The sequence below is a fragment of the Vombatus ursinus genome, unplaced genomic scaffold (genome assembly GCF_900497805.2).
Source record: "Vombatus ursinus unplaced genomic scaffold, bare-nosed wombat genome assembly UNPS02015255.1, whole genome shotgun sequence".
NCBI classification, from domain to species: domain Eukaryota; kingdom Metazoa; phylum Chordata; class Mammalia; order Diprotodontia; family Vombatidae; genus Vombatus; species Vombatus ursinus.
Genome location: NW_020955033.1, coordinates 15,314,445 through 15,386,533, shown reverse-complemented (window position 1 = coordinate 15,386,533; position 72,089 = coordinate 15,314,445). Strand labels below are relative to the sequence as shown.

The 72,089-nt window shown below is 34.0% G+C and overlaps 3 pseudogenes; all 3 read right to left on the bottom strand.

Annotated features, from left to right (window-relative positions):
* Positions 1 to 18,979: 18,979 nt before the first annotated feature.
* LOC114031750 lies at positions 18,980 to 20,341 on the bottom strand (annotated as a pseudogene).
* Positions 20,342 to 35,673: 15,332 nt separating this feature from the next.
* Positions 35,674 to 50,435, bottom strand: LOC114031749 (annotated as a pseudogene).
* A 2,790-nt stretch (positions 50,436 to 53,225) lies between these two features.
* Positions 53,226 to 53,597, bottom strand: LOC114031748 (annotated as a pseudogene).
* Between the last annotated feature and the right edge of the window lie 18,492 nt (positions 53,598 to 72,089).

The window sequence follows — 72,089 nt, the reverse complement described above, 5'->3', positions numbered from 1 at the left end:
GTGAAGATCACCTGAGGTATCTGAAACTGAAAATGAACAACACAGAACAAAAACTAACACCCCCAACTCCATTACTTGGAGCTAGGATAAAAGTGGGAGATCAAAGAAAGGGCAAGCCCATTCTCCCCTCAATCACTGGTTCAATTCAGGGAATTCATGCTGAGTGCAGGAGCTAGTAGTGCAGTCAAAAAGACAGTGGAAAAGAAAGTGAGCAGCTTGGTCTCTCCAGTTTTAAAATTGTAGGCCACCAGTTACAGGAGTCTACCCATATGGTACGGACACAGAAGGCTCCATATTAGGCACAATGAACATGCTTAAATATGGGTTACACATTTTTCATTCACTCATTCATTCATTTATTTATGAGAAAGCCAAAGTACCTGGCCTTTTCTATCAGTTCTTCAACTTATTCTCTGTTAAATGGAATTAATATGGCTTAATATTTGTAAGAAGCTTTCAAATTGATTGATGAATAGGATTACATACATAATCACTGCAACAATTTCACTTGGTTAGTTCCCTTTAAGGAACATTTTATTAAGAAGAGTAAAAAGACAAAAATCTAACTCAAAGAAAGTATTTTTTTTATAATTACTAATTCAAAAATTAAAAAAAATTATTTTCACATTTGCTTACTGAATTATTTAAAATGAATAATCATTTTTGCAAATGACTTTGTGAATTTTAATTAGTGAGAAGTAATAAAATGTTAATAAGAGAAAGCCCATAATTACAATGAATAAAGTAAATGCATTATTCTTTGAATTAGCTAATTGCCATATAATCATTACATAAAATATGAATTATTATGAATTAGCATGAATAAATTCAAATCACAAAATTACTGCTTCTTGTATCAATTATTATATTTTGGTGCAAATATATTTTTGTCTCTGTGAGAAAATTACTAATAAATAGCATACTGATAAATACCATAACTATAGTTTTAATTCATAATTAATAAAATAGTTCATGGAAGTAGTCCAATTTCCTATTCAACTTTTCTTATTACAAAATAAAAATAAATAAAATTTTGCTTATTTCACATTTAATATTCAATAAGCTTGGCCAATTTTAAGAACAAGGATCATTTAGGACATTGAAGACTATAAAAATAGGGACTATCTTTATAATCCCAACAATTACAATAAACTGGGGGTTTATTCTGGTGTAAACTGCATATTCAATTGCTGATAACTTTGAATCAATTAAGATGGATCAAGGATATTTAAAATACATCAGGCTGATTTGTCTACATGTACAAATGCTTTGAGAAGCTATTTGATTCATATAATACTGTAGAAGTATATACTAAGTCAAAAAATTGAGATCTTTGTTGGTAGGAGGAAAATTTGGAGTTTTCAAAATGATAAGATGGAGGCATCTAGGTGGCTCAGTGGATAGAGTGCTGGGCCTAGAGTCAGGAAGGTCTGAGTTCAAATTTGATCTTAGACAATTACTAGCTGTGAGACCTTGGTCAAGTCACTTACCTAATCCACTGGAGAGGAAAAAGATAAACAATTCCAGTGTCTTTTAGAAGAAAACCCCACATGGGATCATGAAGAGTCTGACACTACTAAACAACAACAACAAAATGATAAAATATCAGATTTTTTGCTTATTCTATGTAGGCACTAATGCTATATTGCATTATTTCACTAGGAAAATTAAATATATGCTCTATCAAGTAAAAAAAAATCATATTTTCTAAATAGCAAAATACACTTGAAAGAAATGTATTATTTTAATTTGGTTTATTTTTTTCCCTGATCATCCCAAAAACTTACATTCACTTTTCAATTGTTCATTTGTATTTATGGAGATAAAACTAAAATCAGACTGTTAAGCTAGGCAAGGAGGTAGATTATATAGATAGAAACAAAGAAAGAAAGAAAGAAAAAAGAAAGATAAAGATAAAATGTTGAGGGAGAGAAGAGAAGCAGCAGCAGCAACAGAAGAAGAAGAAGAAGAAGAAGAAGAAGAAGAAGAAGAAGAAGAAGAAGAAGAAGAAGAAGAAGAAGAAGAAGAAGAAGAAGAAAAGGAGAGAGAGGAAAGAAGAAAGGGAGGGGAGGAGAAGGAAGGCACAGCATGGGTAGCAGTTTATGGTAAGCAATCATTGAAGAATCTTACTTTTTAATGCCTTATGTTCCACTGAGACAAATTGTAGTCCCTTTATCTCACTTTAGATTCTTTTCTTCAGTTGGTTTAGATGAAAAAAAATCACCAAAAAGTAGCCAAACTTCTTGTGATGAAAGTGAGGGACCTTGTTGGACCAGTACTCAGATGAAGGACCTTTCTAGCTTTGTGGGTACTATTTGGTTAAGTTTGATTAACATAGTCTTCAAAACCTCAATAACTTACACAACACATTGAGATATAGATTACCTGAGAATAGAAATTTAGTGAAGAAATATATTTTAATTATTTTACTATAACATTTTGTAGATTACTAAAAAAAAATTCTTTATATCCCAAGCATCTATCATAGTACCTTGTATATGATTGCCTAGGGCCATAGTAAATGCTGATTGAATTGAATTGGATTGTGGTAGTAAATGGAGTAGTTCTGATTTAAATAGTTTGTTTCATCAAATTAAGGCATGAACAGAAAAGAAAGGCAGAATTTCTTTGGTTTCCACAAGGAAGGCCCTCAGCATTTTGCATAGACAGCCTTTGAAAAATTCATGGGAAAATATGGACAGGAATCACACAGGATAAGCAGATAGAGATAGGTTGCAATCTGCATTTTTTGAGAGAATATCCATACCAAACAGGTAACAGCTAAATTTTCACTTACTTTTATCTTGTATTTTTTTTCTGAACCTTGAAGTGATCTTGGGATGCCAATATATGGAAGCAAACAGGTGAGTATTCCGTAGCATTCCTAATTAGTATAACTTTCATCTGTTTCCATTAAATAAATAAATATCAAAACTCCCCAACACAGAATGACAAATTAATTGAAAGTCTGTCTTACTAAGGTAGAGTTGAGAAGGGAGGGACAAAATTCCAGAATATTCCTGACTCTACTGAAAATATGTTAATAACTAACTATATAGCAAGAAAAATTAATGAATGTTCAATTGTTCAGTTGTTTTTCAATTGGGGCTGGCTCTGTGATTCCATCTGAGGTTTTTTTTAGCAGTGATACTAAAGTAGTTTTCCATTTCCTTCTCTAACTCATTTTACAGAAAAGGAAACAGAGGCCAACAGGGTAAAGTGACTTGTCCAGGATCACACAGCTAGTGTCTGAGTCCATATTCTAATTCAGGAAGAGGGTTTTTCTTGACTCTAGGCCCAGCACTCTATCTAATGTAGCTGCCCCCACATCAGCACATATATTAATGTAAAATGATTTGATTTTAGAATTTTCGCTAACTTCACAATATATACATATATGTACCTATGTAGGTATCTACATATGTGTGTAACTTGACTTGTTATTTCATTGCTATAGACAAATTCTTGGTGAGGGGATCACCTCTATCAATGCAATAACTTGCCAGGGAAGCCTTGCACATGTCAGAGAAGAGAGATGAATACAGTTCCAGACTTACTGGTTCTGAGGCTGACTGCCTCTCTGTCTGCCTTTCTATGTCTATCTATCTGTCTACAACATATATGTAGGCACATATCTATATCCATACACATAGTATACATATATGTGTGTGCATACATGCACACACATATGGCTTCCTGGTCAGGTCATTTGAAAGAGTGAGACTAGATTTGAATGGTAGACACAAGAGCTGTTTGGGTGACCAAAGTTCTAAAGACAGCCATCTCTTTAGGCATGAATATCTGAACTTTGAGGTCTCATTTCAGAGACTTCTCATTATTTAAATAGAATTTTTTGTCATTTAATGGGTTTTTTATTTAATAAGAAAATCTCATTACACTAAATTGCATCCAACCTGAAACTTTATCATTTAAAACCATCCTCTCTCTTTACCCCTGACTGATCTTCTCTAAGTTTCTACTTCATTTGCATTTTTCTTTTTGGTCACTGAGGAGCTCCAAAATGAAGTCAAGTTCATTATATGCTTCATTATCAATATTACCCATAGCGGTATTATATTCATTTACTCCAGTGACCTTTGATATTTCCAGTTCAGAATTGCTAGGGAGAGACTTAGAACTTCTCCAGCTCAATGATTATGGAGTACTTCAGCACCTCTGACTGACTTTGGTTTGATAGAAAAAGCATCTGAAGCGGCTGTCCAAGAATGACAATTATTTTGAATATTTTTTCTACCTTTAACATACTAGAGAATTTTAATAAATTGAAAACACATAAATGTATGTGTATAGCCAATGTGTTTGTATATGTATATAAATATATATGCAGACATATATGCATGGTTATAAATATAGATAATAGATATGGCTCAGATAGAGATACAGTTATAGAATTTTCCTCCATAAGTCACAGAGGAGATTAGAGTTGATCCAGGTAATTAGTAGCAATTGCTTTTCTGAAAGTTCACTTCATTCTATCCTTAGGACTTTCTAAGTCACATTAATCAATTCATCAAGCACTTATTAAGCACCCCTAAACTAAAGAAACAAGAAATACTCTTTCCCTTAAAGAAATTACATTCTACCAGGAGAGGAAGAAAACAGGATGAGCATTGGTATGCAAATATAAAATATATTCAATTAATTGAAAATAGTTTGAGAGTGAGAGAGTACTCACAAGGGTTGTGGATGAATCAAATAGTCTCCTTTAGAAGGCTCACTTGAGCTAATCCTGAAAGCAAGTTTAGAATTCAAAGAGGTAGAGTTGAGAAGGGAGGGACAAAATTCCAGAATATTCCTGACTCTACTGAAAAAAAAATGTTAATAACCAACTATATAGCAAGAAAAATTAATCAAAATTATTTCCCACAACATTTATTGAAAACAATTAAGAAGAATATCTATATTAACATATGAGCAGTTGTAGAAGAATTATCTTAGGTAGGATTATTTCCATGACTAATTACATAGTGTGGACTTAATTGCTGAAAACTACAATAAAAACTGTGTATAATCAGGGTGATATAAAGACACAATTGTTGCTGAAAACATTATAGTTAATTAGAATTAAAAAAAAGAATTGGTTGGAGATTTTAGCAGTTATCATCAATGCTGTTAGAATTATTCAATTCCCAAAACTAAAACTACTAACCCAAATCAGGATGGTATGCGGTAAAGGTCTGTTGTTGATCAAAACTCAGTTAGAGAATTAGAGGTATTCAAAGAGAAAACCTGATTTCTCATATATTTTCCCCCATTGGGAGCTGGAGGGAACAGGACAAATAACCTACTGTTGTATTTGTACAGTTTTCTTCAACTACAGCAAATTCTCAATGGCACAACATTCTGCTAACTAGACCTGTTTGTTAATTGACATATCTATACATTTACAGAACAATGATAAACATTCACAATTATTCTGAGGTCTTACAAGAACATACTGGCTTCTTAATCAGCAGAGAAAGATTAGATTCTCTTTGGGATATCTTCCATCCACGTTTTGCTATTTCCTAATATTTTGAAAACTGACAATCCATGTGACATGATTCTACTTAAATATTGAACCATAAATGGAATGCATGGTAAAGCTATGGTAATTATTACATTGATTTGACTTGAATGTCTTAATTTCTGATTATAACAGATAATACAAAGTTCACTGTGTAGATCACTTCTCCATAGTAGAGGTTATTTCTCCATAAAATAATGTATTTTCCCCTTTCCCAACATAACTGAATATTTAATAAAATATCTTGAGAGCCAAAACTCAAGTAATTTATGATGGAATCAGAGCCCCAAGATGTGTATACAGCCTCCTTCACAGTTTTCTTCTGTTGTCTCTTATATATTTGGTAAACCACATAAGGTTCCAGAAGAAAATATTTTTTCTATTAAAATCATATATAAAATGCTCTCTACACTCCTACATTCTTGCATCTCTCTGTGTGTCTCTGTCTCTCTTTATTTTTTTTTGAGATTCTGTTTATTTCAGATTTGCTGTTGTAAGGGAAAATGTTTCTGATGTGTTTTACACTTTATGGTTTGACTTCACAACAGGGAACAGCTTATTAGTGGGTGGTGGGACTGTGATACCAGACGTGACTGAGCCAAGATGCAAATACTAGAGTTAACTTTAGCTCCTCTTCAGGAACAGATTCCTTGGATGAAGTGACAAGGAAGCTGTGTATAGGGAGGAGGAAATTAAACCATACAGTATTAAATGAAATAGTATGACCTGGGGATTCAGTTGTGTAACATTCCAGACTCTCCCATTTATTTGCTTCCTATTAAATAAGTTGCTTACTTTCCTGATATTTAGTATCTCCTTCTACAATGGAAAAATACTGTTTCTACTTGCAGAATTTCAGGAAAGCCCTCTAGTTTGGATTTATGTACCATAACAGCTACAATGAGAGTTGTGAAAAGTAGTGATAACTACATGCTGGGATCAGAGAAAACTTAATGCCTGGATTGAAATTGAAAAATCACCTTGCTTGGCATTCACAATGCCAGATATATATCTAATTTTTAAAATCCAAATGTTTTATACTTTTGAGGGTTGAATTTTCTAATTTGTAGGAGAAATAAAACAATGAATCTCCCTTCTCAGTTTTCTTTCTTCCTCCTTCCTCCTCCCAATTGTAGTTCTCACAATTACCAGTTACTTTGAACTTTAGTACACAAATAGAATTTCAGAAGGAACATTAGTAGTAAGAATCACAGTTTTGGGTAAAGCCAAAGTGTCTGACTGATGATGCCCATTCATGGATTAATAGTCAGAAAATGACTCACTACACATTATTTTTATAAAGTAAACATGTTTCCTCAGGCTCTCTTATAACGTGATTTACATAAGCTACATATGTGCCAAACATGCATACTATCTACACATGCAGTACGTACATTACACATACACATATGCATATACTAATAGGTAAACACATTTTAATATATGCATGCATATACACATATGTAAATATATACACATATGCATGTACATACAAAACATATACATGTGAAGTGTATATGTAACATGTATGTACTTATACAAAATACATAAGATATGTATGATGAATTTCTAAGTGAATCTGTACTATACTTATTTGTGGGAATTTAACTTACTGGAAAATATTTCATGCAAGTATATATAAATACATAATGGTCATGTATAGGAAAGAATTAGGACATAACTAATATATACATGCTTCCTGTAGTGAGATTTTCCAACCATGGGATAATGATGTCTTAACTTTGTATTTTTTTTTTAAATTTCAGTCTTTCAACTGTTGTACAAGAAAATTCATCTATCCAATGTCATTTCTTATCTCTAGCTTTGTTAATTACCACCACACCTTTACAAAACAACTTAAAATGAATTTATAAATAACACCAGAATATGGTGTTCATTTTCATAGATTTTTCCACATTTTGTACAAAAAAACCATATTAACAAAAAAGGAAATAATTGATTGAGAATGTTTTTTCTATAATTATTTTAATGGTTTTGTAGATAAATTTTTAATTCTCTTCTAAAGAAGCAACATTTTCTGTTCCATAATTTACTCATATTTTAAAACTGATTTTGGCTGTTACTTATGATTCTAGCTAATTGTGTTTTTAAAAGTTGCTCAGTATAGTTTTAAAAAAACTCAATATTTTATACAATATAGGCAAATAATTGATTTTTATAACTTCTCATTTCATTTTTCAGTACAAAGATACTATCTATGATCATCAAAAGCATTTTATGTACTTTAAAGGGAAAATTTCCATTAATCAGGCATAATAAAAAAATCTTCCATCTACCTCATTGAATACTTTTGATCAATATTTGTCAGTTCACACAAATGTAAATCTACAAAATCCTCTAATACTATTTCTCATAAAAGGAAGAAATGAAATGAGAATAGTTTACCCTTTCTCTAGCCCAAATCTCCCTAATTTGCATAATTATAGCAGTGACTAAGGAAAACAATCATATTCTAATGTTTAAGCATTGTGGTGATAATAATAAAGTAGGAATTTAAGCAAAAGGTTGGATAAGACCTTTAATATTACCAAAATCAAATGACAAACTAATGTTGAAACAAACCTCTATTATAGCACAACTCATTTGCAGTTGCATGAACTTCTAGAGATCTAGAGAAAGAGTCAGGAGCCTTACATCTCTGCTACTTGCTCAGTTGTTTGACCTTGCACAAGTCACTTAATTGTTTACATCAGTTTCTCATGAGGATAACCAAGTAGAGTAGAGCCAAGATGATAGTGCAGGGGAAATGTTACAGCAAAGCTCTCACAACATTCCACTTCAAATGCCTTCTTTAATGTGGGCATGCCATGGTGGTCCTTTGCCATTATCTGCTGTGACACATAATAAATTCCAAATTTCTTCAAATAGACCTTGAGAGCATTCTTGTATTGCTTCTTCTGACCTCCACATGAGTATTTGCCTTGTGTGAATTGTCTGTAAAATAGTCTTTTAGACAAACTTACTTTTGGCATTCAAACAACATGGCCAGCCCAGTAGAGTTGTGCTCTCTGCAGTAGAGTTTGAATGCCTGGCAGTTTAACTCAAGAAAAGACCTCAGTGTCTGGTACCCTATCTTTCCAGGTGATCTCCAGAATATTCCCAAGACAATTCAAGTGAAATTGAACTGGTTTCCTGGCATGGCACTGCTATGCTGTCCAGGTTTCACAGGTTTACAACAATGACATCAGCATGAAAGCTTTGAAGCCCTTCAGTTTGGTAGGAAGTCTAATACCTCTTCTCTCTCACACTTTCTTTCAGAGCCTACCAAACACTGAGATGGCTCTGGCAATGCATGCATCAACAAAAACATCTATGTGTCCTTCCCTGGAAAGTATACTTCCAATATAAGTGAACTTATTCACAGTTTTCAGTATTTCTCCATTTGTTGTAAATGATGGTCCCCTGTATGGATTGTATGGTGCTGGCTGGTGGAGAACTTGTGATTTCTTGGTGTTAATTTTAATTGTTAGGTCAAAATTAACACAGGGAGCAGAAAATCAATCCATACTTTGTTACATCTCAGACTCAGAGGCTAGATTGAGTGCACAATCATTCACAAATAAAAAATCATGTATCATCTCCTTCCACTTTAGTCTTGGCTTATAGTCTTACCAAGAAATAATTCACCTTCAGTGTGGTAGGTGATCGTGTGATGCTATTTTTGTCCTTGATGAAGGTGTCTTACAACATTGTTGAAAACACCATTCTAAAAAGCATGGGAGCAAGCACACATCTCTGATTTACTCCATTGGTGACTGGGAAAGTATGAAAGCATGATCCATTATCAAGAAGTCATGCAAGCATGTTGTCCTGAAACTGATGTACCATATTGATGAACATCTCTGGGCAACCAAATTTTGCTATAATTATCCAAAAGCTCTAATGACTGACAGTATCAAAGGCCTTGATTAGATCAATGAATGTGGTGTACAGATCTCTGTTCTGCTACTGGCATTTCTCCTGGAGTTATCAGACAGCAAATACCATTTTAACTGTTCCTCAGCCCTTTCTGAAGCCACACTGGCTCTTAGGTAAATGACCATTTTCCAAAAGAATAATTAACCTATTAAGAAGAAATTTGGCAAGAATCTTGCCAGCAATGAGTAAGAGAAAGACACTGTTGTGATTGTCACAGGACAATCTATTTCCTTTACCTTTATAGAGATGGACAAAGGAAGCATCCCTGAACTCCTGAGGGATAACCTCCTCTTGCCATATAACCCAGAAAATTTCATTCAGCTTCTGTATGAAGAGTAGGCCCCCTGCCTTGGAAATCTCAGCTGGAATATAATCAGCACCAGGCACTTCGTTGCATGAGAAGAGCCAAATGGCATTCACAACCTCTTCTTCAGTTGAAAGTTCTACTAGAGAAGGGTTGACATCAACCTGAGGTATACAGTTAATGTTTTCTGATTGATTGATGATGGTCACCACGGAAGTGTTCAGACTATCTCTTTAGGATTGTGCCCTTATCAATAATCAACGTGGCTCCATTAGCACTGAGTAGTTGAGATGCATAATAGGTCCTTGGCCCATAAAAAGCCTCCAGGGCGTCATAAAAGTGCCTTGGGTTGTTAATATCAGAGTAAAACTGAATTTAATCTACCTTCTTATTAAGCCAAGAATTCTTCTTCTCTCTAAGCTTTGCTTACACTTTACTTTTGATGCATTTAAAGGCTGTCTTCTTAGCAACAGATTAACTATCCTGCTGGTAAACCTGTGGAGTTCTGGTTTTTCATTTAGCAGCTTCTGAATTTCCTAATCATTTTCATCAAATCAATCTTGATGTTTGTGAATATTCTGGCCCAGATGAGTAAATACAATGCTGTACACTAAATCTCTGAAAGCTCCCCACTCCTTTTCTACTCCACTGTTGCCAACCATGTGTTGGCTCACCTTTCCCTCCAAGTTAGCAACAAAATATTCCTGCTCATAGAAGCATTCTAATCTGTTGACTTTAAATCTTCTGGTAGTCATACATTAGGGCTGCTGCTTTTGTTGAATGAAAATATTTATCTTAGAGAGATTAAGTCTATGATCATTCTAGTATTCTGCACCACACACCACTTGTGTTATTCTCACATTCTGTCTGTCTTTTTTCCTTATAATGACATAGTCTATTAAATGCCAATGTTTGCTGTGAGGGTGTAACCACAAAGTTTTATTGTATTTAGGTGAATGAAAGACAATGTTGGTGATGAAAAGGTCATGAGATACACAATTCTTCAGCAGCTTATAAGTACTGTTGTTGTTGCTGTTTCTGATTCCATTCCTCCCAAAGATTCTATGCCATGTCTGGCAGTCTGTGCCTATTCTTGCATTAAAGTCACCCAGAATTATAAGTTTGTCCTCATTTGGCACATTGAGGATGAGGATCTCTAGGTCTTCATAAAAATTTTCTTTGACCTCAACAGGGTTCTTCATGGTGGAAGCACTGATGATGATGGTGTAGCACTTTCCTGCAAGTCTCAATTACGTAGTCATGAACCTTTCATTCACTCCTTTCGGAAAGCATACAAGCTTATTGACTAGATTAGTTTTGCTGACAAAATTTACAACCACTTCATGACCTTCCCCTTCACTCTGGCCACTCCAGAAAAAATGTGTATCTATCTCTGACTTTGGTAAGCTGCCCTTCATTAGCCAGCCCTGTTTCACATAGGGCTACTATTTGGATGTGATGTCCTGCTGAGTTCTCTCACAATAAAAACTATTTGTCCTTCAAGTCTAATGGATTTCTTTTTTTGCCTATAAGTGTGCACACATTTTATGTATTGATGGTGAGTAGAATCATCTTTGCAAAAGTTTTTGTACTGTGTGTGTGTGTGTGTGTGTGTGTGTGTGTGTGTGTGTGTATGTGTATTTGTATGTATGTTTTGACTTCAGGGCAGGATCCCTGCCTGCTGTGGTAAGCAGGCCAGGGTTGGGCAAGCAGACATTTTTTTTTTCTGTTAGTTAATATATATATACATATATATATTTAATAGTAAAAATAATACTTGTAAACAAACTAAATGCTCAGTCATTTGGGAATAGCTAAGTATGCTGAAGCATCAGTGTAAGAATGCAAATGAAAAAAATATATAGTACTATGGAAAGAAGCCTCAGAAATAATTCAAAGAAACAGAATTAATAATTTAAGAACATTATAGACAGCTTTTACATAATAATAAAAATAATTTTATTCCATTTTTAAAAATTAATTTTATTTCATTTTAGTTTTCAATATTCACTACCATAAGATTTTGAGTTTTAAATTTTCTCCCCCTCCCTGTCCTTCCTCTTTCCCAAAAAAAGCATGGAATCTAATATAGGCTCTACATAAACAATTATATTAAACATGTTTTCATATTAGTGATATTGTAAAGAAAAATTAGAACCAATGGGAGGAACCATGAGAAAGAAGAAACAAAACAAAACAACAACAACAACAACAACACATTCAGACTCTGTAGTTCTTTCTCTGGATGTGGATAGCATTTTTTGTCATGAATATTTTGGAGTTGTTTTAGATCCTTGCATTGCTGAGAAGAGCTAAGCCTGTCAAAGTTATTCATCATGCAATGTTGCTATTACTGTGTACAATGTTCTCCTGATTTTGCTCACTTTACTCTGCATCAGTTCATATAAGTCTTTCTAGGTTTTTCTGAAGTCGACCTGCTCATCATTTCTTTTAGCACAATAGTATGCCATTACATTAATATACTACAATTTGTTCAGCAATTCCCCAATTGATGGGCATCCCCTCAATTTCTTATTCTTGGTCAACACAAAAAGAGCTGCTATAAATATTTTTGTACGTGTGGGTCCTTTTCTCATTTGTGTGTAGAAGTTGCAAGGTCCTTCATAATCTTGACTGGGGCTCCATAATATTTAAATTGTTTCTTTTCAGCTGCTTGTAGGATTTTCATCTTGACCTGATACTTCTGTAATTTGGCTATGATGTTCCTTGGTGTTTTCAATTTGGGATCTCTTTCAGGAGGTGATTGGTGGATTCTTTCAATGACCATTTTACCCTCTGGTTCTAGGACCTCAGTGATGATTTCTTGAAAGATGCTGTTCAGGCTCTTTTTTTTTAATCACGATTTTCAGGTAGACCAATAAGACTTATATTATCTCTCCCAGATCTACTTTCCAGGTCAGTTGTTGTTCCAATGTGATATTTTATGTTTTCTTTTAATTTTTAATTCTTTTGATTTGGTTTGACTAATTCTTATTGTTTCATAGAATCATTAGCTTCCAATTACCCACTTCTAAGTTTTAACAAATTGTTGTCTTCCACTAGCTTTTGTACCTCCTTTTCCATTTGGCCCATTTTACTTTTTAAGGAGCTCTTCTCTTTAGTAAGTACTTGTGCTTCCTTTTCCATTTGGCCAATTCTATTTTTTAAAGACTTATGTTCCTCAGTGTACTATTTTCCCCCATTTGGCCAATTGTATTTTTTCATGATTTTCTTGCATCTCTATCATTTCTATTCCCAGTTTTTCCTTTACATCTCTTACTTGCTTCTCAAAATCTTTTTTGAGCTCTTCCATGGCCTGGGACTGATTCATATTTTTCTTGGAGGTTTTGGATGCAGGAGCTTTGACTTTGTTGTCTTCTTCTGGTTTTATGTTTTGATCTTCTTTGTCACCAAAGTAAGATTCTGTGGTCTGACTTTTTTGTGCTGTTTGCTCATGATCCCAGTCAATTACTTGAGTTTTAAACTCTTTGTTAAGATAGGGGTCTGCTTCCAGTGTGGAGAATGTATTCTCCCAAGCTTAGGGGGTTTTGTGGAGCTGTTTTCAGAGATATTTCTAGGGAACTGTAAATTTTCAGTTCTTCCAAGATGGTATGATGAAAGGCAAGGTGTTTACTTCTTTCCTGGCCCATACTGTGGTCTATGAGTGACCACAAGCACTCTTTTCTACCTTAGAACTGTGAAGAGGATTCCCACTCCACTGCCACCACAATCTCCACCATGCCAGTGCTTCTCCTTGCTTGAGGACCAGCACCCAGAACTTTGACCCATATTCAAGTACAGGCAAAGCAAGAGAATCTTGCTTCAGTACCAGGAAAGAGATCTCTGAAAGCCCCCTCTGACCAGTCACTCAATCCCCCCTCCTTCTGTGGGCCAAGAGCTCCAGAAGCAGCTACCACTCCAGGGCTGTGCCAGGACTGGGCCCAGACCGAGCTCCTCTCTCACCAATGTCACCTTTCCTTCTGACCTTCTAAGTTGTCTTTGGCATTTGTCAGGTTAGAAGTCTGGAAATGGCCACTACTCCCCTTGATTCAATCCCTGAGGCTTGCTCTAGGTTTGCTGAGGCCTGGTCTTTGCTGTCAGTGCCCACACTGAACTGTGCTCCTCTCTCAGCTTGGTGCAATAGACCTTTCCAATCAACCATCAAGGTTGTCTTGGGCTGGGAATTTGTTTAACTCTGTCTTTTTGTGGGTTCTGCAGTTCTAGAATTTGTTTAGAGCCATTTTCACAGGTATTTGGAGGAGTTTGGGGGAGAGCTCAACAAGTCACTTATTTTACTCCACCATCTTGGCTCTGCCCCACAATTGTATTTTTTTTAGGACTTGTTTTCTATATTCAGTTTTTTTCTTTCTTTTCCAAGCTATTGACTCTCTCTTGCATACCTCTCATTCTCTGCCCCCCACCCCTTTTTTTTCTACTTCTCTTATTAGGCTTTTAAATTTTTTCTTGAGCTCTTCTAAGAGGGCTTTTTGGCCTTGAGACCAGTTCATATTCCCCTTTGAGTTTTAAGATGTGGGTATATTGACATATTGCCCTCTTTTGAATTTGTGTTTTGATCTTCCCTGTCCCCATAGAAAGAATTTATGGTCATTGTCTGTTTCTGCTTTTTGCTCATGATGTTTGCCTATTTCCTGGCTTTTAAAGTTGATCTCTGCTTCTGGAGCACAGGGGGCACTGACCCAAACTTCTTGTGCTGGGGGCCAGGAACCTGGTCACTTGCTTTGTGTGCTAAGGCCTCAGGTGCAGGTATCTGGAGGCTGTAAGTATTTGGCAGCTTACCTGGGGCTAAGCTGGGGTCAGCAACATGAAAGCTCTTGGGATAGGTGTCTGGACCCTGGAAGATAGGCTGCTCTGAAGCCATGGAAAGTTTGACTGCTGGAGGATGGCAAGCAGACAATTTTTAGGGTACCTTTTCTAGCCTCTTCCCCATGCCAGGAAGTGAGCAGTGTGATACTTAAAAGGCTGCTCAAACACCCAGGGGATTTCTGAATCCTATTGCAGTTTCAACCCATTGAGAAGACAACTCTGGCCCAGGCTGCTTCTGTTTAGGATTGTGACTAGAGCTTCCAGCATATCTATACCTACTGTTTTATTACTTTCCTGTTACCACAGGTCTTTGAGGTAGGTAAAAATGGTAAAATTGTGTGGGTGATGTCTTTTGATTTACACATAAATTGAATTTAAGTGAAGTAATGTGCAAAATTGTTGGCCTCATTCTCTCTTTGAGTCATCAATGTCCAGTGGAAAGAAAATATGTCAATATTTCTCAGAATGCAGTGGGTGACCTTGGTGTCTTCAATGTCTAACCAAGTTCTAAGTGCTCCATAGCACCTGCTTCAGTTACCTCCATGGCCATTGGGACAAATTATTTTCACCTGCTGGAAGGGTTTGAGACTACCATGGTTAACCTTAACCTAGTTTAACCTGCTTGCTGAAATGTTTTCCTGGGGCATAGCCACTGTAAATGCTACAGTTTCTTGGAGCAACAGGTTAGAGTTGGGTGAATCAGGTGGACACCAGTGGTGAAAAGCAGTTCTCACACCAGATCCTATGCCCCATGAAAAGAAAGTGAACATCTTGACAAAAAAGGCATAAAATACTGTAAAAATAATACCTTAAAATATAGAATTGGCCTACTAGTAAAAGATATACAAAATATTACTGATTAAAATAACTCCTTAAAAAGTAGAACTGGTCTAATGAAAAATAGAGGTACAAAGCTCCCTGAAAAAAATAATGTCTTAAATAATTAAATTGGGCAAGTAGAAAATATTGAGACATTAAGAAACAATAAAACAGTCAAAGAATGAAAAAATATAAGAAAATATGAAATATATCATTGAAAAATAGAAAACTAAAAAAATAGATCAAGGAGAGATAATTTAAGAATTACTGGAGTACCTTAAGGGCATGATTTAATTAAAAAAAGAGCTTCAACATCATATTTCTAGAAAATGAAAAGAGAAATTGCCCTGATATTTTAGAGTTAGAGGACAAAATGGAGAAAGAAAAAATCTGCCAATTCTACCTTCTAAAAGAGAAACCAACATGAAAACTTCCAGGAATCTTCTAGCCAATTTGCACAGCTCCCAGGTCAAGAAGAAAATATTGCTCAAAGGGAAATATGTTTTGCATGAATTCACATGTATGACAAATATATTTCTTAACTTCTCAAAAAATGAGAAAGATAGAGGAGGGAGAGAATTTGAAATTCAAAATAAAAAAAGAATGATAAATAAGTAATGTTCTTGGGGAAAAAAAAGGAAAACAAAGAAGTTTAAGGATGTGATTTCTATAATCCCTCCTACTTCTGACATTTTATTATTCTACCTCAAGAGCAGGCAACTGTTTCAATGCATGTGGATTAAAAGCAATTCACTAAGGAAAGTATCAAATCAAATTTTGTCTAAAGTTCATCTAAATATTAAACAAAATCAAAATGGTTTGATGATTATCAATAAAAGAATCTAGGCTATAATAATTCTGCCAGCCCCAAAATGATAATTTTCCTTGCGTTACTTAACACATTTCTATCATGTGTGAATAGATGAAATCAAAATAAATTTATAACTATTGTATTGTGAGCAAAATTGGCACAACTCAATGCCAAAATAGAAGAAAAGAGTGAAGTGACTAGAATGAGAACTATTTATACAATAGCAACAATATCGTAAAGACAAACAACTTTGAAAGACTTCTGATTATTGGTCATCGATGACCAATCATGAATCCAGAGGATGGATTATGAACTCTGTTAACCTTCTCCTATCATTCTCCTCTCTGTTGTGCTTTTAACTCTCTGAAATTTGCCACCATGTCTAAGCTGCCTTCTCACTCCAGAACATCCATCTGCCACGCTAGACCTTTTCTCTCATTTTTTTTTTGCTTTTGTTTTTGTTTTTTACTTTGGTGCACAGTGCCTAACACATAGTAAGTACATAATAAATTCTTGTTAATTGACTGACCTTATATCAATTCAATATAATAAACTTGTATTAAGGGATAGAGAGGTAGTAGATTTAACATGCAAAATGTTATATTTTTAGGACATGGACAAAGAATTTGTTTTGCTTGAATATACATATCTATTACAAATATTTTTATTTTCTTTTTCACTGGGGTAGAGTACATAGAAGGGAGAGAAAATAAATAGGTATTAATTGAAAATTAAATGAAAAATAATTTATTGATATTTTGAAATCCAGTTTCTCAGCCAGGCTTCATGAACTCTTTGAGAGAAAGTACTATTTGTTGTTGTTGTTGTTGTTATTGTTTTGTTTTTCTTTGAACCTCTAGTGCTTTGCACAGTGCCTGGCCAATAGTGCTAGGTGCTTAATGAAATGCTTTTGATTTGACTTGGCATAAGATAAATAGCAAGCTGGAATCTAGCTGGAATTTTGGTTTAAGTTTTAAAAAACATTACATACAGTGATTCATTTGAGTGTTAGCCACCATATGAGACATTCTTACCTCGATTTTATAGATGAGAAATTGAGACTCAGTGAAGTGAATTAATTTGCCTATAATTACAGAACCAGAATTTAAGGAGCTGAAAGGGACCTCAGAATTCATCTAGTTCAAAACCTTTATCAAACTAGGTCTCTAGTTAATAGTATCTCACTGAACTAGTAAGTGTGATTGGAAATATTTGAATAAAGGTCTTGTTGATTCTAAGCTTAATACTCTATGCAATAAGCCAAACTGTTTTCCAAGTAAGAATGAAATGGTTCTTTTAGAATAGTTTGGTGGTTCTCAGAAGCAGAGACAAAAAGAGAAGGAGGGATGAGAAATGATGGATAGACCTTCTTACCAAGAGACATTATTTAATGCTAGATCAATATAGTCACTGGAAAACAGTTCTAAAAATAATTCTTTTTTTTTTGCTTTAAAAATGTTTAATGTACAGCTAAGTACATTAAATTTTAAGTAGTTTATCATGAACTTAACTAAATAAACTTAGATTTACAACCATGTACACTAAAACACTTTAATTAGATATCTGTAACAACTTATCAGTTACTACTGGTTTGAATTCCTTTTCCACTTTTTTCTCACTTATCCTTATAATTGTATATATATTTTTGTATAGTTGTAATCTCTTATAATTTCTGTATCTGTTTCTTTATAATACTTTACAATATAATATGTATTTCCATATTTTTCATGTCATCCTTAAGGGCATCATAATTTTCACAGGCAACTCTCAAAGACGAAGTTATAGATGAGTTGTCAATATGAAGCTCTAGAGGTCAATTATATAAAATATCTGACCAAACAAATATTCAAAGAGCCACAAAATGTTATGAGCTAAAAACAATCTAATTCAACTCCCCCAATCTTACTAAAGGTGAGTGATTTGCCCAAGGTCACATAGCTGAGAAACTGAGGAGCTGAGACTAGAAACCCAATCCTTTGAATCTCAAATCAAATGCTTTTCCCATCCTATAATATGTATTACACCAATATCTCAGTCTTTGTCATTAGGTTGATTCCAATTTTTCACAATTAAAAATAACTGTTATGTATCTTTGAAAAGATTTTTTTAAAAAAGGTTCTTCTTAAAGTATATATTCCCTATAATGGAATTCTTGTGTCAAAGAGAATGTTTTCACTATAGAAACTTGCGGCCTCAAAGCATCATATAAATGGTAATTATTATGACTTTATTCAAGCACAAGCCTACAGTTTTGTTTTCTTTTTCTTACTTTTTTCTTGTTTTCTTTTTCCTACAGTGGCCATTCCAAGAGGGTCTAAGCTTTGCTTATGATAGTGTTAAAGTGGTTCCTTTTCAGCACATCTGCTACAGAGCCACAAAAAGGGACAAGAGTTACTAGTAAAATACTTTAACAACCTGGGAGTTCCTATCTGGATACAAGCACACATTAATGTATAAAGGGATCCACATTCTTATACTGTATTAGCCAAATGGATCTGAGGTCAAGAGAATTCTTCAATTTGCTAATGCCTCTCTTATTATAATCCCTAAGATTATCTTACAAAGTTAAGGTTACACAAGTAAAAGAATTACAACTTGTTAGGAGAAGAGGGTCTCAGATCTATTGCAGTTTTCACTAAATGGACTACTTGTTTAAATTGTAAGGTCTAAAGTATAAGAAAATATATTCATATTGACCAATCAAATATAGATAGAAAACTCTAAAATTCAGAATACAAAAATCATGAATAAAAAATTACTTTTGCCCTGAGCCATGCTGTAATCCCAAGAGAGAGCCATTGTCATTAAAGTCCACAATTGGATTTTCATCAATGTCTAGTTCATGGCTCCTCTTCAGTTTAGCTGGTTTATATTCAGGTGGCTCCTCCTCACTCTCATCTCCATCCTTACTGTTGCTGTATGACACTTCTTTGTTCCTAATTGTTCCAGAAGTCTCCTGGGAATTTGCTTGATTGGTACTTCTATTTTCTGACAAATTCCTTTTCTTGGTTGCTCCATCACATGACTCACATTCATTGGAAAGAGTGCACTGTTGTTCACTGTTAACTTCACTTGGACATTGACAATCACTTGAGTTCAAGCAGTTGAGTTCAAGCAGCCATTCTCTACTTCCACTGAATTCAAATTTATGTTGCTAATTCCATCAAGTATTTCCTCATGATGCTTATCATTTGTATTTTCTTCATAAATTTCCTCCTCACTTTTAGTCATGGAAGCTAAGTCCAATAATGATCCCCTTGTAATGTTACTATCATTTTTCTCATCCATTTCTATTTTAGACACACAATTATCTGTATCATAACTTTGTGAATAATCAAAAGTCCACCCCTGACTTTTCCAATATTGAAACTGTTTCAAATAACACCAGTAAACATGACTATAATGTTGTTCCCATCTTTCCTTTGTCTCAAGAGAATTTCAAAGTTCAGTAGACAATATTTCACTTGGGTGTTTTTCTTGCCAGCTCTGCCATAACAATCCTTCTCCATACTCACTCCAATACTTTTGCCATTTCTCTGTAATTTCTAGTTTTGGAGGTAATACATTTTCAGTAGATAATTTTCCAGTTTCTACTTCTTCCCCATTTTGAAGTTCACATGTTCTGGTTTCCTCATACTGCTCAAAGGCTGAAGATGGACCATCTGACATTAAGTGGTCATCATCTTCATGAATCTCTTTCCATGATTCTTGCAGAATTTCATCTGAGTATTTCTTTTGAGATTTTTTCTTTTTCTTTTTAAATTTTGTTTTTTTATTTCTCAAAATTCTTGTGAGCAGACAAGCCTCCAAATTGAAGGGGTAGTCCCATACTTCTCATAAGTTCAGCCTCTGAATCCAGTTCAATTTCATCTGATCTCAAAACACTACCATTCTCCAATTCTATGGTCCTATGGGAATGATGTTCCCTCTCTTCTGTGGCTTGTTCTGTATTACTGGTATCACTGCCTTTAACATAGAACCCTTTTAATCCTAAATAGTACAATTTTCGATCCTCCACAAACGCCCTCTAGCAGAGGCAGAGGATTTTTAAATCTTCCTCCAGGTCTTCAATGAATAGGACCATTTCCGCCACGAGGCTCCACTTCCGGCACAGCATCTCGCTCTGGTGCCCGCCGCGCTCGGCCTCAGAGACCCCTCCTGCCTCGGGCCCCCGACACGCGCCGGCGGCGGCGGGCCGCCCTCGCTGCTCGTGCCGAGGCCGCCCCGGCTGGGGTCGGGGGTGGGCTCGGGAGAAGGGGGATCAAGCCCTTCCTCACGGGGTGTGGGTGTGGGTGGGGGGAGGGTCAGGCCTCCCGGGGGTCGCTCGGCAGGGAGCTCTCGCACACACCGGGGCGTGGGGAGGACGCAGCTCCGGGGGCTCAAAAAATAATTGTAATCAAACTATCTATAAAAGATTACACATGTAGAAAAGCATATGTTTGGTGATCCAGTACTTATTTCTCAGGCTTAGTAACTTCCACCAAAAAAAAAAAAATGTTCATTAATTTTAATTAGAATTGTGGTCAGATCTGTCCTGTTGCCAAAAACACAAACACAGACAATTTATTCACTATTAGCATTTTTTCCAGTAGTACGAAAAAAAGTGAATGAATCAAAATTATCTTATTCTTCTTGAATATCAACTCACTTTTTTAGAAGGTTGAGGATAGGCTTTCTAGTGAATAAGAAAGGAATTGTAGTCATTATTTCATTGATGTAAGAAATTATAACAAAGTAGATCAATGTCTTCTTTCTATAATTTATAAAGAGGTGCCTAGAAAACCAAGAGCTTAAATAATTTACCCAAGGACACCGAACCAATGAGTTAGAGGCAGAAATTAAGTCTAGCTAGATCTTCTCAAGTCCAATTCTCTATTATGGAACATTGAATATCTTGCTGAATAGGGGAAAACAATTAGTGGGGCCTTATAGAAAGAATGTTCGTAGGGGAAAAGGGTAAGTCATGTTGGTCAAGTTAGAGTTCAGGTTTCCCAACCTAAGGAGTAAACAAGAGTTGTGAAGGAGTTCATAGCACTGGCACTAAGATATCATCATAGAGTAAGTCATGGAAAATAGGGAGCAGTATGTGTGAAATGGGGGATTTATTTTTTTCATTTTTCATACAACTTCTTTGCTTGAGACAAGAATGTCCATGCTCACTTTTTTTTTGGTGAGGCATTTGGGGTTAAGTGACTTGCCCAGAGTCACACAGCTGGTGACTGTTATGTGTCTGAGGCCAGATTTGAACTCAGGTCTTCCTGACTCCAGGGCTGGTGCTCTATCCACTGTGCCGCTTAGCTGCCCCAATGCTCACTTTCTACTTGGACAATATCACTGTGATCCTAGCCATGGAACACCTTCACAGATAGACTGTTATGAATGAATAGGATGTAGAAAGAACTCTAAATAAGGGGCAAGAGGTGGTAAAGCAGGTGTAAAGTTGTAGGTTATCTAGCCACAAGGAATCATACAGCTTTTATTGATTATTCAGTTGTTTCAGTTGTGCCCGACTCATCATGAGCCCATTTAGGATTTTCCTGGCAAAGATACTGGAGTGTTTTGCCATTTATCTCACCAGCTTATTTTACAGATAATTACACTGAAGTAAATAGGATTAAATGACTTTCCCAGGGTCACATGGCTAGTAATTATTTGAGGCCAGTGTTGAACTTAGGAAGATGAATCTTCCTGACTTCAGGTCCAACACTTTTTCCACTGTACCACCTAGCTTAGGCAGTTCCAATCTTATCATATTGGAATCCAGATTGGGAAAGGACTCAAAGATGATCATGATGTAAAAGCATTAGCCCAATCCTGTGAGGAAAGGGAAGTATAGAAGTAAATACAGTATTGTTCACTGTAGAGAAAATAGTGATTCAACTAATATTAAGTAATTAGTTAACTATTGATTAATTACACAAATGTGTTTAAAATAGATTCTGGTGGTCACAAGGAAGAATAAAAGATATGTTCTCTTTAATAGCATATTTTTTGAGACTAAATCTGTATAACTTTATTAGTAGAAAGAACTCTGAATGAAAATTAAGGAAGTTCTCTCTAAAATTGTAGATTAGCAATTGCCCTGCACCTTGTAGGGCTTAATGGATGGATCACTGGGCCTGGAATCAGTAAGACTTTGAATTCCATCTGGCTTTGAATACTCAGCTATATAACTGGGCAAGTCACTTAATCTCCATTTGCCTCAGTCTTCTCAAATGTAAAGTGGAGATAATAATAAATCCAACCCAGAGGCTTGTCATGTGGATCAAATAAAATATTTCTAAAACAGCACAATGCCTGACACATAGTTGGCATTTAATAAATACTTGTTTCCTTCCTTAAAGTCTTAGAGAATTCTCTGGGACACCATAGGGTTAAGTGACTTGCTCAGGATCATAAACCTCTATGTTTTAGTGGCCTTAAACCCAGATCTTCTTGACTTTAAGTTTAGCTCTTTATCCACTACACTTCACAATTAACCAGTTTCTCATGAAATGTATAATTTTCACAAAACAAAATCTTAACAAGTTTACTTAGGATATGTGGACTTTTCTGGTAGCGGTAAAAGAGTATAATGAAGTTTTGTGGATAATGACATTACTTAGATTTTTTTCTTATTTCTTTATTCTTTTCTTAAATAAAAGAGTAAGCAAGAGAACACGTGCAGGGAAACATGCCCTTTTTGAGCAGTAGGAAAAGTGAACTAGAAAGATATTTTCAATAGAGCAGAAGACAGTCCTTGATGTTGATCTGCACTGAAATGCAAGAGCAAGAAATTTGAGCCATAACTAAATATAAATCCCTGAAGGTCTTTTAAAAATTATTAGAATGTTGTTATTTTATAAATTGTTCCCCAGACTCTGCTCATTCCATTCTTCATCTGATAATATGTCTTCCAAATTGCTTTTACAATAAGCATATTATAACAGGTACTGAACAGAATTCTTCACTCTGCATCATTTCATATAAGTTTTTCTATATCTCTTTGAAATAATTCATTTCCCCATTTCCTTCAGCACAATAGAATCCCATCATAATCATATACCATAACTCATTCAGCTATTCATTGACTGATAGATAACTCTTTAGTTTCCAGTTCTTTTTTTTGCCAGCACAAAAAGAGTTATTATACATATTTTTGTACATATAGGACCTTTTCCTATTTCTTTGATCTCTGTTGGATATAGGCCTGGCAGTGGTATAGACTGGATAGACTGGGTCAAAGGGCAAGCACTGATAGTTACTTTTTACTAAAAAATAAGTTTAGTGTTTAATTCCAAATTGCTTTCCAGAATGGTTGTACCCCTTCACAGATCCAGAAACAATGTATTAATGTGCCTGCTTCACCATAGACCATCTAACATTAATCATTTCTATTTTTTGAAAATTTTTCTAGTTTGATGGAGATTGCTTTAATTTGCATTTCTTTAGTTAGCATAATTTGGAATACTTAAAAAAAATATGGCTTTAGATAGCCTGGGTTTCTTCCCTTGTGGATTAACTGTTTACATACTTAGACCATTTGTCAACAGTGGAATAATTAATGTACTATTTCATAACACATAATGAAGGATTTAATTTCATATTAAATTACTTGCTTAAATGATTCATCTGAGTATAAATCAAATCATTGATATTAAGTTAACATAATGCTGAATTAAATCATTTATATAATAATTAAAACATTTATTTGATTCTCACAACAACCCTGTACAGTTTAGAGCTGTTATTATTCCTATTTTATAATTTGGGAACTGAGGTTAAGGGAGACTAAGTGACTACCAAAGGTCACACAGCCAGTAAGCTTTCAAGGCTTCATTTATGATGATCTGATTTATACTGAGGTAGGTCAGTATACTTGGATATTAAGTACTCTCTCTCACTGATCTAATAGGTGAAGCCAATGTGATTAAATAGGAGCTGTAACATTTCATACATTGTTCCTGTTATGGTGCTACTTACTGCACATCATTCTTTACCTCATGGTATAATATATAGTGGAAAATATACATTCATTTTAAATTATAAACTAATAATGCAAAGCATAAGAATGAGACTTTTGTTTTTGCTTTTGGCATAAAAAAATCATTTACTTGACATACTTTTAGGACTTAGAACTTCGAATTCATAAAGCACTTAGCAGTCTTCAAAGAAGGAATATATCCCATGAGCAGAAAGGCTTTCTATGTGAACATATGGCTTAGAAAAATAACAAGGGTGACCATTAACATGTAATTCTTAACAGAGGGACTTACCATTTTCTTCATCTGCTTCTTAGCCCTTAATACTCTTGCCTTAGCATATGTCTACACTCAGAGATGAATAAACTTTTGTTAACATATATCATTCTAAATGTACTATTTTAAATGAAAACTGAGATAACTGAAGCCTTTTTTCCCTTTTTTCATGAGTATGTTATTTACCTTTAAATAAAATGCTTTCAATATATGGAATTTGGAGCATTTTAATAACTTCAAAGCCTTAAATAGGATCCTCACAATTGTCTTGTTCCAGTCAAGTTTCATCCTATCATTATAAGGTCATATTGGGGTGGGGAAGGAGGAGGATTGGATATGTGGAGCGAGCAAAAGGGAGGAGTAGAGAATAATACTAAGGTTGCATAGCTAGGTACCTACGAGGATGGTGATGCCCCTGTCAGTAATAAGAATGTTGAGAAAAGGGGAGGGTTTTAGAGAATAGATGATGAGTTCTGTCTTTGCCATGCTGAGTTTGAGGTACCTACCTGCCAATGTTCTTTATGCACTATTTTTTCCATATGTCTTTATCCCATAATTGAAACTAACTTCCTCATTAGATGTGAAATCTCTCTCCTACAGGAGGGTTTGGATAATATCTATTTCTCCCCTTTTCATTAGTAACTAAAACAGAAATGTTTAAAGGCAGAATTTTGCCTTTTGTGATACCATGATGTAACTGAAACACCCAATTTAATAATCAGTTTCTTTTTAAAGAATTCAAACACTACTGCTGAGATTTGGGAGAGTATTTAATTTTCATAAAGAAATTTTATTTTTATAGTACTATCTACTTTTATAAATGATATATCATTACTATTTAAATTTGAAGTGAGAAGATGAAATCTCATGGTTACTTAAAATTCTGATTTATATCCTTCACAGGAAGACACAGTATTTCCCAATAAATTAAATCCAACACTACTTTGGGAATTGTTTCTTGTGCCAGCCTGAATGTTCCTGATGGTAAGCTAAATGAGTCAAGTATCTTCAGGTATATTGTGGCATTTCTAGCTCACAGGACAGTTTCTGTATCCACTGAAGTTCATTGCTGAATTTCTTTAACTCAACAGGGTCATTAGCCATAGAATCTATTTTTTTTAATTATTATTAAATGAGATATTTTAAAAATCCAGTTATTTACTTAGATTTTTTCTGTGCCAATGTTATTATAGTTCCCTTTCTATGACAAAATTCATATTCTAATTACTTTTGAAAAAAACTAAGTGAATATAGCAGAATATATACTTCAATTTTATTCCAAATTATTGAAAAAAATCACAAAATATTTTTTCTCTATAACTTCTTCCAAAGTGCATTTAGCTTTTCCTTTGTAGTTTCTTTCTGTTGATTTGCTATTACCTACATTTTTCCTGATCATTATTTTTCACATGGTCTCATATTATTTTATTATTTTGCCACAGAATTTTTGTTTCTTATATTTTATGCAAATTATTTAAGGCATATTTTGAGACTTAGTCATTATCAAATTTGAAAACAATCAGTGATTTAACATGACTAATATGGAAATATGTTTTGAATGATTGCAGATGTATAACCTATATCAAATTGCTTACTGTGTGAGGGAGAGAAGAGGATAGAGACTGAGGGAGAGAAATTGGAACGCAAAATTAGAAAAAAAATGTTAAAAATTGTTTTTACATGCAGTTTGGAAAAAAGAAAATATTATTTAAAAAAGAAAACAATCAGTTATTGCTTAGTATTTAATGGAAAAAAAAGATTGATTTTAACTATATGTGCACTTGGAAAAAATACTTTTTTGCAGGACTAAGGCTATTTTGTTCCTCTGGATAGTACACCTTTAAGGACATGGATGCCCAGAAAGTATTGTGACCATTATGGAGAAAAAGCACACAAGTTGATAATTTCTTGGCAATTGCAACATATGAACAGAACCCATTGATGGCGCTCAATGTTGGTTAGCCCTTTTATGAAAAGACAAGACCTAAAATCACATAGAATTAAAAGATAGTGGATAGATTCTTGGGTTGGATTTGAAGATGTGAGTTCAAATTCTGCCTCAGATATTTTCCTGCTGTGTGACAGATAATAAGTTACTTAACCTTTTTGTTCTTCAGTTTCCTTATTTGTAATAATTTAATGGCCTCCAAAGTCCCTTCTAGCTCTAAATCCATGATCTATGTTTTACGTGAGTGCATTATCGCTAGCTCTACAGAGACCCCCCCCCATCTTTGAGATTATGAATTTCACAAAATCTTAAAGTGTCAAATATAGAATTCAGGCAGATTATTATGTTAGTCCATCAATATATTATCTTAGAGAGATACTTGGGAGAGACAATGAATTTCACCCAGAACTGAATAAGAAAAAGAAAACTTTACATTGGGGAAATTTCACAATATTTTCAATGATGTAAACTGATCATTCCATCAATCATGCCTCTTTTGGTTTTGGTTTTTCACTGAGACTCATGGAACATCACAACCTTGAAAGAATCAAAATTGAATTGAATGTAGATCATGTATGACTATAGTTTGGAGTAGGTTAGAATGAAATTACAGTGAGAGATACAGACAGTTTGAGAGGTATCAATATCTCTGAAATAACAAAATAACCAGAGAAAGGTCCCCAGTATACTGGATGGATCTCCAAAGGAGGATTTGTGAAGATAGGTAAAACTTGTCAAGAAAGAGAGGAAATAGATGAATTTCATATGCATATGTGATGAGAAACTCAGAACCAATGAAAGCAAAAACTGCTCAGTGTCCTTAAATACATGAAGGACCAAAAAAAAAAAAAAACAAAACTCGTTCTATATAATTTTTTACTTAATTTTCCCGTTTATAATAGAAATAACAGAAAATTAATGTCTGGTCTTCTGAGAAAGAGTCTTTGGGAATTATTTAAATAACTTTTGGCTAATACCATAAGCCATATTTACTAATGGTTTATGTAACTTGCAAATGATGCAAATATTTTTTCCCTTATCAATATTGAACAAAACATCAGCAGTTAAAACCATGCCTTAACTCAAAACTGTCATTCATCTATTTGAGGCATTCCTTAGCATAGGCTAATTATGGTTGTTAGTTTTAGATAAATGCATTTCCAATCTCCCCATAGCTTTTAAAAATAAGTTCTCCATATTCAATTGCTAAAAATAATTTAAATGATTCTATTAAAATTGTCAAAAACAGAAACCTGCCTTAAGCCTCTGTAACTTTGATTTATATTTTTCTTAATATTTAGCTTATTTACAGTTAATAAAATGATTATGCAACAGTATTACAGTGATGTAACAGTGGCCCCCAATGGTCAATTCAGTCAAATTGCACCTACCAACTTTGACTTAGTTTTTATATACTAGTTTTGGGTTTTCTAGTCCAGTTAAACGTCAGATTCCCTAAAATAACCATTTATTCAAACAAATGAATATGATGTAAATGGGTAGAACCTGATTACTGTCAAATCCTTTAATGGATAACTAACATACGAAAGTTCTAGATGTCATCAGTGGCAATTCAACTGTGATAAATAACACAATATATACAGAGAGTTCTGGCTATAATACAATTTATACAACAATGGAGTCGTCACATTATTTTGTATTATTTTTTTTAAATTTCCATTTACTTCTATTCCTTTTCAGAGACTAGGTCACATTTAGCATTCTGTCATTGCAGTTTGTCAGTAACATAAAGTCCATCTTTCTATCAATAAGGAGAAATATAGTAGAATGATTTCCTTAGAATACTTACAGTTGGTAAAATTTTGGAAAAAGCAAAGACTGCTGCCCCCCCAAATAACATTACTTTGTACTCTGATTTCATCATTTAAATGAAACTGCTTTCTTTAAAGTTATCAATGATTTCTTAATTGCTAAATGTAATGGCCTTTTCTCAGTTTTCATCCTTTTTAAAGCTCTTTGCAAACTGTAATACTGTTAGTTTTGCTCTCCTGCCAGATACATTTTCTTCTCTTGGTTTTTGTGACACTGTCCTCTTCTAATTCTCCTACTACCCATTTGACTATTCCTTCTCAGTCTTTTCTGAGCATCTTCTCCAGTTCATGCCTACTAATCACAGGAACATGAGAGCTGAATCTCCCAACATTTCTTTTCAAACAATTTTAAAATAATGTGTCAAATCAAAGTCTGGAATAGAACAACCAACAAAATGCCAGAGTGAGACATTTTTCCAGGCTAAGACAACTTAGAAGGTCAGAAAACGAGGTCTGTGACACTGGGAAGGGGGCTGACCCAGAGCTAAATGAAATGGCAGTCATGTGAGCAGTAGCGGCAACAGTTTTGAGAACTCTCTACCCAGAGATTATAAGGGGATTGGATAACTGGTCAGATAGAGATTACATGGGATGCTTTCATGGCTACTGGACACAGGACCAGGCACTGCTTACCAACTCCATTGATCATTAACCAGTTCCAAGTTTCATTTGCAGGGCAGAAAACAGAGCTTGAATTCATAAGAGAAAAGGGGCCCAGATTGCAATTCCAGGGAGTAGAGTGAGCTGGGGTTCTAGTTCTTGCTGGCAGTTCTAGGGCAGAGAAAGAAGCCCTAGTGCCTGTGGTCTCAAGGGAACAGGAGCCCTTCCTAATTAAGACCATACCAGAAAAGCAATGACAACACATCTCCCTACATGACACTATCTTGAAAACTTACAGACTCCAAAAACTAGCTGTGAAAACAAGAAGGTGAAAAAGTCTGAATCTTGGGGCAATGACACCTTCCCCCTGCCTCTGGTGAACACACATACACACACACAAACACACAAACAAGTATATATGCCTATATCTATAGATATAGGCATATATACATACACACACATACATACAACTATCTATGTATACATATACACACACTCTATCAATTTCTTAATTTATATCTCATTATATAGTTATTTGCATGCTTTCTTTCCCATTTTAATGTGGGAGTCAAGGTTATTAACAGCATTTTTACCTTTCTTTATATCCCTAGCAATTAGCACAATGTTTGGTACATAGCAAAAACAATAAATATTTGATCCACTGATAATAATTTTTGCTAATCCCACCCAATACCTCTAGCACCTATGCAATCCAAAAGATACCTGGATGTTACATGACCCAAATAAATTGCTATCAAGTAGTGAAATTTCATTTACTTGGAATTTAGATGGATTCAGAGGACAGAAAAAAGAGCAATGAATAGTAGTTACAAATAAATAAATTTAGATTTATATTAGGAAAAGTGTCCTAGTATTTAAAGTTGTCTTTAAACAAAGAATGGATGGACACCAATTGCATATGATTTAGAGAAAATTCATGTTCTGATATGGTTTAGGCTGTAGTGGTGTCTAAATTACTTTGGGTCATCAATAATTTTTATATATTTCCTTTTGCAGCAGCAATAGTCATGCATGTGTCCTACTTATACTAACTAGGCTTTGCTTTGGTTTGGTCTTGATCACATAAAAATGGATTAGTTTCCTCATCTTCACTTCTCTAAAGGAGATAAATTAAAACTGTGGTTTTCTTACCTTTATTTAATTTAGTAGAATGTCAGATTCTGTGCCTTATGCATATTTACTTTATTATTTGTTATGTTTTCAATATCATGTTTTTTTAAATTTTTATTCCATAAATCAACCCATTTATTGTTGGACTATGGGTTATAGATCTTTGATAAGAAGATTTTATTGGTTTTTCAATTCCTTCAGTCTTCTGATGACAGGTTGGCTGTGACTGTAGAGGTGATATTGTAGGTCCATGCACCACCAGTTACTGTTTTCATAGAGGATTCACAATGCCAGCTACCCATAGTCCATCTCTTCATTTTGGACTTGCCACAGAAGGAGTAGGTATGCTTGGCATGCTGGCTAATTTCAATTTTCTTCACCATTTTTCTGAGGAAATGCACTGTAACATGTTCCATATTTAGCAACAATTCCAACCTTCTTGGCATGTTTAGCCATGTTGCCAGTTGCTTAATATCATGGTTTTAAAGAATGGATATCACTTCAAGAAAAACATGTGAGGTTATAGCTTTTAAAGAGCATAAATCAATGACTGATAGAAATATTGCAGGACTTGGTCTGGAAAACTCAAGCATTGCAAGGATGACATGAAAAAAAGTTTACATGGACAATTGAGTATGGAAAGGAAATTAATGTCTGAAAAGATTGAAAGATAGGTTGTGGTTAGGTTGTGAAGGGTTTTAAAAACTGAACAGAGAAATTTTTATTTAATGCTGGGGGGAAAGGAACAAATGGATTTTATTGAGTAAAAGAATGACATTCTTTTTGTCTGTGATAAAGGAAAGTCATCTGAGTGGGAAAAGGGAGCAAGATGAGACAAGGCAGAAAAAAACAACTTGGAGACCTTTAAATTGTCCATGTGAAATGTAATTAGGGCCTGAACTAAGTGAGGATGGTATAAGCATAAGAGAAAGGTTGGATGTGAGAAATGTGGATATAGAAAGAAACCTTCGGTAACTGATTGTAGATGAGGCCTGAGGAAGAATGAGGAGTCAAGGATAATACTTGGTTTATAAATCCATTATCTTGGAAGAATGGTGAAGTCTTTTATGGCAATGGAAATTTGGAAGAAGGGCAAGTTGGAGGGGACAGACAAAAAAATCTTTAGACATATTGAGTTTTAGATGTTTCTGAGAAATCCATTTGAAATGGCCAGTACCCAAATGGTGAAGTTTGGAAAAAAATGATCACTGCATATAAAGATCTGTGAGTCATCTACATAGTGGTGATAATTTAACCCTGAAAAACTGATGATGTGACCAATACAGAGAATGAATGAAGAGAAAAGGACTCAGGACATTTCCTTGGAGTGTACTCTAAGGTAGGCTCCTATCACATCCTAGAATATTGTAATCTCATTCTAATTGATTTCTCTGACTCCTATGTTTCCTTTCTTCAATGTAACTTCTACATGGCTGCCACATTCTTGTCAAAAACAAACAAACAAAAACAGCTTGAACTATGTGATTCTCTAATACAAAGTCTTTACCATTTCTAGGTGAAAAGGCAAAAAAACAAACAAAAAAAGTCTGGCATTTATAGTTTTTAACAGTGTGAGTGCCAACTGTCTTTTTAGTCATTTCATTCTATTTTATGCATTTTCCTTCATGCATTTTTCATTCTAGCCAACCTATCCTTCAAATCAACCCTCATATACCACATTCTACTTTCCAACTTTCTTTCTTTGCACAACTTACGGTGTTTGAAATGCAGAACTTTTTCGTGTCCTTATCTTGTATAATCGTAAGCTAGAAGCTAGTTCATATGTCCACTCTTTCAACAATATTCAGTCCTTTGACTACCTAGTAAAATTTAACTTTCTTTGGCACTCAAGATTATCTCCAACCTGATGTCATCCTACCTTTCCAATATCATCTCACATAATTTCCCTTCATAGATTCTAGAATCCTTTCAAACTGGACTGATCTTTACTCAACTATGACACACATACAAATTTTCAGCCTTTTGCATTCCTTATGTCTAGAACGTCCTCTCTCACTAGCCATCATGATTAATTTTTCTATAATTAAAAAAAACTAGTTCAAATGCTATATACTTCTAAAATACTTTCCTGATTGCTCATGTTTTTCTGAACATTCCTAAGTATCAGTCTGCTCACTTGACTGTAAGTTCCTTGAAAACAGAATCAACGGTTTATCTAAATATCAACACAGATGCCTAGCCCCTTGTTCTGAATACAGTAGGAAATATATAAATATAATTTTGTTTCTGTTGCTGTTGTCAGTGAATATTTCTTTTAGTTCTATCTCTGCAATGTGAGAAGGTATTCACATTGTCAAGGACCTATGTTCAAGCAAATTTGCAGAGCTCATTCTTTCCCCTCCCCTCAAAAACAGGAAATATAGATCAGGTTCATTTAGGTAGAAAGAGAAAACTTAAGGTTTTAAGTCTTTAGTAAGGATACCATTCACTTTTTTCATGACAAATTCCTTCAAAACCTCATGTTCGTTAAAATATGGAGCTCAATCCTTCCTCACTGCAGTAGTCCTTGTTTCACTATAATGGCACATACTGTTGATGGATGATACTTTTGTGTAATTGATGCTGACCTGAAGGCAGTAAATACAATGGGAAGGGCCATAAATAGAGGCAACTGCTTCTAGATATTTGCATTTCCTACATAAAATTGAAAAAAAAGGAGAAGGGGATACTGGTTGTTAGAAAGTATATTGAGCTGATGTTCCCTCTCTCTTTTCTCCAGAGAGCAAATGGAATGAGCTATCCTTTTTTCCCCCTCATTCAGCACTTCTGGTCCCTTTAGAGCTGATTCCACAGATAACTGAACACATTCAAGGACAGGGAAAGATAAAGAAAAGAAGCTAGATGATAAGGGAAGCTTGTGGGTAGGATGGATGAGGAGGGTAACAGAGAATGTGAGCTTGAAAGAATGCAGGCAAACTGATAAAAGTGAAGGGATAAAAGGGTCATTTATTAGAGCCTCTTGATTGGTTCTACTCTAAGTAATCGGATGAAAATGGAACCAAGAATTCCAAATAAATCTAGTCAATTTATTTGATTTGGATGGAGTCATTCTGAAACAAACAAAAATATTGCAAATAGCACAAACAGCCCATTATACTTTATGGCAAAAGCCAATGGGCCATCAAAGTTCATGCTGCTTGTTGACTACTGGCAATTATTACTTATTTCCAAGTGGTCCAGTACAGTATCAAAAAATACAATGTCCATTTGACCATCTGTTGTTCCATATGACCAATGTTCTTACTCTATAATATTTCCTTTGTATCAAATGGTTTATTTCAGAGTATATTTATATATTTTTTTTCTTTGAAGCAATTCAAATGTTACCAGAAACAACACAGGTGTGTAGCACTTTATTGGAAAGTGAATTCTGACATTTACAGACTGAAGTCCTATCTAAAGCACCATAAGAATATTAAAATTCTTCATACTATTCCATTCTAATTGTTGACCGGCACTATTTTATCACAGACACCCTCAAATACATTTTGGTATCCCTCAGAAATTACAGACTGATGAGTGAAAATTAATAAATAAACCAAGCCAGAGAGTGAGTTGGAGTCAGAAATAGAGAGAGAGAGAGAGAGAGAGAGAGAGAGAGACAGAGAAAGAGAGAGAGAGAGAGACAGAGAGAGAGAGAGAGAGACAGAGAGAGAGACAGAGACAGAGACAGAGACAAAGAGATACACAGAGAGAGTCAGCAAAAGAGAGTTTGGAGGGGGGGCAGAGTTCCTTAAGCCCTTAGATAGCTTAGTGATGTGTAAGTGTCCAATTCACAGCTTCTCAATTCTTTCTCTGAGTAGTATTATATATTTGATTAATATGCTTGTACAGGAAAAAAAAAAAACTAGATCAAAATAACTTTTCTTCAGAACATCCAATTTGGCAGCCTGGGATAATTCCTAGATATGTAAACAGAAGTTGTTAACTATCTACATCAGTGGTTCTCAAAATGCGGTCTGTTGAGGACAATTGAAGATCCTTGAGACCCTTTCAGATAGTCTGTGAGGTCAAACTATTTTCAGCATAACACTAAGATACTTTGTCTTTTTCACTCTCATTCTCTGATGAGTGTACAATGAAGTTTTTCAGGGGCTACATGGTCTGTGAATTACAGATTTAGTTGCAAATGTGAAGACTGAGTTATTACCTCATCTCCAGAATAGCAGTTTCGCCTTAGAAATGAACAAACCTAGAAACATGACTGGACTTGTTATTTTGCTTGTATCTGTCTGGTCTTACCATCAACTAATCATTGAAGATATTTTATGTAAATATCAACTACAAACAAGTAGTGTTGAAATATTTAAAATGTTGCATAACATTTTCTGTTTTTATGTCATGGTTGTAACTAGAACAACTGTGGAGTTTTGCACTGAGGTACAAAAGTAATGGTGAGTAAAACTATTTGCACTTCAGCATAAATCGAGGTAGCAGCAACAGACTGTACTAGTTGGCTGTGTGTTGTTAAATGACATGGACCACCTGCAATTACAAAAAATTTCAGTTTAATGTCCTTGATAAAGCAATAAAAATCATTAATTTTATTAAATTTTGACCCGTAAGTATATTTAACATTCTGTGTGATGTAATGGGAATCATAAATAAAATGCTTCTATATATGACTTAATATGATGGTTGTTTCAAGGAGGAGCACTTATGCAATACAGGTGCAGGATGAAGCGGTTATTATTACTTGAACACCATTAATTCTTGAGAGAACAACTGATAGATGAATTATAGTTATTCAGAAAGGTATTCAGCAAACATTTTTTTAAAAAAATTAATGAAATGATCCAGTCACTTCAAAGAAAACAACTGACCTATATGCAGCCAATGACATTGGATATTTCAAGTGAAAATTATAATTTTGGAAAACCTGTATCGTTTGTCAGAAGCTTGACAGACTTGCAATCCTTAAAGTCTTCTCTGATGAAATTCATGGTTACATGAACAAATGTATACATACATATATTAATGAAATATGTCAACATTCAGAAGATCTGCATATATCAGTGACCCATTGTTTTCCAAATGACTAATGCATGATACAAAATCATTAATGGACAAAAGATCCACTTAAAGTGCAAGATAGGACAATATAATTTAATGCAAAAGGGGACAAAAAGTTCAATTAATTTGGTTTCAGAATCTAAATTGCAAATAACCTTTAAGACACTCCCACTTGTTGGGTTTTTGTTTTGTTTCAAAAAGTATTATGTACAATGTTCAAAAAAGGTTATTAAATTCTCTCCCCTTTTCTAATTATGAATCTCTGTGAAGCCAAATTTGCTTCATATATTTCTTTTATTTCTAGAAAGCAAACAAAGATAAGTTTATTGCTTAAGAACAATGCATAGTAACTTTGTTCATGGTTTCTCATAGCAAATCTAAAATGATTATCATTTAATTCCAAATTCAGTTCCATAAAGTGGAAGGTTATTATTTTTTTTTTAAAAATCAACATTAATTTATAAACATATTTAAAAAATCTGTTGCCAGGTCCTAGGTAAGATTTGGCTTTCATCACTGAATGTTTGTGTAAACTAAAATAGTTGCATTCATGGTCCTAGCTAAATGTGTTTCATTTTATTCCAGGTTTAGGAAGCCATTATTAAAACATTGTTTTAACTCAACTATCCAATTTAATATGAAATAAAAGAATTTTAAAATCAGTACTTTATTGAGAATTTTCTTTGTGTTTACTCATTTGAATTAGAAACTCTGTCAGGGTCCTCATAGGCTTTCCTGCATTCCTTTCCTCAGATATGTAACTTCGTCTTTATTTGTCATCACTCCTACTATATTCAAATGAGTCCATTTAGAATGGGTCACAAATTCCTTAAGGAATGTCACAGCTGTAAAAGCTCCCCCAGATCTGTATTTTCTAACATTATTAATGTTAGCAAGTTGACAATCTACAGTTTGTCTTGTATAATAGTCAAAGAGGGGCATCCCCCACACCTGGTGCCCTGTTTCAGTGTTTGCCTTAGAAAGTTTAGTCCACAGCCAGGTTGAATTGGTAAAAACTCCAGTGGTACCTGACCCCAAAGCTATCTCGATGGCACTTGTTAATGTTGTAGCATTTATTATAACCTCTGGATTGAATATGTTGGCGTAACAGGCAGTATCAGCTAATATGAGTCTCTCTTCTGTATCTATATTATCAACCTGTATTGTTTTTCCATTCCGTGCCCTAACAACATCTCCTGGTTTGTTTACCATCCCACTGGGAATATTTTCACAAAGTTCAGCCAAACCAATGAGAGTAAGTGATAAGTTTAGAGTCGTTGCTGTGATGATGGTTGAACATATAGTGGCTGCCCCTCCCATGTCAGCTCTCATAAGATCCATGTTTTGCAGAAGGTTTGATTGAGATGCCACCACTGTCAAATGTAATTCCTTTTCCAACAAACACCAATGGTGAGTTATCTGCATTGCCTGTCTAGTGGATTTGGAAGAAAACTGGTGGTTCATCAGCCCCTTTTGCCATGCTTAGGAAGGCTTCCATTGCTTGATCCTCAATTCAAGACTTGTCTCTTATGTGTACCATTGTGCTGTTAACCATACTTTTGAGCTTCTGCTCAATGACTTCTGCAAATCTGGTTGGAGTCATTTTGTTGGCCAGTGCTTCCATCAAGTGTCAGGCTAGGTTCTACCCATTAGCAAGCACAGCTTCTTTCTTCCAAGCTTCATCACCCCCACTCCCATAGAGTTGAGCAGAGACTACAGTCTTTTTTTTTTTTTTTGCTTTACCTCATCAAATTCAGAGACCAAGAACAGCTCCTTCTGCAGCAGCTTAAGCATCTCCACAGGGATCCACTTCCATAGAAGTAATTTCCAGGTCCTGAGTTTGCCTGCATGAAGCTGCAATAGCAACTCAGATGTTTTCTTTGCCTTCATTCCAGTTTTCCAGTTCATCTATTCCAGATGCCTTTTTACCCAGGCCATCTACAATAACACTGGGGAAGTCCTGATAAAGATCATAAAATATATGTGTTTTACCTGTCTTCAGTGGAGGCCTAAATACAGCCAAAAGTTCTCTAAGTTTTCCAGATACAAGTTTATCAAATTTGTCTCCTGAGCTTGTAAATGGAAGGGCATCATCCTTTTCTTTGGCGTATATGACTAAAACAAGGCCCTTGGTCATGGCTCTACTTCAGCTGAGGTGGGACGAAGCAGAAGAGCCTCAGCACATGAACAGTTTCCTGCCCAGGCTCCAGACGCCTTTTGTTAAGTCATAAACAGAAATTTTAAAAAAATACTGTTCTTCTCATTATTGTCTTTGGAAAATGCACTTATTTTTCATTATTTTTCTATGTATTAGCTTTATTATTATTTTAATAAATTAATGATACACTTTAAGACATTGATCAGTTTTAACTTTCAATAATATACATAAACCACATAAACAAAATTTTTTAGAATTCTCAATGATTTTTATGAATTTAAAGAGGTCTTAAAACAAAAAAAAATAAGGTTAAGAGCCATTGATCTAAATCTACAGTGATGGTATTTTTGGTAAAAACATGAGAAAGGAATAAGCAGATTTTTGTAAATAATTTTCAACAGCAGACATTATCCTCACATTCACACCATTGCAATCTTCCCAAAATATATCCTATTGCATTTATCATTTGTTGATTTAAAAAATCACATAGCAGGCCAAAACATAGCTCTAAAATTTTTTCTCCTAAAAATTGCCCCCACACAATTTAAAGTGACAGGCACTGAAAATGGGCAATGAACTGGATCCATAATCAAATAAATGATCTTATGTTTTTATTATATGATTTAAATATATTCTTCCCTTTTCCATACTTAGCAAACCAATTTATAAACCAAAAAAAAAAGAGAGAAGAATGAACAGTTTGGCAAAACTAACCAACATGTCAGCTTAGTTGGAAAATACACATAATGTTCTACAGCATTTTGTTACACCTCTACAAAGAGAAGAGGGAAGTACATTTTCTCATCTCTCCTCTCAAACTGAGCTTACTCATTATGATCAAAGTCCATCTTTTTTAACATTATTATTATCCCAGGGATATTATTAGATGTAAATTCAAGTAAAACTATAATCTTCAAAGAACAAAAATTATGGGTCACCAAAAAAGAAACAGAAAGAAGTTTGATATTTCAAAATGGGTTGCAATGTACTGCCAACAACAATTTGCATAGAAGAACTGACATTAAAGATAGGATCCAGAAAATATGTTATTAGAATTAAGACTTGGTCATTTAAGAAACATAGGATATATTAGACATGTAGACCAAACACTGAACTAATTCCCATAAAATGTAGGGGGAAAGGCCCACAGAAACACGTTCAACACATTGGGCTGACCCCTTTTGAAGGATGCAGTTGAGAGAGATGTTCATTAGAATTATGAAGGATTTGAAAAAAATGGGCAGCAATCTGCATGTTAGAAATCATGTACTTATTGAAGTATTGAAAACTGCTTTTATCAATTGTAAAACAAAATGCTTCTGCACAATATTAAAGATTATTTGTCTGCTTTTCCTCTAAACTGCAGCACATTATGGGAATGAAAACTTTTAGGGAAAGCAGAGATTTTATTGAACAAAAATGAAAGATAAGAATCATCAACATTTTTACTTAAAAAATTGATTTTGTAACTGTTGAATGTAAATGATGACCATGTTTGGATATGTGTACAAATATTTCCAGGGACTCAAAATATCACTATTAGAAGAAATTCTTCCAACAAAAGGAATATAAAGTTAAGTTTATAATAGTTTATAGGGTGATTTTCCTTTGTGTTCTTTTTTCCTCATGGGACATTGAAATTTTGAAAAAAATAATCAAAAACATTAGAGATACATACTCTGCACCACAACTGCCCATTTTTATTCACAATTTGCTCTCCTACCAACTCCTACCCTATTGATCTAAAACAAAGAACATGTTTTTCTTCATTTCTGTTTTTTTTTTAGAAGAAACTGGTTATGTCTCTATTTGGATTATGTGTAATGTCACCCAAATGCCAATTAAATTCAATATTTTTGGGTATCCATTATATGTAGGACAGTGATTTAGGAACTGTGATATACACAGACACTCTGCTATAAAAGTTGTTGACCTAACAAAAACATACACTACTAATCTACTATCACCGCCATTACCACCACCACCAACAACAATAGCTAGTATCTATAAAGCATTTTAAAGCTTGCAAGGCATTTTTATAAATATTATCTTATTTGATCTTCATCACTATACTGGAAATTAGGTGCTATTTTTATCCTTGTTTTACAGATGAGGAAACTAAAGTAGACGGAAATTGTGACTTACTTAGGGTGACCCAGCTAGTAAGTGTATTAATCAGGATTTGAACTTAGATCTTCTCAGAACTATATCTACTTCACTACCTAGTTGCCCTCAAAGCAAATTAGAATGTGTTGTCAAAAAGAGAGTGATATGAGCGTTAAGAGGTAGAAGAAATTATATTACCATTCAGTTGTCAAGGTATTGTTTAATATTCAGCAAAATTTAGATATAGAAGACAAAGGAAGTTAAAAAGTAATAACCTTACACCAACTTAAAATATGAAAAAAATCAGTTCATACACACACAACCTTGATGTATAGTTCGATGTTAATAACTCCCATGAGATTTTAGCAAGCAGTTGTGGACTAAATAGTCAAGGTTGAAAAACACAGGGTAAAGCCATGTATGATTTCTTCACCTAAACACAGAAAATGGAGATCTATATTATCATACCTGATTCCCCTAAAAGTAGCAATTAGTTGCTATCTTATAGACAAGTCTGCATATCTACTGGCCTGTCTGTCCACTTTTCAGCAGAAGGGTGGTAGCTGAGTGTAACAATTCAGAGTCTAGGATGTTGTAGGCAAAATTGATGTTAACAGCTCCAGGAAAATCCTGTAGTTAGCATGCCTTCAAAAAGATGTTTTAAGAGAGAATTGAGATAATGTGCCAAATGGTTGCAATTTTTCAGAACTGATGTTAGAGTAAATAATACATTATTAACTGCAGTTAAATAATTTTTGAACACACTAGAAAATTGTAGAGTTCTAAATTTAGAACTAGAGCCTACATTTTGAGCTTTGAATTAGACTTGCCTCTCAAAAAATGAATTCAGAATACCTTTTTTTCTATCTTAATAATTTCTGAAAGAATGTTGGAAACTAAGAAACCATTTCTTTCAAAGGCAAAAATATGACATTTTCTCAGGAAAGATTTCCATTCAGTGAGGGATGTTGTTGGTGGGGGGAGGGTTTCAGTAGATCGACCTTTTGAAACATAAGGTTAAAATGTATTTAAAAATATGAAAAAACAAAAAAAAACTCTAGGGCCATTATAAAAAAAGATTGCTTAAATGAAGAGTCTTTGTTTAACTTTTTTTAAAAAAAATAAAACATACTTTATAAACAAGGGTGGAAATAAAAGCCATATGCATCTTGGCTATTGGTACTAGATTCACTCAACATAGTCTTTCAAAAAGTAATAATAATAATAAATGGAGTCTTGACTTCAAGAGTCTAATCCAAAACATTATTTTTTGTAGATGATGACATTGAAGTCTAGACCTTTTAAGTTCAAATTCATAGAGGTACTAAGTGCAGGAGATGAGAATAGAATCCAGATACCTAGACCCTATCATCTCCTACAGTTTCTGGTACAGTTACTAGATCATCTGGTAACTCCCCCTTTCTTCATCTCTGTCTCCTGGATTCCCTGACTTCCTTCAAATCTCAGCTAAAGTCCTGCCTTCTGCTAGAAATCTTTCTCATCCATGCTTATTTTTAGTGCCTTTCTCTCTAAGATTATCTCACTACCTTGTCTAGCTTTGTATGTCCTTTTTCTCACATATTCTAATACATTGGGGAAGAATGAGTCATATTTCAAAAAAATCATAAGAAATAGGATAGATACTACAAGACTAAAAATGGCCAAAATTATGAGAGAGGGGGAGAGAGAGAGAGAGAGAGAGAGAGAGAGAGAGAGAGAGAGACAGAGAGAGAGAGAGAGAGAGAGAGAGAGAGAGAGAGAGACAGAGAGAGAGAGAGAGAGACAGAGAGAGAGAGACAGAGACAGAGAGAGAGACAGAGAGAGAGACAGAGAAACAGAGAGACAGAGAGAGAGAGAAGAGTTTGCAAAGTACGCCAATGATCCTTATTTCACTTCCTGGGAAAATTACATGTTGAATTTATAACTAAACATAGGGGCATCTATAAAGGGAAGTGATTCTGAAGAGTCTTCATGGCTTCACCAAGAAACTAGGTCATGGCAAGCTAACCCTTCATTTATTGAAAAAAAAAAATTAATGTATTAATGGATGAGGAAGATGCTATGAATATAGTTTACCTATATTTTAGCAAAATTTTGGATAAAGTATCTCATAGAAGTCCAGTAGAGTGGATAGAGAAATGTAGGTTAAGCAATAATAAATCATGGATTGACAACTTGTTAGATGACTAGACTCAAAGAGTAGACATCAATGGTCTAATGTGAAAATGACTAGAGTTCTCCTCAGGTAGCCTCAGTTATCTGTGCTTGGCCTTGCCCTGATAAACAAAATTTTCTAATTTTTTTTTTTGATAAATGCATAGATAGTATGTTCATCACATCTGTTGGTGAAAGAAATCTCAGAGGGATAGATAACAAAGATGATGACAGCATCAAGATCCAAAAGGATCTTGACAAGCTAGAGCATTGGTTTAATTCTAATTATATCAAATTCAATAAATATAAATATAAAGTTTTACATTAGGTGCAGAAAAATTGACTCCACAAATATAGGATGGGGGAAAGCATGGAGAGATATGAGTTATTCTGAGAAGCTGAGTTTTTTAATGGATTGTAAGTTAAAAACTAATCATCAGAGTATGATGTGGCAGCCAAAAAAGTTATTTGGATTGCATTAGGAGGGGATCAATTTTTAGAAACATAAAAGTGATAATCCCATTGCATTCTGTCATCAGACCTTATCTGGAGGACTGTATTTAATTCTGGACAACATGACTGAAGAAGTACATTGATAAGCAGGAGAATGTCCAGAGAAGAAACAGAATTGTGAAAAGCCTGGAGTCCATTAATATAAGGGCCATTTGAAGGAAGTAGATATGGTCAGCCTATGAAAAAAGGGGACATGATAATTATTTTCAAGTACTTGAAAGGCTTTCATGTCAAAGAGACATTATGCTTAATTTGTTCGGTCACAAAGGGAAGAATTAGAAGTAATGGGTAGAAATTTCAAAAAAAAGTAAATTTGGAGGGATGTCAAAGGGAAAAACAAACAAACAAACAAACAAAAAACAACAATAACCTTCTTAAGAAATAGTGCTGTCCAAATAGTACCTCCCCCTAGAGGTTTAAATATAGTCCATATTATGGTAGGAATTCTTTCCACACTGGAGTTGGAATAAATGGGCTTCGCAACAATGCAATGGTTACATCCTGACTCCACTTCTGCAGACCTCTTTTCCCATTTCTGAGTTCTTCTCTGAACCTCCGTTTGGGGGAAGAATCTAGATCATACATCCATGATTGTCCCTATCTAATCATCGTTCCTCAGCTGTTTCCTAATTCCTCTTTCTTTTGGGCCACTTCTCCCAATGGCAAATTATTTCTGGAACCTCCATTCTCGGTAAGTAACTAGAATAGTTACCTCTCATTCTCTGGATTTTGTCCCTGCCAGACCTCCTGTTCTTCTCTTTTCCTTGCTCTTAGACTTTCAATTTCCCTTTTATGTGTTGTTATATGTTGTTAAACACATTGAAAGCTACTTCAAGGTGGGTACTATCTTCCTTTTGGCTTATATATCTATTTCTAACACTTAGAGCAGTATCTGGGACCTACTAAGTGCTAAGTGGGCATAATTCTTGTTTTTTGCTGCAATTTCTAGACCATCCCTTTGCCAGTGTCATTTCACCAGCTCTCTCCATTAAAGTTTCACTACATCTTTCTACATTACACAGTCAAGATGATAGTTACTGATGTCTATTAGATTTTAGGCTCTTTTCCATCTTTTTATACAGAGTTTAGTAGATAATTGAATTAGGAATAACATATGATAGAGGCATTCTCCACCTCATAAAACAAAGTTAAAAGAGTAGTACAAACATTTAGTATTCTCTAATTTATATTGTTGTGTAAAAACATGTGTCAAGACACAATATAAAGAGACTCAAATATAAATAGCTACATAAAAGGCATTTTCTTCTCTAATTTTATATAAAAAATATCATTATTTAAATCCTACTATATCACCTAGCCATCCTGTTATGTGTTTCCTCCCTTTGTGGCATATTAATTTGCAACTATATCACATGTCTTCCACAGAGTAAGTACTTAATACATACTTCTTGGTAAATATAGTAGGCAATTGAATACAGTAGGCAATGATTGTATCATAAGAAATAATAAATGTGAGGAATTTAGAGAAACTTGGAAGATCCATTTGAAAAGATGAAGGTAGGTATAAGCAAGACAAGTAGAGTAATAGAAGCCAAGATAATGAAAATAACAGTAAAGATAACAAAAACAACAATGATAGAACTTTAAGATTGACAAAATGCTTTACATATGTTATCTCATTTGATCCTTGAGATAACACTGTGAGGCAGGTGTTATTATCTCCACTTTATAGGTGAGGAAATATAATTAGAGAGATATTAAGTGACTTGCTTAGGCACATACAAATAGTAAATGTTTGATACTAGTAAATGTTTTTAACTGTGATCTTCCTGACTCTGTTTCAATACTCTCCATCATGCTACCTTGCTGCAGAAAAACAACACTATTAGAAATTAGAATTCAGAATAATAGCATGACCATTCTTGACTTTAGGTTCTCACCAATAATCAAACAAATATTCATTGTGCATCTACAAAATACTGGAGTTCGTAACACAGAAATAGTCATGAAATTGCCCTTATCCTCAAGAAGCTTGCGTTTCATAGGTACAGAACAAAGACACAAATAGGTAAGTGTGTGTGTGTGTGTGTGTGTGTTTTAAAAGAATAGTTCTTAAATGGTTACGTAATACTTTCCCCTCAATAAAGCCTCAGCCTGTTTTTTTTTTTTTAATGGTGAATGACAGTCCCTATAAATAGTGGAGGCACATTGCTGAAATCACTAAGGTATTAAATGAATATATACATATATACATATATATATAATATATGTATATATGTGTGTGTATATATGTAAACATATATATATGCCAATATATATTGGCAAGGCAATCATGGTTAAGTGACTTGCCCAGGGTCATACAGCTAGTAAATGTTGTATGTCTGAGATCAGATTTGAAGTCAGGTCCTTCTGTCTACAAGATCAGAACTCTATCCACTGTGCCACCTAGCTGCCCCATATAATTTGCTTTTTGAACAGGTCATGAAACTCTCCAACAATTTCATGGCCTTGGCTGAATTCCTCCCAGCAGTCACATTTTTTTTGTCCTCCTTCAATAGCTGAGTTTATCATTTTAAAATTGGTATAGACAGGGGTGGGGGGAAGGGAAGATGGAGGATCCTTTACATTATCCCAATATCTTTTCCATGCCTAAGGAAACTTAAAGTTAGATGAAATTCTATCATAAAACAACGATATAATCCCTTCAGTTTTCTGATACATTTCCAAAAATGTAATCACCTACACCTTAATATTAGGTTTTGTCTATAGATCCTTAATCAAAGTCTAGCCTAAGTGATTAACATAGTCATTTTGAGGATTCCCTCATTCTTTTTCCTCCACAGATATTTTATTGTTTATCTAGAAGGGTAACATTGTGAACAGTACTTATGCTGTATTTCTCTAGAAAAAAAAATAGCTCTTGAAGTGTGGTCAAAACAATCCTATAGGTCTCCAAGATCTATTCAGAAGATCTGTGAGGTCAAAAACATTTTCAAAATCACACTAATATGTTATTTATATAATTCACACAAACAGACATTCGTTGGGATCCTTGATAATTCTTAAAATTGTAAAGAGGTCTTGAGAGCCAAAAGTTGGAGAACTGCTACCCCTAGAGGAATATAAGCTCCATGCTGGGCAGGCACAGATTGTTTTCTTTTTGATGTTAAATCCTTAGGTAGGACCCAAAACAATATCTTGTTCAATACATACTTATTGAATTGAATTGAACTGGAGGATGGCAGAGTACAAAAGAGCAGTACAGCTGAATTCCCTTCCACATAATCACTCCAAATAGATCTAGAAACTTAATCTAGACTGAATCCTTATATGCAAATCTAGAAAGAGTCACCACCTAGCGCAGCGTGGGGAAAGAGAGAAAAGTCTTCAGATTCTGGGGAATGAGATTTGGCCAGGCATATTCCATGATCAGAGCATTTCAGGACCAGGAAAAGACTTTGCACTGAGGCAGAAAGAGGTCCCAGACTCATGCAGAGCACCACTAAACCCATACTTGGCCTCCATGACTGAAACAGGTACCAAATGATAGCTTTATTCACTATTATTCACTTTTTAGATACAGATGTGGGGTAGGGCAAAGGGAGGAGATTATGCGTGGGAATGGTAGGACAGCTCTGGGCTGGGTACCAAGAAAGGAGGAAATTGAAAATCAAGCAACAGCAATGTACCTCAGACCACAGGAGCAGAGAAGGCCTCAGCTCTGGCACCTAGCCCATCATAAAGAAGAATTTCCAGGGCAGGAATCCCAGACTTAAGGAGTGTAATATAGAACACATTCATTCCAGATTTACTATTACAAAGGCTCACCAATGGGAAATAAACATTAACTAGATTTATACTTCTTAAAGCATTTAGTCAACCTTTAGCTATAGGATCAGCTATCCTGCAGGACCCAACCATACTGGGTTTTTTATACTTTTAACTAAAGTTGTTTGTCATACAAATTGATTGGTAGTTCATTTCAAAATTACTGATACATGTTTATAATAATTTTTCATTGCTGGACTATCTTGTTGGAGGGTTCATACAAAATAATAAAGGTTAACATTTATAAGTGCTGACTGTGTGCCAGGCACTGTGCTAAACATTTACAAACATAATCTCCTGTGATCTTCATAACAACTCTGGAAGATAAGTGCTATTATTGTCCTCATTATACACTTGAGAATACTGAGGCAAACAGAAGTTAGGTGACATGTTCAAGGTTACATTGCTATTAAGTATCTGAGGCAGATTTGAATTCAGGTCTTTCTGATAGAGCACCTATAGATGCCTATGTTTATTATATGCTTATCAGTTATTTTTAATACATCAAATCACACAGATGGTTATGGAATGATCTTATGATTGAAAAATAGCTTATAAGAAAGCAAGTTACTCAAGGCAGCTCAATCTTACTCAACAAGGAAATAGGAAGGTAAGTGAAAGAAGAGAGGGAGGAGAAATAGAGGAAAGAAATATTAAAGGAAGGATCAGTCCTAAGAAAAACAAACTCTAAGTATGTACAGAAATATTTATAGCTCTTTTTGATGTGACAAAAAATGGGAATGTGATGGGGTGCCTATAAATTGGACAGCAGACGAACAAGGAATAGTATACAAGTGTGATGGAATACTATTGTGCTATAAGAAATGATGAAGGAGAGGTTTTCAGAGAAACCTGGTAATTGTACAAAGTAATGCTAGATGGACAGAATGGAAGTCAGAGAATAAGTGACAAGTGACAAGAATTTGGTAAAATCTAATAATTTTGAAAGAATTAGGAATTGTTTCCAGCAAAATTACCAATCACAGTTTTAGAGGAATAATGATGAAACATGCTGACCATCTGCTGATAGAGAAATGAAAGACTTAGACTTCAAATACTGAGACATATTATTTTGGAAATGGTCAACATGGAAATTTAATTGACTTTATATTGTGGAAATTGATTTTGTTTTTTCTTTTGTTCTTAATGAGGCAGATGGAATGTGGTGGGAAGGTAAGAAGGTAGATTTTTATTGATTGAAAAAATAAAACACTTTTGAAAGTAATATAAAATAAAATACATAAGCTGATATACAAGAAAAAATGATTGAATTGGATTAAACTTAACTGAATTCTATTTCTTTAACATCATTGAATGTTAGCAGTTACAACAAAATTTAGCATTTATATATTGTTTTAATATTGAGGCCCTTTCTATATTATCTTATTTCCTCACAACAACCCTATGAGGTAAGTCCTATTAGTATTCAAATTTTGTGGTGAGGAAACAGTCTGAGAGAGGTGAAATGACTTGTCTGGGGTCACACAAATAATAAGTTTATGAAGCAGGATTCAAAATCCAGTCTTCCTGATTCCAACTCCAACACTCCAAGCAATTGGACATCTTGTTTCAAGAAGGCCACCAACTGTAAATCTTATTTATTTATTTAGGCAAATTGGGTTTAAGTGACTTGCCCAGGGTCACACAGCTAGTAAGTTTCAAGTGTTTGGTCAGAGGTTAGAATGGAACTCAGGTCCTCCTGACTTCAGGGCTGGTGCTCTATCTACTTGCACCACCTAGCTGCCCCAATCCAACTGTAGGTCTTTAAGGACTATTTTGACTTTCCAGAATGAGCACAACCTGTCAGTTGAACAATGGTTAAGCATTCTTTCACTTTCAGCAAGTAAATCATATTCACAGTCCTGCAAACACTAATTAATCTTTCAAAAATTTCAGAATGCAACTTCTCAAGATAGGAATCTTCATGATACTGGGATGAATGTGGTGTAATGGGTAGGAGAAGAGGGAGGGGAATAACCTATAATTTCTGAAGAGTGCTTTTTAAAAGTGTATTTTTCTCCTCAAAAGTAAAAGAAGGCTATGGGGAAAATATGTGAGTCCATATGGTAATTTCAAAATCATTCAATCTGCATAATGCAAAAATTCATGATTAGCTGTATACTGTCTAAATTCACTAGCTAGCAGTTTAAACGTATTTATACTTTGTTGGAGATGTATAGTTATTTCCTAATGTATTTTTATTTTAAATGAATAGGGTAGATATAGAAACATGAATCTTGATTAAAATAGAGACAGCACAAGAAAGTAATAAATTATTTTTAAAATCTTTAAAATAAATTTAGAAGGGACCTCGGAAGTATTTTAGACCAGTCCCTTACTCACCAAGGAAATCTACTATACATTCCCCGATATCATAAGGTTAGAATGCTCCTTGGAAACTACTGAAGCCAACTATTTTATAAATAACTAATTTATTTATTCATTAAATATTTCCCAATTACATATAACTTTAACATTTATTTTTAAAATTTGAGTTATAAATTATTTTTTCTTCTCATCCCCTTCTTATCAACATGGTATCATTCATGCATGTCATGTAAAACATATTTCCATTTTAGTCATGTTGAAAAAAAAACAATAAGAAAAATAAAGTGAAAAAGTATGCTTAAATCTGCCTTCAGAGTTCATTATTCTCTCTTTCTTGAGGTTTCCAAACATTCATCATAGGTTCTTTGGAATTATCTTGGGTCATTGATCAGAGTAGCTAAGTCTTTCACAGTTGATTATCATTACAACACTGTGTTGTTTCATATAAGACCTCCCAGGTTTTTGCTGAAACCATCCTGCTTGTCATTTCTTATAGCACAACAGTATTCCATCATAATCACAAAGCACAAATTATTCAGCCATTCCCCAATTTATGAGTATCTCCCAATTTCTAATTCTTTGCCACCACAAAAAAAGAGCTCCTATAAATATTTATGTACGAATAGGTTCCTCTCCCTTTTCTTTGATCTGTTATATAGACCTAGTAGTGGCACTACTGGGTCAAAGGATATGTACAGTTTTATACCCTTTTGCGTATACTTCTAAACTGTTCTCCAGAATGGTTCAACTCCACCAACAGTGTGTCAATGTTCTTATTTTCCCATAACCCTTCCAGCATTTATAATTTTCCTTTTCTGCCATGTTAGGCAATCTGATAGGCATGAGGTGGTATCTCCAAATTGTTTTCATTCATGTTTCTCTAATCAAAGAACCTAACTGTAATCTAAGAATCTTATCTTCTCTATCTCTAACAAATGATCATCCACCTTTAGCTCAAAGACCTCTAGTGATGGAGAAGCCAATACCTCAAATAATAGCCAACTCTACATTTGGTTATATGGGCACTGATCCAAAATGCTAGAAAGATTTCCCTTACTGGGAGAGGAAAAAACAAATCTGCCTCACTGCCGTTTTACCATTAGTCCTAGCTCTGCACATGAGAACCAAGCAAGACATATTGCAATATTCTTCTACATGAAAAACCTTCAAATATTTATCAGAGATGATCTGTAAAATTTTCTGACTGTGTACATTAAGTGTACTTTATAAATTCAGGTTATCAAATCTCAACCAGTCCCTCAGTTCAGAAAGGTAGTCCTTTTTTTCCCCTTTCTAGGGGATTCCTTATCACACTATTCCCATAGAAATTATTTTAAACCTTCTTTTCCCTACAAAAGCATCCCCCACTCCCCTCTTCCTTCTCTCTCTTTCTCTCCCTCTCTCTCTCTCTCTCTCTCTCTCTCTCTCTCTCTCTCTCTTTCTCTCTCTCCCTCTCTGTACTTGACCCTGTTTAGAATGGAAGCTCATTGCTAGTATAGATAGTTTCCCTTTTTATACTTCTGCCTTCAATATCTAATTGGTAAATAATTACTCATTCATTTATTAATTCATTGAAGTACTTTGCAAACTTTAACAAAGTTCTATATATGTGATGATGATGATGATGATGATGATGATGATGATGATGATGATGAAAAGGCAAAACTAGGAGAGACAATTTAAAGAACATTGAATTTTGAGACAAAGGTCCTGGATTTCATTCTTGGCTCTGCTACTTAAAATCCCTGTGACCTTGGTTAGGTAAATACTTAACAAGTCTGAGCCTTAGTTTTAATTCCCTAAAACTATCACCATATGGCATTTCTTAAACTCCTCTAACAATTCTGACTGTTTTAAAATATTTTTCTTCATTCATTTTATGGGAAAAGTTGAAACAACTTTTCCCCCTAAACTTGGCTCCTAGAAAATATAATACTTCAAATATGCTGTTGTCTTATGGAAAACAAGAGATTAACAGAATGTGATCCTTTCTATTTAACTGAAATTCTCCAAATATTCCAAAAGCCTTTTGAAACTAAATGTTTTATGGTATAATTTTAATAAAGCAGAGCCAACAAAAGATCAAAACTAGGTGGGAGTGTATAGAGCATTCTGTTACAGATCAGGAAGACCTGAGTTCATATACTACCTCAGGCACTTTATAGCATTGCGATGTAGGGTAATCCACTCAACCTCTCTCTACCTGGGTTTCATCACTTATAAAATGGGAACAAAAATCCCATTGACCCTAAAAGGGCTGGTGTGAAAATCAAATGAGATAACATATACAAAAAGTTATCAAAACCTTAAAATGATATATAATTAATAGTTAATTTCCACATACCTCCAATATTACTTCTGCAACAGAAAATTGTATGCATGATCACATGAAGTCATTGTATAACTGGGTTCTTAATTTTATTTGTATGCATTGTGCTCTTTGGCAGTCTGGTGAAATATATAGATACCTAAGAATGATGTTTTTTTCAATATATAAAATCAAATACAGAAAATTAAACAGGAAACCAAACACATCAAAATAATGCTATCAAATAAGTAAAAAAAAAAAAGTCCCCTACATTTTGTTCCTGGGAAGGGTAAAGTCTTGGTTGGGAGTGGGAGGGAATGAGGTTATTTCCAGTAATCACTATGGTATAAGAACAAAAGTTATCAGTTATATAAATAAATATATATATATATAAATAATATATATGTATACATATATATGTGTGTATACACACACATATATACATACATATACATATATGATTATTTTTGTACCATCAGAAAATGGTAATTGAACAGTGACATACTTAAGAGATTTTTTTAAAATGACCAAAACCATTAATCTACCAGTCTAATTTTGAAATTATTCCTCGTAATGCTGAAAAGTGTCCCATGGAGGTTCCACAATAATCTTTGTGGGACATGTTTAGAATGTCCCAAGGCTACAGCTTCTATTATCACCTATACTTTTTGAGAAAAAATTCAATTATCATGAAATCAAAAGTATTGTGTATGTGAATATATATATAATCAATGCATGTATCTGTAAACTTGTTTACACTCACTTAACTACTACAAAAATGCTTCCAATTTTTGAAATGTACGTAGCTTGCAGATTTTTTAAATGATATTTTGTTCATAAACAAATGTATGAATTAAAACAAAATCATCAAGGTGTAGTTATTCCCTACTCATTAAATTTCATTGAGAAAGATGTCCATCTGTAGATTTTTTTAAAAGCAGTTCTTCCAAAGCAAACTTTCTTGTTCCTTCAAAAAGAAAGAGAACAGAGAAAAATAAAAAAGATGATTTCTAGAAAAAGAATGCAACAGATTGTTAACAACTGTTTTTCTCCTCTGCTGTTGAGTTCTGCTTTCAAAAGCAAAAGAAGGGAATACAAATATAATTTTTATCTCTAAGATGAGAAGAATTTGGACCAAAGCCCCAAAGAGACATTTCTAAGTGGTAAGGATAAAGGAAGGAAAACAGGCACTTATGAAACAATGTGAAACAAGCAAAAGTAAAAAGATAAGAAAAGCAAGAACACTAGAAAATTCAATGCATGGTCACATAAATTGTTCACTTTGTAATGAGAACATATTGTAGTGGAAGGAGAATTGGATTTATGTGAGAGGGCCTGGGTTCAAATTCTATCTCTGTTACCTATTGTATAATTTACCTTGGGAAAGTAAAATCACTTAATCGTTAAAGTAATGATATGACCTACCTCAACTTTCAGGGGACTATATCAATTATGGCAGTTAGGAAATACAGTGGATAGATCCTCAGGACTTGGAATCAAGAAAACCCAAGTTTGAATCCCACTTCATATGTGCCTTAGCTGTGTGACCCTGAGAAAGTCATTTAATCTCCATGTGCCTCAGTTTCCTCATCTGTAAAATCAGAACTTAACTCATAGGGCTGTTTTAAGGAATAAACGAGTAAAGGAATAAATAAAAGCACATATATAGTGCTTTATAACAGTGCTATATATATGTTAGCTATTATTACATATAGAAATAATATCATCTATAGTTCAATTTAAAAATTATCTGTCAAATTTAAAGTTCAAGGAAAATTTGAAGAAGTAAAAGAACATTACCTAAATCAGACCACATTTGACCAAGACAACTGCTTGAAGAATTAATACCTACTATTTGGAGAAAGATTACCGAGGAAAAGCACAGGTTGGAAAAGGACATCCACATCAATCTAGTCTAGCACAAAGTTAGCAGGGAAGCCCTTGCTTAAGGCCTTCTGCTAAGAGAGAATCTGCTCTTTTCCAGGGCAGTCTATTCCACTTTTAGACAGCCTTTCTTTACACTGAATTAAACATCTCTCTCTCTGCACATTAATATTGTTTTTTCAACTTCATATCACAGAATTACATTTTATTAGAGTAATGCATCCCTTTTTGTGGTAGACTAAAGGCATATACATGCATCCTTATCTTTAAATGATTCAGTGAATCTGGTATCTCACCAATGAATCCTGGGCATTTGGGGGATGATAAATGCTCTATGTTTGAGATTTGTGACTCTAAAAGAAATCACATAAAGTTTGTAACTTTTTCCTTTGATATTAAGGTAATGGTGTTTTGTTTTGTTTTGTTTTGTTTTTTACAACTTAAGAAAAGATTTAAGCTTCCCAAATCAGTATGTCTCACTGTCATGTTCCTTGGAAAGCTCCTATGAAAGTAGAGGCCAGGGCTAACTCTATTTACTTCCTCATTCTGAGAAAGCAAGATGTCCACATTTCTTTGGGACATCTACTCCTCTATCCTGACCATGCTTATATATATATATATATTTCTGTATCCATATCCTCACTCTTAACCAAATGTGGGGGAGTTTTTCATGAAGTTAGTTTTCTACCCTCTTAATCTTAATTCAACTTTCTACTTTCAGACAATCTAAGCAGGTTTATATTTCAAGGGCCACTAAATCACTGTGGTGGTTCTTTGTCCCTTTTAGTATTTATAATTATAAATGGCTGTGCTTTTAGGATTGAGTTTCACCCTGAGTCACTTTGCCACAATAAAGCTAGCCAGTCAACAAACATTTATCTATCTATCTATCTATCTATCTATGGAAGGAGGGACAGTTTTATTCTTGGCAATATACAAAACTTAACACATATGTACACAGGGAAGACAAAGACACAGGCTACTCTTTAGTCTTCTCATCTAGATTCATGGTGGCGAACTTATCCTGAATTTTTTTTTCCATAAGCCTTTATTCAGTTCCTTTAATTCTTCGAAGGTATCTGTAACTAGTACAATCCTGCATTCTTCCACTGTCAGTCCACTGAAGTCAGTGTTTTTTGGGCTTGGATATTTGTGTTTGAATGAAGTCATGCTAAGCTCTTGTACATCTGGTCACAGGTTTCAGGCTCAGCAATCTGGGTGTTCTCTCCTTCCTGAAAGGCCTGCACCACCCGCTGCCACAGGTAAGCACCCAGATCTCGGCCCATTTGGTTTGGTCCAAAGGCCATTCCTCACAGAGCCTGAGGAAAAGCCAGTGAGGGATGGCTGCCATCTTAGGCCCCTGCCCTTGCTGCCCCTCTGAAGGAGGAGCTGGGTCTCAACAAGCATTTATTAAGCCTCTATTAGATGCCAGGTTCTTTGCTAAATATGACTTAATAAACAACTGTGATGTTTTGGACTTATTTATCTTTTGACTGCTATGCTTAATCAACATAATGAATAAAGTATTTTAATGGTAATGAGGATGAGGTTCAATTATATTTTACTGGTATTTGTTTGGACAATTACTATCAGTGACTCACTTTGGTATCTCCTGAATGTATACAGTTGAAATAAATTGTAAGATGAAATCAGTCATCAATGACAGTATAAACTTTATTCTCAAGTTAAATCACTATGTGACTGCCTTCTTAACCTTGAACTTAAAATGGATGGTTTGAAGACAGTTAGCCTTCTGGGAATTATGTGCAAAACTTTTCTTCTGTCTTGAAGTGAACAAAATTGAAACATGAGAATTGGAAAAGTTCCTAGAGGTAAAAATAATGCAGAGTAGTTACTATAAAACTTCATTCAAAACTGGTTTTTATTTGTCTTGTACCTAATATGACAGTAGAGACTGAGCTTCATCAAAAACATTCCATGTAGCATCTATATAGGGGTTTCCATTTTATCTACTTCAAGACCCATCATCAATTTGGAAAATATTATCTTGAGTAGAATGAATGACTACTGGCAGCATTGATGTAGATGCTAGCACCAAATCAAATAGCCATCAATACTTGGCATTCTGGAATGCATTTTCATGCTGCTAAATCCATTCACATAAACAGTTTAATTTGCTTAATAATGACTGTCTTTTGTTGAAGAAAAAGATGGTAGAATTGACTAGATTCAAGAAAGCTCAAAACAGTTGCTTTATTTGGATATCCAAATAATAAAAATGAAAATGTGAAATTGGACTTTGTAGTGTCAACTTCTTTGACTACCATATCAATGCTGTGGACATTCATTCTTCTTAAAATAAGATATTCTAAAGTTATGATAGGTCGATGACCAAAAAAAGCAAGTGTTGCAAATCTTGCTAGATCTATTCAGTTTTATAGTAAAAAAAATCATTTAAAAATAAACTTAAGTTATCTAAGTATAAGGGCTCTTAATTGTTACATCATATTCAAAATTTCCAATAGCTATTTACATGAAAATGATTTATAGTCCAGTCACCTGAAAAACAACACAAGCCAGTATATTTGTCATGAACTGCTAAAGGTACTGTTTTTGATGGGGTGAAGCTAGTGATCAAGAAGTAATGGTCAAGAATTTATATTAATTTTTGTGTCATACCGGAAGAAGAATGTTTGCTTGTCATAGAATAGTCTCAAAAGTTTCTAATTATTCTTAGGAGCAAACCAAACTTCAACATCAATCCCAGGTCTTTTCTAGTGACTTAAGGCAGATAGATGGTCAAAAATTACCATTGCTGACAGTGATTCTTCATTGGCTCAGTTAAATTTAATAACTTTCAGGTCAGGAGCCTTATGTCATTCTGAACCTTAATATGCTACAATCATTCCTCATTATCCTCAAGTAAATTAGCAGTATGAAGTGATAGAGCAGAATGTTTTAAGTGGATTATTGAAGTTGATTGGCCAACAAAACTTGCCAGGGTCCTCATTACTCAATCTGTCACTGAATTAACAGTAAGAATAGTCAGCATAATGCTTTTGCTAATGTGATGGTGTTTCAAAACTCATTTTAACTATCACTAAGTAGACAACTCAAGATTTAGAAGACAATACATTCTATATACTTCTACACCTGTTTTTACATATACAGGGCTATGAATAGGTATTAAGGAATTAAAGGAATATAGGTTCCAGGAATTATTCTCAAGGTCATAGATTCTACACCATACAAGGCACAAAGAATAGGTGAGTCTTAATTTCAAATCTTTGCCTCACCAAGGTTTTTGACAATAACAGAACAGCAGCAGTGTATTACCTGGTTGTGTTGAAGGTCTGCTTGTTTTCCACCTGTTTTCCCAATAATCAATAAGATATAAATGATCAAAATTCCTGGAGAACAGTGAGTTGAGTTTGCCATGTCTCTCTTTGCATTCCTGTACCTTCCCTCCTCATATTTTATTTATCTGCAAAATTGAGGTCAAGAGATCAATAGACAGCTAATTAGCCTAATACACACACTTCCTTCCTCTCTTCACTTAGCAGCCTGACACTCTGAAAAGAATAATTTTTGGTATAACAAACAGAGACTTAAATTTTATCATTGTCTTTAAACTAATCTATCTCAAAGCAGGCAATTTTCTTTTGAAATCTATTCTGATTTCAGAAGATGGAGTTGTAGATATTACCATTCAATAGATATCAATAGAATTTGGAGCAATCAGGGACAATGGAACTGACTAGCTTATGGCTACCTCTGGGTTTCTGGACCACAAGTGTAATTCTACCATAATAATGAGATTTTTTTTTCTTTCAAAGATCAAGCCCTTTGCGGAATAGATTTTCATTTGATTCTTCCCATTGCTTTCCTCCATAATGTCCTCTTAAAATATATGCCTGACTGCATCAATACATTCATGTCTTTCCTGGTTTTCTTAAGCTGTCCACTTTATTTCCTAATGGCACAATAACAGACTTGCATTTATACCCAATAAGCTCTTCCCCAATTGATGGACATCCACTTAGTTTTGATTCTTTACTATAATGAAAACTGTTACTGTAAATATTTTTGTGCAGATGAATACTTTTTCCTTTCTTTAACCTACTAGGGGTATATATTTACTAGGGGTATCTCTATCAAAAGGAATATATATATATATATATATATATATATATATATATATATAATATGTACATGTGTGTGTGTGTGTGTGTGTGTATTGGGAGCAGAGCAATTCATGACTCTATCAGCAATACATAAGTAAGCCTGTCCAAGTACATCACTTCTGATAATCATCTTTTTTTTCTTTTAAAATATTTTTTTGGGATCAGAAGGATTTGAGGTGGAATTAAAGTCATTTTAATTTTTATTTTTCATATTGTCTGTTATTTAGAGTTTTTTTTTATATGGTGGTTAGAATGTCTATTTCTTCTTTTGAAAACAGCTAAAATACTTCGGGCATTTATCAGCTAGAGAATGGGTCTTTTTCTTATGGATTTATAGCAATTCCTTTTATATTTCTCTATATAGACTCCATTGTTTTCATTTGATATATGTGAAAATATATATACATATATGAACATATATACATATATATGTATATATATGCACATATATATACATATATATGTGTATATATGTAATGATACATATAGGTATATACTGATACATAAACACCACATATAATACACCCTAAGTACATAGAAGTCTTATTGGGGCTTTAAGTTTTAATAGCTTAATAAATGTGCATATGTACAAAGACAAAACAGATATAGACACAAATACATACACATCTATGTATATATGTGTGTGGGGGTCATATGTCATATATGTCATTATTGCGTGTTGTGGTTCTGGTTTGTCCTTCCTTTTTGAAGAGGACCATGACACCAGAGATGATGACATGACTTGCTATTGACTTTGATTTGAATGAGAGAGGGCTGTGAAAAGTCACCAGCCTCACTTTCTCCTCCAGAGCCATCTGGGTTCAATGGCCAGATGTCTATCAGGATGACTGGAGATGGCCCAAGATGCAGTGGGAGACCTTGGCCCTTTTAAGATAAGAGCCTTGTGTGTAGTTGGTGGAGGGGTTAGAGAGTGGAAGTTTTCTTCTTGTCCCTACAGATGTCTCTGCTGCAGTATGCTTATTGCTTGCAGTATCTCTGGATCTGCTGAAATCCAATTGTGTTATTCCTTACTTGACTCAGAGAAATATTTGTAACCCATAAAGGAATGATACATTGTTAATATGTTAAAACCTCATTATGCATCACCTTGTCAACCTAAGTAAAGGAAGGGAGAGATCATTTCCCCAAAACTCATTCCTTATGCTAAGATGAAGTACTCCTCTCTCTCTCTCTCTCTCTCTCTCTCTCTCTCTCTCTCTGTGTGTCTCTCTCTCTCTTTCTCACACACACACACACACACACATACATGCACACACACACACAGAGATTTCCATTACTTCCACCCTCACAGAAAATTTCTTTTTGATTACACTTGGATTTAGAACGGTAGTTCTCCTCACTGATTCCTTCACCATTTGAAAAATAAAATAACAACTAAAGCAAGCCAAGAAACTTTTAGTTGTTATTGTTGTTACTTTTCCCTAGAAAGAGATCTTTAAGTGATAGTCAGATAACTGAATTCCTCATCTATTTCCTCTTTCCTTCTTGGTGGTCTAAAGCATTCTCTGATTACAGTATAGATTCTGTTTCTGCCTCCATTGATCTTCACCTCAAAGCTGTACACTGTTTCCTTCCACTAGATTCCTCAATCTGTATTCTTTTATACGATTATGTATTCCTAATATGTAATGCATGGGTGGACCATCCTGTTCATATATAAAATATGGCATTTAAATGGGATCCTTCTATTTATTCTTCTTTAGTCTTTTCAATATATTAACAAGTTGAATTTTAAGACTGGTTCCAAATCTAAACTTTGAAGAAAATTGGTGGGAAAAATGATATATGATTTTTATGTTTTACAATTAATAATTTCAAAATTATTTCTAGGTCATGAGGACAAGTAAGTACAATAATTTTAATTTAAAAAGACTTTGAAATTTCAGTTGCAATATATATATCTAAAAACCAAACATTTAAAATGAACTGAAAAAACTATGGAAGCTCAATGTATGCTTGCAATATGAACCTAAGAAAGTTCTAAGGCATACCAAGTTTTATTTAATCTCTTCTTGAGACACATACATTTGCTTCACCCAATAAGCAATAATATAAAACCTAATAATTTATCTTAATTTTTCCATGAAAACCCTTTTTTCATAAACTACTTGAATTTCATATCAAGACTTAATCATAGGTCAGACTTCTAGGTTGGTAACTATTCAGCATATATAATCTTGAAGCACAATTTTAATGAATTACATTTATAATGAGCTGCATTTATATTGGGAGCCATATTACAAAGACATATAGCATTTCCTAGAGATACTAATGCCAAAATACCTAGTATAGAATGAAAGGCAAGCTTTCTTTTTTCCAAACTCTCTTCATACGTATTTCTGTTACATCTTCCCATGCCTTACCTGACCAAAAAAGAAAAGGTGTAAGATTAGAGCCAGCAATCAAACCTTCCATCTATGATACTGTCCCTTTGACTAGAATAGCTGTTATTATTCATTGTTGCAGAAAGATATTAAAGCAATGGCATTAAGATAATGATGATATATTGTTCCCTGTTTCTTGTAGTCCCCAAAACAGGTGGAACCCTGTAAGAAGAAATGAGTGCTCTTAGTCATTTGTTTACACCATCCAGGAGGAAATATTTAGTAAATTATGTTCCCCTTTTAAAAGCCAAAACCTCAAAAGCAACACAGACAGTACACAGAGTACACCTTGTGTAATTGTAATAGCATCTACACCACTTTCTTAATCTTTGAGTGAATACAATAAGGAAATTATGTCCCATTAATTCTTCAACCATTTCAGTTTCCTTTCCTCTCTCCCAGTATCTTCACTGAACATTTTTCTCCCTAAGTATAAAATGATAAAATAATAATAACCATGTGGATTCATCATTATGAATAAGCTTACCTATGTTTATACTAGGTGCTATCTTTCCACCTCAGTTCTTAAGTTTCTACCTAGCCACTTCTTAGTTGGGCAGTTTTTACAACTTAGTACTTTGGTATATTTCTAGTTTAATTGCATTTTGGTTACTGGAATAGCCATAATTTAATTCCTACTTCATTTAACTGAAAATCCAACATTTATAAGTATTTAATCTATAAATATTTATTCAAATAAACTGAATGCATATAATAAGTTATGAGATTTAATGAATGAATCTATGACCAATGGGAGAAAAGTTTTATCTAAAATGTTTAATGGCAAATATTTGAATAATATTTAAAGAATACTATAAAAATGGCAGATATTACTCAGTTTAAGGAGTCATCTTGCTCCCAAAACCATTTATATTTTGTGAGAGAAATCATAATTACAAGATATTTTGGTTCAGCCACTTCTACTACCATTCCAAATTCATTATTAAAAATTTCAGTACAAAACCTTCTAACATTCTTTAATTGGGATCATACCAATATATTAAAATAGCCTATAAAATCACCTATTCAATTTGAAGATGATCTTCAGCATAGAAATGAAAATTGTTATTTGATTATAAAATCATATTCTTATTTATTTATCTACTTTCAATAGTCTTTTTAAAATTTAAGATTCAGATTCCATTCTTCCCTCCTATTCCTCACCCATCCACTGAGAAGGCAAACAATATGATATCAATTATACATGTAAAATCATGTAAAATATATTTCCATATTACCTATATCAAAATATATTAAAATGAAAGTAAGAAAACTTCAGTTTGTATTCAGAGTTCATCAGTTTTCTCTCTAGAGGCGGAGAGCATTTTTTCATCATGAGAACTTTGGAATCGTCTAGGATCCCTGTGATGGTCAGTGTGACCAAGTCTTTCATAGTTGATCATCATTACAACATTGCTGTTAAAGTGCACAGTGATGTCCCAGTTCTTCTCATTTCACTGTGTATCAGTTCACATAGATCTTGCCATGGTTTTTTTTTTCTGAAACCACTTCCCACATCATTTCTTGAAGCACATTAGAACTCCATCACAATCTTATGCTATAACTTGTTCAGCCATTCACCAATTGATGACCATCCTTTCAATTTCCAATTCTTTACCATGACAAAAAGGTGCCAAGAATATTTTTGTACCTATAACTCCTTCCATTTTCTTTGATATCTTTGGGATACAGACCTAGTAGTGGTGTTGCTGGAAAAAAGGAAAGTATTCACACTTTTATAGCCCTTTGGGTGTAGTTCCATATTGTTTTCCAGAATAGTTAAACCAGTTTACTACTCTACTCACAATTTATTAGGATACCTATTTTCTCTCATCCCCTCCAGCATTTATCATTGCTGAGAAATATGAGACGAAATCTCAGAGTTGTTTTAATATGCCTTTCTCTAATCAATAATGACTTAGAACATTTTTTCATGTGACTATAGATAGCTTTGATTTCTTTGTCTGAAAACTCCCTATTCATGTCCTTTGACCATTATCAGTTGCTCTTATTTTCATCAATACGACTCAGCCCCCTATATATTTGAATAATGAGGCCTTTACCGGTAAAATTTGCTGTAAAATTTTTTTGATGTTACTTCATTTTCTATGATACATTTTAGCAAAAATGTTGTTTCCTTGATTATCTCTTTCAATTAGTTTTGATTTTGCTTTTGTTTTGTCTGAGAACATGATTGCCACCCTTGCCCTCTTCACTCCAGCTGAAGCATAATAGTCTCTGCTCCAGCCCTTCATTTCAACTCTGTGCATATCTTTCTGTCCCAAGTGTATCTCTTGTACACAACATGTTGTTGGAGTTTGCCTTTTAATCCATTCTGTTACCCACTTCTAGACTATGGGTTAGCCCGTCTCATTCATGTTCATGATACTTAACTGTGCATTTCCTTCCATCAAATTTTTCTTCTCTTTATCCTTCTCTCTCTCTCTCTCTCTCTCTCTCTCTCTCTCTCTCTGTGTCTTATTCCTCCTCAAAAGTCTTTCTTGCTTCTGACCACTGTCTCCCCCAATTTTCTTCCCCCAATTACTATTCTACTCACAATTCATTAGGGTACCCATTTTCTCTTATTATCGGCTCCCTATGTCATCAAAGGATCCTCTGTAATTTCTTACTAGCCAGTTGTCCCAGTCTAAACTTATTATCCCTCCCCCTAATAGCTCTTATTCACTATATCTCCTATTTCCCTATTGGGTAAGATAGATTTCTATACCCAACTGAGTATATATATGTGTGAACTGGAGAAAGGAGTGGTCACTGGTCCCCTACAACCACAAGTGTTAGTGCTCCTCTTGGCCCTGGAATTGTAACCATGACTCCTGTTCCCTTGTGATCAATCACAAACACTACTACTAGTCCTATAACTTTTTCCCAAAACTGCTTATGGGCAACAGAGTTGCCAATCTGCACCATCTGGTCCCTATGTCATCAAGGGATCCCTTGTAATTTCTTTCTAACTAGTTGTCCCAGCCCCTTATTGTCTCTAGGCTGAGTGCTCCTGAAGTTGGTGCTGCTGTTGTGGTCACCTTTAAGGCCCATCACTGGTGCTCCTGCCACACTAAATGTCTTTATCTACCCCAGGTTTATTGACTTCTCCTGTGGATGGTCTGAGTTGTCTTAGGCCAGAAAAATGTTTTCCTCTAACTTTTTATTGGCTCGGCTGCTCCAAAATTTGATTTGAGGTATTGCTTTAAAGTTGTTTGGAGGCAATGTTGGGAGAGTTGAGCTGTACTGTTTTGGCTCCACCTCAGAGTCATATGTTCTGTTGAAATAATGCTGTCATAGAGGATTACCTTAAAATACATAGAACAAAAATGTTGTGGGTAACTCCTAGTTAAAGCTAAGGTTACTTGTTTTCCAAAATAAAAAAGAATGAACATTGAGTAAAAAATTTTGTAAGAATATTATCCAAAATGAAAGAACAAAAAAGTTCATAACAAAGATTCAAACATTATGAAAGGAAGTAAAAAAGATGGAAAAGGGCTTATGTTGTTTTGAAGAACTATACTTTTATATCTCATGTCTGCCACGGAAGTCCTTGACATACAGAAATGTGGGGCAAGAAGACATGGAAGTTACAATACCTCTGCTGACTGCAGGTTACTTAATGCACTTTCACATGTTGAGAATTTGCAAGGCAGAAAGGTGAATACCTTTCAATATCACCATTAAAGTGTCCCTATATGCATTTTAATATTCAAATTGAAAACATATTTCATACTATTGATGCAGATCTTGTTATATTTACTCAGGCTCTTGGTTTTTATCTGTAATTTTGTAGTATAATTTCTGAACTATAAATTTGAAATATTCTATTATAAATTGGCAATAGATATACCAATTGAAGAAAGTTTTAGTGGTGAATAGTTATGGAATTTTTTTTTTCTGCATTGGAACCCTGATATAAAATCACATTGAATCCTTAGCCAATATAATTTTGTGTGTCTTAAATACCAAGGAAAAGAGACTCTAAAAATATTCTAGTCAACAAAAAAAAAAAAATCAAAGGCTTTACAAAGCATTATAAAATAGTATTTGTTTGTAAATTTCCTTTGGCAGCAGCTTTATTGATGATTTGCAATTTCAGTGATTCCATTTTACAAGATTAAAATGCACATGTATCAGACAATTAAATGTGTTGCTTAATCAGTTCTTGCTTACATTCCAGAAAATTAGCATACCAGCATTTGCCTTGGTGCCTAATCAGTTCCGTATCCCCCAGTGTGCAGAAAGGCTTGCTTCCTATCTAAAGAACTGAAAATTTGGGCCTTTTGCCTTCAATGTATTCTCTTTAAAAATCCCATCCAAAAACTACCCTTATTAATTTTCATTATGCCATGGACATGTACATTCATAGTATGGAATTTACCTAGTAGGAGGTCTCACACAATGAAATCAGGAGAAGAAGAAGAAGAAGAAGAAGAAGAAGAAGAAGAAGAAGAAGAAGGAGGAGGAGGAGGAGGAGGAGGAGGAGGAGGAGGAGGAGGAGGAGAAGAAGGAGAAGAAAGAAGAGGAGGAGGAAGAGGAGAAGGAGGAGGAGGAGGAGAAGAAAGAAGTAAAGGAATAGCAAGAATAAGAACATTCCCTAAGTATAATCGCATGCATATTTTATTTCTCCCTCTGTTTCTTTCCTTTCCTTTTATCCTACCTTTATCTTTTATTTCTCCTTTCTCTTCCTCTCTTCTCTACTTCTTTTCTCTTCCTCCTTTCCTCCCTCCTTCACATTTTCCTTCCTTCCACTTCTTTTATTTTCGAACATCTTTCCTTCCTTCTTTCCTTCCTTCATTTCTTCCTTCCCTTCCTCCTTTCTTCTTTCCTTCTTTCATTCCTTATTCTATATGTCTATTATAATTTAAAAATATAATTTCTCAAATGGTAGCTCTTAAAAATTACATTTTATTTATTTATATATTTTGCTTTAGATCAACCAATACCCCCCCCATATAACTCTTAGTTCTCCTAGTTCTGCTTATATCATTCTCCATTGCTACATAAAAGCCTTTCCTGTTTCTTCTGAAACTTTTCCTCATCATTTATGATTGTATCATATTTCTTATGAATTATTGCATTACAATCTCATACTGTTTTAGCTGTTCCTTAATGGGAGAGAACTATCTTGGTTTTCAACTTTTTTGGCACAAAGGTGCTTCAAATATTTTTGTACATTTAGATCCTTTCCCTCTTTCTTTGCATGCAGAGGCCTAGTAGTAGTATAGCATGGTCAAAGAGTACACAGTTTGGTAATTTCTGGGCGTTGTTCCAAATCACTTTACACAATTTAGTAACTCAGATAACTATTCACTACTATGCCTGTTTCCCACAGCACTGCCAACATTTATCATTTTCACCCTTTATCCTTTTTGAAGGATGTGAAGTGAAGGCTCAGAGTTGCTTTTATTTAATACATTTAATATGATTTAGTTATTTTTATATGATTGTTGATAATTTTCTTCCTTTAAAAACTGTTCGTCTACTTTTATAATGTTCACCATTTATCTATTTAAGAATGATTTTAGTGACTTCTACTTTTCATTATATTTTGTGTTCTAGAAGTGTTATCTCTTCTTTATTCTTACTCATGTCATTATTTTGCTTGTTATTCTACTTTTTTTAAAATGATTTTTGTTTTTATCACATTCTATAAAGTATACACTTGGTCATTTGATCAAGAGAACATTCAAATTATATATCAACTTTTGTGGTATCATCATTTTTATTGGTATTGCACAGCCATGAGCACTGAATATTCATCTAACTAATAATTTTTCCTTTATTTATTTAAGTACTGCTTTGTAATTGAACCTTTACAAGTACTCAGTGCACTTTGGTAGATTGTATCCTAAATATTTTATTCATTTTATAGTTAATTTGAATGGGATTTCCATTTCTATTTTTGCCTCTTGTTTTTTTTGTTATTATGGAAAAATGCTTCTAATTTCTGTGGGCTTGTTTTACGGCCTGCAACCTCACCTAAACCTGTCATCTCAATGAGTTTTTTTTTTAATTTCCTTAGGATTTAAAAAAAATGTCAATTTCTAAGTAATGTTATCAGCAAGTATGAACAGTTTCTAATCTCATTTAGCTCATATTAATATGTTTATTATTTTTTCTTTTCTTACTGCTATTGTTAACTCTATAAGAAGTATATTAAATAGAAGTGAGGAAAAGGAGCATTTTGTCTTTACTTCTTCATTACTGGGAAAACTCCTAGTGTGTAAAAATTGCATATGATGCTTGCTTTAAAATGGTAGTCTTGAAGAAGAAAGGCATACTACATTTGAAAAATAAAATCACCATGGGGGCAGGTAGGTGGTGCAGTGGATACAGCATTGGCCCTGGAGTCAGGAGGACCTGAGTTCAAATCGGGTCTCAAACCAGACACTTGACACTTACTAGCTGTGTGACCCTGGGCAAGTCACTTAACCCTAATTGCTTTGCAAAAACAAAACAAAAACAAAACAAAAAACAAAAAAAGAAAATCACCGTTGTCTCTGAAAATTTGACAAGTTATCTCTGGACAGAACAAGGTCAGTATAAATGTGTATTATGATGAAATGTTCATGTCTATTAACAAAATATATCACTTTGCTTTGAAACATGAAGGGTGCATAGACCATGAAATATCATCATAGAGGGGAAAATGATTTACTCATATTTTTCCTGAGCAAGATAATACATAAAAATGGATAATCTTAACTCTATGGTGGTGTTGTGTTAAAGCAAAACCAATGAAAATGAATGTTGACACACACTGTTTTTATAAGCATACATATATGTATACTTATATATAAGTATACCAATGTATTTGTTGCTTTTGGCATTAAGATCTAAGTTCCTTGAAAATAAAGATTATTATTTTTATGTATAACTCTCACTCTTAGCACAGTGGCTCAAAAATATATATTGATTGACTGACCATCAAAATATTATTGAACTTATCAAATCTTATAACAAAACTTTCTTGAATATTAAACCAATACACTATAGGCAGCCCAATAGCTCAGAATAATTTTATTGATTGCATGAATCAATAGAAAGTAGATTCCTAGAAGACAAATTTAAGAGTATGTAATGTTTTCCCACTCAAAAAGCAACCGCCATGATTTTCATGGCATAGTAAAAATATATATATATGACATTTTCTAAGGCTAATGGAAACCAAAATTCTGGGAATTCTATCTAACCTGTAAAATCTTCAAGGATGGATCTACTAATAGATACTTTACCTTCTGTCTGAGAACTAGTCTAGCTAATCACAAAGGCTAGTTGCCCAAGGGCTCTGCACTGCAAGTCATAAAGCTTCTTGCTAGATTATTAGTATGTGTATCAAGGGAGAAAGAACCAACACTGATTATGTTATGGAATTATAAACCTTGAATATCAAAGGAAGTATAGTAGCTATGATTCAATCATTTGAGTAAAGGTAGAAAATACTCCATGTAGTATGTAATACATATTATATTTATTAAAATATTTAATTTATTTTATATCTATGTTATATTCATTATATTATATTTATAATTCATATTTTATGAATTAAATATAAAATATTTAATTTATTAATGAACACCTCAAGTGAATAAAATAAATAAAACAATTAAAATTGTAAGTAAGAACAAAATCGGACATTTTGTCAGATTATATTATAATAATTTAATAATATAATATAAATAATATAATAATTTACATTGAGTTTTATGGCTCTCAGTCTGGCTAATCTATTTATTAAAGGTGTACCCCATTCATTCTCAAATCCATGAATCAACCTTCATTTCCAATTGCTTAAACCATATTTCGCTATTGCTTCAAATAATCTCTAAATTTTTCCTTGCAGAAGCTTCTTTGAGTTTCCTCCCTCCTGCTTCAGGCCTCTCAGAACAATACATCATAGATGTAAGTCTTTCAGTTAAATTTTGTAACTACTTCATTGATATCCAGCATTTTTAGAGTAAATTATTCTTGTTTCCATTTCTATTTTTTCAGTGCTTGAGGGCAAACAGTGACACTATTCTTTAATAGATGCTACCAAGATATTATTATATATTCTGTGGATAGTCATTAAAATGCTTGTTGTTGGGTATGTTGGGAAAAAATATGGTAGTGGATATAACAGAATACTAGGAACAAGGATCTTAGATGTCAATTGTAGAGATTCTGACCAGGTATCTTGAAACTTTTTTTTCCCAAAAAAATCCCCAAACCAAAAGTGAGAAAAAATAAAAAGTTTGATATTCATTAAACATATTTTATGCAAATCATTGTGTAAAAGTATTTGTAAAGTGCTTTGAAAATCTTAAGATTTTATAATAATTCTGCTGCTAATACCACTACTTCACAGGAAAGGGCCAAGTTTAGATAAGACATTGTTCCTCCTGATTTTACAGTTTAAAGGAAGCTACTCAAGACTTTACTTTTCATTTTCTAGATAAGATTGAGTAAGATAACTAAGAGAACAGAGTAGATTCCATCTTTTTATAATTAATTAAGACTTTTATACTGAATTAAAAAAATATATATAAAACTGGTGCAAGTACTCTAGTCAAGAGAGCCCTTAAATATAAATAGACTAGAGCCCTTCTCATAGACTTCCAAATGATCTGTGATCACTTCTAGCAGTTGATATGCTCTGAACCCTTGTTAAAGGATATGCTTGACCAGGGGCTGTTGCTTGGTCTTCATATGTGTCCCTTTGATTAGGAGTTGTGTTAAAGATGATTAGCATCTAAGAGAAGGGTTGGGGGGAGTTCCTTCTCCTTTCAAGGTGGTTTCTTTCTCATGAAACAGCCACCTCAGCTACACTTTAGACTTTCACACCCCACTTTTGGAATTAAAGACCTCTGGCAATGTCCCAGGCAAAGCTCACCTCAGAAGAACTTGAACTCCATGAATCATACCATTACTAATTGTTGAGAAGAAGGAAAAGTCATTGGGGAGGAGCATGGAAATTGAAGGACAAGAAAGTATAGGAGAGAGAAATCAATAAATCAAGTATTGTTTAAAATTATTTAATATAGTATAGGAGACAATAGACATCCAAAAGAAATATTTAGAGATTGGTGGCTAAGACCTGCAAGTTCAAAGGCTTCTCTGAGTACCACTTTTATTAGTGCCTTTAAAAATCAACTCTCTGGGTCTAAGCTATGAGTTGAAAAAAGTCAATTGCAGAGAGAATAGTGGAACCTGAATGAGTCCAACTGGTAAAGGTGGAGAAAACTCCCTACTACAGTGGCCCAATAAAATCTGCCTAAAGGAATGTAGCTACTAGGCATTCTCATCTCAGGCAGCCTTCATACCCTGAGAGAATAGAAACAAAGAAGCAAGGATTGTTAGAGGAGGACAACAGCTCCAGAAATTCTAAAGGGAAAAGATTTGTTGTAGATATATTTCCTCCAATGAAGAATCAACAGAGATAGAATCCAAGAGTCAAAAAATGTCGAGAAAAAAAATGAACAAGCCCTTGAAAAAAAATTTAAAAAGTCATCTTAGTCATTCAATAAATATTTGTTAAGCTCCTACTATATAACAAGCACTGTGCTAAGCACAGTAAAAGTTATTCAAATCTGAGTATTGAGTCAACATTAAGATAGTATAAATTTATAACAACATTTAACAACATTTTTAACAACAGTTAAGATAGTATAAATGTCCTGCAAAACCCTTAGCAAAATAATTGCAGCAATCAAAAGAAACTTCATAATGGTTCAGAAACGCAAAAAAAGAAAAAAAAGAATTAATGAAAGAACAAAAGAAATAATAGGAGATGGAGGAGCATAGTTGATTAAGGGTTTCCCTCAAAGCCAAGAAGACCCAGATTCTATTCTTGTCTCTGACACATAGTGGCTGCATTACCCTGGACAGATCACTTAATATAGATTTCTATTCAACTCTTTTAGACTGGAATTTGAAGAGTAGGTGTGTTACTAGTTCATTAAATCAGTGAAATGACTGGTCTAGTTCTTATTTCTTTTCTATTAAAGAAATGAATATAGAAAATAGAGCTCTTGTGGAGAAATCTGGAAGTCTAACTAGAAATTAAAGAATTGAGAACAAAAGACAAATATACTCTACAGGAGTAAATTATTTAAGAAAATGACCTCAAAGCTAAAATTAAGCAGAAAAGAAAACTATATATCAAAAGGAGGCATAAAAAATCAGGGTGGTTGTCACTTTATAATTTAAAGTAAACATATACTTTTATAATTGTACATAAAAATTACAGTGACATACAATCTTTTTTCTTCTTAGTTTAGTGAAAAGCTGATGTTGGCTGTTTAATAAGATTTTCTTAAAGAAATAATAAAATAAATATAATTAAACCATACGCCATAAAGAAAATTTGAAAAAAATATGGAAAAGCTCTATACAAAAAATGCTGAAGTTGAGGATAAGAAAAAATGATATAATTAAGGAATAGTTTAGGAATTGCATGGTAAAACATAATGAAAAAGCAAATAAGGAGTCAAAAGGCATGCAAAAATTTTGTAAATAAATTGTTTTCCAGAATGACTAGAACAACCCATAGTTCTGACAATAGGGCATCAATGTCTCTGTTTTTTCACAGCACCCCCAGCATTAGTAATTTTCTTTCTTTAATCAGCTTTACCAATTTTATAAGTGTAAAGTATAACCTCAGAGTTCATACAATTTACATTTCTCTAATCATTAGTAACTAAGAGCATTCTTTTAAACAAAGCTATGTATAATATTCAAGACTGCTAATACATACACTTATACCATTTGTGAAAAGGGGAATGGGACTTATTCTTATAAATTAAAATTAGTTCCTTTTATATCTTAGAAATGAAAGTTTTATCCAAGAAACTTGCTATAAAATTTTCCCTCCAGTTAGTTGTTTCCCTTCTAACCATAGATGTATTGGATTTGTTTGTACAAAACATTTTTAATTTCTTATATTCTATACCCTGAAAAGAACAAAGAAAGGGGGAAAACCTTTATGGACAAAAGTGTAGCAACTCATTTTTTTGTAGTAGAGAAGAGCTGGAAACTAAGGAAGTGACCATCAATTTTAGAATAGCTGAGCAAACTATATTAATAAAATGGAACAATATTGTGTTGAAAGAAATGAAGAGATTATTTCAGAGATCCCAGAAGATTTGTGTGCACTGACACAATGTGAACTTAACAGATACAGAAAAATTATTTTGTACCATATTTTTAATGTCACAAAAACATCCAATTCTGAAAGACTTAAGAGCTCTGATAAGTGAAATAATCAAATATGATTCCAGGTGATTGATGGTGAAGAATGTTGCTCACATCATGACTGAGAGATAATGGACTAATGTAAAGAATGAGAACTATTTTTGTATGTGGCCACTGTGAGGATTTGTTTTGCTTAAGTATGCTTATATAAAAGGCTTTTTTCTTTCGCATCCTTCATTCTTTCTGTGGGTCAAAGAAGGTGAGAAGAAAATAATGCTTAATTATTTAAAAAGTAAAAATATATATTGTAAAATCTAAACAAAGATGCTATGCTGCAATAAACCATAGCAAAAAATCCATGAGATAGAAGAAGCTTACAGCCAAGTATAGCATGAAAAAAAGTCACAGAAAATCATTAGGAAGAATTTTAAAATTATCATTTTTAAATAAACAAGAGACATTCGTCAAATAACAGGGGCACATCAAGTAACAAATTTGCAGACAACAAGGGGGAAAGCTTTCAAATTCTAAGAACAGCTAATAGGAAAAATGAATAATTTCATGTTTACAATAAATCAAAAGAAAAGTTAGGGTAACAATGGAGATCTGTTGATGCCACAAAATATTTTTTTTTTTTTGGTGAGGCAATCAGGGTTAAGTGACTTGCCCAGGGTCACACAGATAGTAAGTGTCAAGCATCTGAGGCTGGATTTGAACTCAGGTCCTCCTGCCTCCAGAACTGGAGCTCTATCTAGTGTGCCACCTAGCTGCCCCCACAAAATAAATTAACCTGTAAAACTGAACCTAAAATCAATTGAAAAATGCAAATCACCCTTTTCCAAGAGTCCAGAAGTCATAATAATATTTGACACATAAAGCAACTGAAAGTAAAAAAAAAGTAAAAAAAAAACTTTCAGGAAGAACTAAAAAATGAAATATTTATTTTCATATGGCTTAAAATAGATAAGATCATAAAATATGAGATGAAGGAATTGTTATTTGATTTTTAAAAATTAAAAATCCCACAAACACATTTTTTGTTTTAGTGGAAGGTGAGGAGAGCACCTGGTGTTAAAGCAGCTGAAAAAAATAAGAATAAATTAGTTGGTATAATAAATTAATTTAATTAGCAAAATTATTAGCAAAATATTATTCCCTCATTAATAAAATATTTTTAGATAATATGTATTAAAACACTTCTCTGATGGTGAGAGAAGAGAATAGAACAAGCAGGCTGAGTACAAAACAAATCAAGACTCAAGAAAAGAGACAGATGAGGGGTTTTTTTTTCAGTTTCTATATTGTCCTTTGTTGTAGTACAAGGATAGAGAGAATATATTTGAAGTGTGGACTAAAGAGTGATAGTCAGGAGGGTAGGATACATCTAAGATAGCACCACGGTTGGGTACAGTCAGTAGAAATCTGGTAGCATTGTGATGCAGACCCTCAGAAGCAGGAGGGGGTGAAACAAGAATTCTGCATTGCTCTCCTGTTGGACACTTCAAGAAATGAGCTTTTACAAGATATGGTCATGTGTCTTAGTACTAGCTCCCACTAGAGATAACATTTAGAGCAAAAACGTAGTTTAGAAAATAGGTGAAATGAAAATCTACACATAAAAAAACTGTCAAATTTTATGTATTAACATATTGTCTTCTCTGAACCATTGCTTAGCTTCCTATTTTTCAGTATATTTTTACTTGTCTCACGTTGAGGCAGTGTTAAAGCAAAAGAAAGAGTGAAAGGCTTGGAGTCAGGAAACGATGCGTTCAAATCCCATCTTTAACAATTACCAGCTGTGAAACTCTGTGCAAGTCACTGAAAATCTATAAACCCATTTCCTCATCTGTAAAATGGGAAGATAATAACTAGAACATCACAAAGTTGTAGAAATTAAAAGAGATGGTATATTTAAAGAACTTTGCCAAATGTGATTCACTCTATAAATGTGCTATTATTAGTCACTCTTTTAAAAGTAAAATAACATTAAATTTTTATTATTTATTTTAATGTTCTTTTTTTAAGTTTTGAACTCCAAATTCTCCCACTTCCACTTCCCCCACCCACTGAGAAAGCAGTCAGTTATTAGCTATACATGTCAAATCATGCAAATCA